The following is a 72,089-nucleotide window of genomic DNA, read 5'->3' on the forward strand; positions in this document are numbered from 1 at the left end:
AGATATTTGACAGATAGTTGATTCAGACAATTATGGCTCTTGCTGTTTTGACTTATCCTCTCTCTGCCTCATTTACTAAAAGATATGCATGAAATACTAATGAATGCATGGAAGAAAATATTCCCTAGTTTGCATTAATTGGTTAGAGATTTTAAAAGCATTGATGAGGAAGGGATAGTTAGTTGCTATTGAAAAGTACTTGGGCAGATGCAAGGTTTAGCATAAGGAAGAGTAGGAGATTCAGGGAGAAAGAATGACATTGATGGTCCTGAAGTAAAGGAAAGAAGAGGCCATGGAAGTAGAGAAAGTCCAGAGTGCTGACATGTGGAAGTTAAGGGAAAATGATACAAGATAAGGCTGACATAGCAGGAACCAGATAGAGCAATGCTTCCAAAACTACCTGATATGGAAGAACATCGTCCTCTCTCTACACACACTCACACACACACACACACACACACACACACCCCAAACATTCAGGAACCAATTTTTTTTCAGTATAATACCAATGAGTAAATTAAAAAAAATATTAAAAATAAAAGCTTAAGTTATTATAATTTTTCAATAATTAGATTCAACAGACATAAAAATATTCTGTCAAATTGATATTAAAGTCTCTAAATCTTTCCTTTCAATTTTTGTATTTATCTTATTGAAGCAGGAGTTTTGGGGGAACATAGGCAGGCTTAGGGTTTTTTAGAATTGGGGTCCATGGAAAAGCCTGGGGCTGTAAACTGGGAGAAGGTACATTTCCATAAGACAAGGAAGGAGCAACAGTTACATTTCCATAAGACAAGTGAACTGGAAGTAACCAAGAAAGGTCTATATTTACAAAATAAAGAAGGAGGAAGAAAGCCCAGAAGGAATTAGGAGAACAATGAGGGAGGAGGGCCTCACACATCCCATGTGAGGTTTGATCTTTGAGCTCAGGGGTTGCTATAGTGACCAATTTGAAGGGGAATATTGACCAATCAGAGGGGATATCAGGACACAGGAACTGCAGCCTTTATAAGCCATGGGGGAAAAGGAACTCAGTGGGACCCTTTCCCCATCCCTACCTGGGAGTTCATTCTGTGGGACCCTTCTCTCTCCCCATGTGGGAGTCTGTATCTATTCTTCAATAAATTTCCACCTTCACTATACCACTTTCAGTCCATGGATTCTTTCTTCAGTTCCAGCAGACAAAGAATCTGGGTTCCAGTCCATAAATTTGGTATCATTATCATAGTTCATGAACTGCCATGAGACTGTGGATCACAGTTTAAGTATCAGAGGCTAGCAAAAGTTTTCTTTAAAAAGCCACAGGCTTTAGAGTCTTTGTTTACAGTTACCTAACTCTGCCATTGAAGCTTGAAAGCAGCCTTAGGTGATATGTAAATGAATAGATGTGATTGTGTGCCAATGAAACTTTATTTACATAATCAGCTGGCTGGATTTGGCTATATATACAGGACTGCAAGGTCATTTCCTGGTTATGTTGCCATCTCCCATTTACAGTATTTATAAGAAAAAAAGTTTTGTCTTTTGAAGTCTGTACATACTTGCTTCATGTTTTTTATTATTTATTTACACAAAGTAAAGGTCAGGAATTGTTATCTTCCTTTTAATTCTTTTTACTGTTTTACTTCATTACTGCTGTGTGTGTGTTCCATGTGAGTGACATAGGTGCTTATGTTCTTATACCTTTGTCCAAACCTTAGAATGTACAACACCAAGAGTGAGTCCTAATGTAGACTATGGACTTTGGGTTCCATCGATGGTAACCAATGTACCACTCTGGTGTGTGATGGCGGTGCTATGCATGTGTGGGGGCAAAAGGCATATGGCAAATATTTATACCTTGCCCTCAATTTTTCTGTGAATCAAAACTGCTCTAATAAAATAAAGCTTAAAAAAATAAACTTGGTAGAAAGTGGTCCCATCAATTGAAATAAATAATAAAGGAAGAAATGCAAGTGTGGGGGACATATACATGTCTTGGTTTCAGTTTAGAATGGACAAATTATCCACTACCTGAGAAACATGCCTTGGCACTGAGCAGGAGACAGTTGCTATATGGTTCTGGATTTCATAAAGAAATACTAAACTAGAGATGCATGCTGGAACATTAACAGACTGTCAATGCCCACCTGCCTAAGACCACATGACACACACCTGTCATCAAATGCAGTTGGGTTCCTGGACTTTTTACAGTGAAGAAAACCATGCACCACGGGAACTGTGAAAATACCTCGGTGAGAGGGTATTAGAAAGGGCATGAGTTAGCAGGTGAAAATTAGCATTACTAAAGTGTTAAAGGTTTATTCTGGATTGTATTTTACGTTTTTATATGGAGTGCTTTAGGACAGGACACAAAGAAGTCTGTTCTGGGTTGAGCTCTTTTCTTAAGCATGGGAATTCTCTGATGGAGTTCCACAGTAATTCTTATCTAGAAGGTGGGAGGAATGAATGGAGTAGGACTAGAGCTACTCAGTAAAGAAGCAGCAGTCACTCCTATTAGCCCAGAGAGGAGAATGTTTGTTTTTGTTTGTTTTTTGTTTGTTTGTGTTTGTGGTTGCACAGTGTTCTAGCTTTTGCTGGCACTCAAATGTGGTGACAAAAAGGTCCTGTTTTTGTCACATTCCATCAGTCACCCAGTGACCTTTTTTATGTTATTAAATTGTTTATGTTAATAGGGGACGTTGAGGCCTCGTTCTTATGGCCAGGAGAAATAGCAGCTAATAGATGTCAACAGTTACTCTTTCTTTCCTCAAAACTAAAGCTGCTATTTAAAACTATGAGCATCCCAGAGATTTCTTAGGCACAGTGAGAAGATTGCCAGGAGAAAGAATATAAGGCAGACCCTGAATTATATCATCAGGGTTTTGAAATCTCTATCTCCCCTCCTTTTTCAATCACTCCCATCCCCAACCCCTAAAATCATCTTTAGGTCCTGGAGTAATCTAGACAAGACCTATCAAGTTTTGCCTCTAGCAAATTGAGAAAATTGGTCTATAGGAAATGAGGGGACTCCACAGGATACAGCATCGTGACATCTCAAGCTCTTTTCAAAAATGGTTATGTTGTTGAAAAAAAAAATCCAAAGATCACAGAATCCACTTTTCGCTATGTTTATAGCAGAAAAAGAGACCTTTGATTGCTTTTTCTGAGAACATTAAAAGGGGCATGGATAACATCTATACTAATAAAAAGGTAATATGCTAATTAGACCAGGAGACCTTCTGGACGTCCTTCCGAACAAACCCACGGTGGCAGGGCCAGCCGAGACAGAGGCAGTTAGAGGCGAGCAGGCTGGTGCGGGGGGAGAGATGGGGGAAAGCAGGCCGACGGGGGGCAGGGAGAGTTGGGGAAAAGCAGGCCAGAAGGGGGGACAGTTAGGGGCAAGCAGGCTGGCAAGGGGGGCAGTTGGGGGCAAGAAGACTGGCGGGGGGGGGACAATTGGGTGTGAGCAGGCTGGCAGGGGGGGTCAGTTGGGGGCAATTAGGCAGGCAGGCAGGTGAGTGGTTAGGAGCCAGCAGTCCCAGATTTCAAGATTTCTGACTACCGGTTTAGACCCGATCCCTGTGGGACAGTCGGACATCCCCCCAGGGGTCCCATATTGGAGAGGGTGCAGGCTGGGCTGAGGGACAACCGCCATCCTCCCCCCCCCCCCGTGCACAAATTTCATGCACCGGGCCACTAGTTTTAAATAATGGCTGGGAAGTATTGAGAGACAGCTGACTAGAAAAATACAGCAGAACTTAGAGGCATTGTTAAGGGTCCCAATTAAATTAATCATCATGTATTTGAAATTAATCATCAGTTTAGAGCATCTTCATGGCTGGTATTCCCTGTAGGCTTCTAATCTTAGAAGTTAGTACCTTTGACTCTCATTTTCTATCTACTTCTGCCCCTTCATGCTGATGTCTTTCCAGATTTAATTTCAGACATACCTACAGACAGGCAGCACAATATTGTCGCTTAAAGCACAGATTCAGAGATTATTTCTGAAGGTTCCAATCCTGTGTCCACATCCTTCTTTTTAAAATTGTTATTGAATTTATTGGGGTGACATTGGTTAATAAAATTATAAAGGTTGTAAGTGTTCAATTCTATAATACAGCGTCTGTATATTGAATTGTGGGTTCACCACCCAAAGTCATCTATCACCATTTATTCCCCCTTTCCCCTCTTCTACCTGCCCCCACCTCCCTTCCCCTCTGATAATTACCATACTGTTGTTTGTGTCTATGAGGTTTTGTTGTTGTTGTTGTTGTTGTTGTTTTTGCTTAATCCCTTCACCTATTTCACCCAGCCCCCAATCTCCTTCTTGATCTTTGGCCTTGGGCAAGTTAATTAATATGTACCTCAGTTTCTTCATCTGTAATGTGAAAATAATAGCCTCATAAAATTATTATGAGTAATGAGCAAGTTACTACTTGCAAATTTTCTTAGTATACAGGGCTTTTTATTCATTTGTTAGTACTATTGCTTTTTGTTGTTGCCTTTATTATTATTATCATACTGTTAAATATTAATTATCCCAAAGAGACATCTTGCCTTTGTCCCAGCTCCTTATGGGTAATTTTTAAATCCTAGGAATTTCCAGAGTTATAGGAGTATCTCTGTTATGTGAATGGGTCCATCAAACTGATACCATTGTAATTAAATTAGTTATTAATAACAGGAAGAGAGCAAAGGGAAGGTCAAATATTATAGGCATATCAATTGTGCAGCTTTGCCAGGAAGCTACAGTTTAACCCTCCCCAGGAAGCTTCTGATCTATTCCCTGCAGATCACTGGGGGAAAGGGTTGGACAGAGGGAGAATAGACACAAGCCCAGTAAAATCTGGGTGAAATAGGGAGGGTTACCTGTCTGTCAGTCACACCTGGGAACAGGTCATTGGCCAGAGTAGGTATGGCCACTGGAAGCTTGGCAAGATTTGAGATATTTAATCCCCTAAGCAAAGAAGTTTGCTCTCTCGCTCTCTTGACTCTTGGCTCTCTGTTGCTCTCGTGTTCCTGCATTCACCCACATGACCCACAGCCATGTGGACCCCACACACCCAATGGACTCATGGACTGCAACTAGCCTGATCCTGTGCAGGACCCAATTCCAACATGGGATGGAAACTCTGGACAGGCCACTTCGATTTTAGCTCCACTGAATCCCTACCTGCACTTCTTCCAGGACTGGATTAAAGAAAATGGAACATTGAAAACCCAGGGATGTAATCCCACACAAATAAAAATCACTCATCCTCCTGTGTGAGTCTCAGAAAATTATTTATTTTTTTAAAAAATATATTTTTATTGATTTTTTACAGAGAGGAAGGGAGAGAGATAGAGAGTTAGAAACATCGATGAGAGAGAAACATCGATCAGCTGCCTCCTGCACATCTCCTACTGGGGATGTGCACGCAACCCAGGTACATGCCCTTGACCGGAATCAAACCTGGGACCTTTCAGTCCGCAGGCTGACGCTCTATCCACTGAGCCAAACCTGTTTCGGCCAGAAAATTATTTTCCTCGAGATATTGTAAAGACCCCACCATTGGCACCCAGTGGGCAAAGGGACACCCCACTTCCACTGATAACAAGACCACATCTGATAATTTATGCTGACATAATGAAAGATAGGACCAGCTGTGGCAGGCCAGCTCAGCCAAGGGTTCAGTGAGCCTGAGGGGGGGGGGGGGGGCGTGGAGGGGGGGGGAGGGACGGGCTGAGAAGGATGTAGAAAAGACAAAGAGCATAAGCTGGGTCTAGGTCAGGGGTGGGCGAGGGCCACAATGGGTTCTTAAACTGGACCAGAGGGCCGGAACAAAAGCATGGATGGAGTGTTTGTGTGAACTAATATAAATTCAAAGTAAACATCATTACATTAAAGGGTACGGTCTTTTTTTTTAGTTTTATTCATTTCAAACGGGCCGGATCTGGTCTAGATGGATCTTCCTTTGCCTGGCTGAGGCCACAGAGAGAGATCCAGAGGCAAGCTGAGCCTTTATTTTATAGCCAGAGGTAAACAAGGTAGTGGTCACCATAGTTACAATGTTCTTATGAGTTTCACTTGTTTTGGGAGCACTTGCTGCATCTCCCACAGCCCATTAGCTACCCAGATAAGATCTAGGGAGGTCATAAGGTCAAGCCTAATTATGCTAAGAGGACTGTGCCCTCTAAGCTGGGACTTGTTTGTGGCTTTGCCAACAGGTCAGTCCAAGGCTTAACCCTATAGCCGCTCCCTACATCAAACCATAATTGAGTGTCTTAGGGTGAGGGCTGGGCCATGCAGAGAGACCATGTGATTAGAGTTGGGATGTTGAGGCATGTGATACAAACCTGACCTCTGAGGAGGGAAGAGGGCTGGAGATTAAGTTGGACCATATGGGCCATGATTCAATTAATTATGCTGATGTAATATAACCTCAATAAAATCTCTGGACAATGAAGTTTCTTATAAGCTTTTTGAGTTTGCAATACTTCCATTTGTGTGTTGTCACACATCCATGCCAAAATGGTAACACATCCCTGAGGATATAGAAACTATATTTTGGGTCCATCAGCTCCTGCTTCCAGCTTATGCATTTCTTCCTTTGGCTGATTTTGATTTGTATATTTTGGCTACAATAGAAATGAAATCATAAGTATAGTGTTTTCCTAAGTTCTGTAAATTGTTCTAGAAGATTATAAAAACTGTAGTTGTAGGAACTCCTGACTTCAGAGACAGCTGATCAGAAGGGAGGGTGGCCCTGGGGGTTCCTGAACTTGTGGCAGATGTGTAAAGTGTTGGGAAGAGTTGGCTTATGAAGATCTGCGTCCTTAACTTTGAATTTGGCTAACTGTAAAAATGAGCAAGTTAATATATGCAGATTATTTTACTGTATAGTAAGTACTACTTAACCATTAGCTATTAGCATTATTTTTGTTGTTTCTTGTATCATTTTTACTTTCAGATTCATTTTCCTCTTTTGCCCAGCAACAGCAACAAAATGACTTCCACTGAATATCATCATGTATAAAACCATTGCTCTTCTTCACATTTTCTGTGATGTCTTGGCATCCTGAGCTTACCTGAACTTGATGTGGCATTCCAGTCTCTACCTATTCCCCCTGTTATTCTTTCATTCTACAGTATATTCTCCACATACAATTCAGAGTTATCCTTTAAAAATATAGGACAAACAATAATTACCTTCTAAGCCAGTGGTTCTCAACCTTCTGGCCCTTTAAATACAGTTCCTCACATTGTGACCCAACCATAAAATTATTTTGGTTGCTACTTCATAACTGTAATGTTGCTACTGTTATGAATTGTAATGAATGTAAATATCTGATATGCAGGATGGTCTTAGGCGACCCCTGTGAAAGGGTCATTTGACCACCAAAGGAGTTGCAACCCACAGGTTGAGAACCTCTGTAAGCAAAAAGTTTAATATCTAACTTATATGATAGTGTATCCACACTTCTCTCTGAACACATAAGATCTTTGATACTATGGCTTTCACACCCTGTCAGTTTTCATCATAGCCCCTTCCCCCGTTTCATGCTTCACTCTAACAAGCTGAATTTCTTACTCTTCCTCAAACACATCTCCTGATTCCTGCCTCAGTGCCTAGAATACTGTTTCCCCAGAACATTACTATGACCCTCCTTCTTTATACAATTTCAATTTCTATTACTGTATAATCTTCTCAGAAAAAGTTCATTAAGTGTGTGTCGAATGAATAACTTAATGGATAAATGTTTAAATAAAGAAGAAAAGAAATAGATGAATGAATGAATGGATGAATACATTTCAGACATGGTAATGAAAGTGGATTATGCAAATAAAGCTCTTTGGAATGAACACAGTGACATTATTTAATTTGTGGACATACACAATGCTGTTTTATTTTATTTTTATGAGAGGAAAATTGAGTGACTAATACAGCTTGAGTCAACTGGAAGATGAATTTGTCACTGAAGTGAGAAAACAATCAGTGAAGAAAATTAAAGCACAGGAATAAAACCTTGATTTTGTAAGTGGTATGGAGAACTTTAGTTGCTAGTTGTGATTAAAATAATAGCTCTCGGCTTACATTAGTTCTAAGTGCAGTGTTATAGAACATATAATTATGTACATTTAAAATTTTGCATGAAATTTTAAGTTTTATTACCATACATCATACAGTAAACCACATTTTAGAAACTAAAATTAGAATAAATTTTTGCATCTTCAATGATGTTAATTTCCACATATTATTTCATTTTTAGAAATAATTCCTGAAGGTGTTATAATTAGATTATTTTCATGTCATTTGTTTATATAAAGAATTATTTAACACTAGAGGCCGGGTGCACGAAATTCGTGCACTTGGAGGGGGGTGGGTCCCTCAGCCCGGACTGCACTCTCTCACAGTCTGGGAGCCCTCAGGGGATGTCCGACTGATGGCTTAGGCCCACTCCCCAGAGAAAGGCTCCCACCACCGCTGCTATGCTAGGCAGCCATGAGCCTGGCTTCTGGCTGAGCAGCACTTCCCCTGTGGGAGCACACTGACCACCAGGAGATAGCTCCTGCATTGAGCATCTGCCCCTGGTGGTCAGTGCTTGTCATAGTGACCTGTCGTTCTGCTGTTTGGTCAATTTGCATATTAGCCTTTTATTATATAGGATTATCCTATCTAATAACAGACAAACATGATAATTGACCATACCTTCACTAACCCTCCCATTGGCTAATCAGTGAGATATGCAAATTAACCACCAACAAAGATGGTGGTTAATTTGCATACATAGGCGCGAAGCGGCAGAGGGAAGACTGAAGGCGGCTCCGGCTGGAGCAGCGAAGGTTTGAAGGTGGCTTCGGCTGGAGCAGCGAAGGTTTGAAGGTGGCTTCGGCTGGAGCAGCAAAGACTGAAGACTGCTCCGGCTGGAGCGAAGGCCTGGGTCCTGGGTGCCGGAGGAAAACCGGTGCCGGCAGCCAGGGGAAGGGAAGGCCTATTGCACAAATCTTTTCGTGCAACAGGCCTCTAGTCTTGAATAAATAACCAAAGTTAATTGAACATTTTATTGCAAAAATGGTGATTTCCACTTATACAAAAGACTCACTGCTGTTGTTTTTAATTTTTGCAATCTCTTGTGAATTAATTTTCTTCATTTCAGTTAGGTAATTATAATTATTCACTTTTCTTATGGAAAAAAGATAGATACATTCTACTTCTGAACAAATTTAGTCTTTGTGAATGTTAAGTTTGAGATTTGAAATAAAACAATACCTTCCTTTTAGGGTAAAAATGTTAATTCAGAAAAATAATAATATTTTAATGTCATGTCTTATATTTTTCAGTTAAAATAGCTCCATTTAATGTCATTAAATAATACATTTTCATAAAATTGATATTTCTGTATGTATTCATTGCAGCAATGTTACTTGGCATTCTTTAGTCAATGAGACTAAATTCAGTGACAACTACATTTTAAAAAGTAAAATTATTTCTTTGATAAAATAATGCTCTAAAACATTTTGTTGTGTCAGAGTGATGTAACATAAATTAAATATTGGTACTAATTTTGCAAGACTGGAGCTTAACCTCTGTTTTTCTTTCATTTAGTTTCTTTTGTAGAGCTGCTATGAAGTTGTAGACTGTGAGAGGAAAAGACAATTATACATTTTTTATACTTCTATGGTTATAAAACTGGATGGATTGACATCCTTTTAAAAAGACGTAAATGTATTGCCTGGCATGAAGAATTGACCCCATTAACAGTGTGCTATAAAGGGCAAAGATAAGCCATCATAACTTGTAGGGTCAGCAGGAGAAGCTGTACACTATAGACATTGCAGTAGAATGATTTAGCGATTGGGTCCCTGGGCAAAGTGCCTGCAGCTCATAACATGAAGATCAGCATGACATGAAGGCATAAAAAGGGCTTTCATGCAGGTTCATGTCTAACTACCTCAGTGTTCTCCTCCACCAAATCCCTCTTTCTTTACCTCTTTACCATAGGCACATATCCTAACCCTTACCCCTCTGTTCATCCACCATATCTCTCCTTTTCAGTTTCTCCTTCCCCAAACTACCCTTCACCTTGTCTTCATTTCACAACTGGTATTTAAGTAGATTTGCTTTGTATTGCATTTATAATTTTGAGATCTTCTTAAATGGCCAAAATATTTGTTTTAATAATAGGAGTAAATATAATGTGTTTAAAACATATTGATTTAGTCAATCCTCAAACATTTTCATCTACATTGAACAGGTGAGGAAAGTTAGGCATCAAAGGTTGAAGTAACTTGCCAATGTTCAAACTAGTTTAAGTGGGAGCCAGGATCTGGCCCAGTCAATTTATCTTACAGTCTTTACTTCTTAACTTTGTTTAATAATTTTTCTTCTAGAATTTAATATTAGTTTAGCTTAAATTGTTTGACACTATGAAGGGATCTTAATGGAATGCTTAATGGAATGCATTTTTAAATACATAATTTTTTTAAAAAATTGCCTGTAATATAGTCATAATATATATATGACAAGAATAAGAAGCTCAAGTGACTCTGGAAGTAGTTTGATCTTCGTAAATTCCCCAAATATAAACCAAACTAAATCATAACATTCTTTTGTCCTCTAGAATTTTATACTAGTTAGCTAGAGAATAAACTTTATAAAAATTTCCATGGAGAATTACAAATTCTTTTCTGAACATGCCACCAAACCTGACTGAGCATGCCTTTATATGATAAATCACTATATTAAGTAGTTCATTTTGGCTCAGAGTATAGGTTCTGGAATAAAGAATACCACCACCCTCTAAGGTGTATGTCTTTGAGCAAGTGGCTTCACTTGTCTCAGACTCAGTTTCTTATTCTGTTAATTGACAAATGAAGTTTTATTTAATTCATAGAGAATTTTTTAGGCTAAAAGATGGTCATACATGTAAAAATATAGCATGGATCAAGAATTCAGTATGAGCTAATGTTGTTAACTTTAGCAAACTAAGGCTACCAGTTTTCTTACTCACAGGAAAGGGCTCACTCTGTGACACCACAAGTTTGGTGTGCTCTTGTCCCCTGACCTCCCATTTTTGTTCAGAGATGATGATGATCAACCCATTCACAATCAACAATATATAATTTTAGTCAATGCCTTAGATGCATGTCTCAAGGCTTCATAATTCTCAAGAAAATGATAAATTAAGAAAGGAAAGAAAACATTGTTAACAATCAATGTACTATTTTAAATTAAGTATAAGTACTGTTATTGAATTTCTCACCTTCATTTGGAATATAATTTAAATTTATTTTGTTCATAGGACATATATGACATGGTTACAATGGAAGATTAAAATTACACTTATTTATAGTGTTAATATACTTTTATACATGTATATTACACTCAAAATCAATTTATAAATTAAAGAACAATTAATGAAAACATGGTCTCTAAGCTGATTATTAAATGACACTTCCCTGGGTTAAATGGCAAACTATTTGAAGGACTCTTTAACTCAAAATATTTTAGGTTTGTATGTGAAATGTAGACCTCGATTGGGAGGGCCTGTAAAGCTAAACCATAGAGAATAAGGTGCTTTAAGCACTCATCTATCTGCTCTAAGGACTTACATGAATGTATCTAATGGCCTAAGGCAGTTAGATATATTTCACTTTGCTAATAGGCCCCTGATCCAGAGTGGCCTGCTGTCACCTACAACAGACGTACCAGTGACACCACACGCCAAGGACTTTCCACATACCTGGTTAGTACCGCCAGCATTCTTGTCCAGCACTTCGACCTGCAAATATTTTCAAGCACCTAGATTCTCTCCAAGCAGAAAAGAACATTTAAAACCTTAATAGTTGGCTATGTCTCCAACTTTTATAACCCTGAGTTATAGAATAGTAAAGCTTATTTTATGCATTGGTTATTTTGTAACATTTAATTAACAAGTCTTTGATGTTTAAAAAATCTAAAGACTGAATTGGACTAAAATGTTAAAGATTGCCCTTCTTGCATAGCCCTTAACCTATTTGTTAAGGTCCAAAGTTTCCTTTCCCTTTCCTTTATTATTCCACTTACTTTTATTATTCTTTTCCTTTTTCCTCCTCCCCCTCCTCTTCCTTCTCCTTCCCCTTCTTTCTCTTTCTCCTTCCTGCAACATCAATAATAAATTACATCTAACTGCACTTTGAATGTTTCTGAATTTTTTTTCGTATTATTTAATTCTCATAGGATCCAATGAAGCAGAATATTATTTTCTACCATTTAAAGAAACCCAGGCTGACATGTTCAAGTCCTTATTTCCCATTCTGACCAAGGAACCAACCCATTTGCACACAAAGAATAAAAGCAATGAGCTGTGTTTTATGGGCTTCACTTCTCTTCTCACGTATTCCATCATCAAGAAGCAGTTTTCCACAAGGTCCCCACCAGCTGGTGCACCCTTGCTGGAGAAGAATGGACAGGTTTACTGAAGAGCATCAGATAGTGGACATACTGTGAAGATGAGATGCTATGAATAGCATTTGTTAAGTGTTCTGCGATAATAGCCAATGTGTAACATAGCTCTTCTCTCATACTCAAAATTCATGATTTTGGAATCCAAGGAGTGGGATTGGAAGTGGTCCCACTCACCATTATTCCTCTTAACCTACTTGCAAACCTTTTTTTTTTTTAACTTATGTGTAACTATGGACTTTGATGTCACTAGGCACGGGGAGAAATACACCAGGAAGGGAGGACCTCCTCTTGGGCATCTGTTAGTACTGCCATATCCAATGCTTAAAGCACCTGGATTACTTCAATGGCTTTATTCAGGAAGGGCCATCAGGGCTCAGAAATCTCCAGAAGGAAAACTCAATCCCCTTTCGAGGTAAAACATCATGACCAGCTGAAGTGCTGAATAAGGACAAAAAGGAACAATGAATGGTTAGTGAAGTTGTGAAATCAATGTATGGGTTGCATGTCACGTTGGAGACACAGAAAGTGTCATATGTTCTGAACCCCCTTTCTAGTCGTGCCACTTATATATTTACTTATTTGACACAATTTTCCTTTCTTTTGCCCCTTTTGTATTCTACTGCTGTAGATATATGGTGTAGTAGTGATGGTTAATATTTCAGAGATTTTAGATATCAAGATAGGATGGTGACGGGGACTAGCAAAACCAGAACTAGACTAATTACGGTGATTAGACACTGACATGCGCACTTTAGGGGTAAGAATGGTTATGTCTGTTTTTAAATTAAGGATAGTTAGCTGCCTAGCCTGAGTGGGATCGTTATCGACATTTGGGAGTGGAAGAGTGGCGGGAGGTGTGCGATGATGTTAGGAAGGTGAGGAGTGCCTGCCGGGAACATGTGTGGCCCCTTCCCATCTCTCAACGCCTTCCCTATTCTTTGGTCCTTTGTTATACTCTGTGTTCCAGCTTTCTATGGTGGAAATCAAAAAAGTTGTTCTCTTTGACTTCCTGGGAAGTGTCAGCACAAATAAGCACCTGAACAAACTGCTATGTGATGTGAGGAAGTGGCTATGGGAGGAACCCCTGCTGTAGTGAGTGTGACAAGCCAGGCAAGAAGCTCCAGGCAGGCAGATGCAGATGAGGTACCCAGCGCTGCCTGGGTGCCCTGCGGCTGCGGCCCAGAATCAGGTGTGCGAGATGGACAGTCTGTGCAAGATACTGTGGGTGCCCAGCAGCAGCAGCTGGCTTTATTGCTAGAACATCCTCCAAATCAATTTGGGGAGTCTGGCTGCATCACTACTTAGGAGCCTGACTTTTTGACCCGTCCAGAGACTCTGCAGTCTACCTGATATTCTTTACCACAATTCTGTTTCCCTAATAAGATGGGGCCTTATTCTATTGTTTGCAGTTAAGACTATCTATTGAAACTTTGAACAATAAATTTTAAAAGCCTTAAAATAAAAAACACAAGCCATTTCAACTTTTTAGCACCAGAAAGAAAGGTCAGGAGATGAACCAAATAACAACCAAGGACCACTTTTAATAATGATAACTGTCTTCTTTATATTCACTTTTCATTCTTGAATAGAAAAAAATTACAGGTATAGAAACTTTAAAATGATGTTAATAGAGGTTTGATGGCAATTACTCAAGGATATTGTGTCACTCAATCCATAGAATAACTTCCATTATGAAGAAGCGTGTAAACCTGTAAAGACTAGAGGGATGAAACAAAAGGTCAGAGATGAAAAAAAGAAGATGTAATGTGGGCAAAGCGAGCCCTTTCGTGGTGAAAATTACTGAGTGATTCAGCAAGTGAACAAGCAATGAAGTAGTGCCCTGTTAGGTCAGCCGGGGTGTTTGTTATTGATGCTGCAAAGGTCTTCCTTCACCCACAAGTATAAATACTCAACAAGGCCAGGACTTTTTACCTTTGATTTAGTTGTTGGGGTGTAAAACCAATTACTTGAGACAAAAGCCAAAAAAATGTCAAAATAGAAAGTCATTTTTTAAAATCAAAGAGGTTAGCAAGATCAGGCAGCATGAATGGGAATCTGAGGTGACAGAAAGGTTTCAAATCAATAAGAAAAAATGGGATTTCTCTCTCTCTTTTTTGTTTTTTTACCTGTAAATAACACTGGGTTTAAGTTCAGTTTGAACAAAGACCAAGAGTTAGTTTCAGAACCAGTTTGCAATCACTGACTCACTCATCAAACATTTATTCAACACAGCATGTTTCTCTGGCTTAATGCAAAGCTCTGAGGCTTAAAAACAAATGAGTCTCTTTCTATCCTGGAATAGCTACAATTAAGGGAGAAGACACGGAGCCCCTCAGTGAATTTAGAGACACACTTAACATGCTGTAGCAGAGGAAAGTGCTGGGTCTGCGGGGGCCCAGGGATACGGGTGTCTGAATGAGTCTAGCTGGGCGGTGGCTGGTCTGGAGAAGAGCATTACAGCATCTGTGCATTTTCCTCCTCTCTCATGATCTTTCTTCTCCTTTATCTCTATATTTCATCTACGTTAGCTAAGAAAGCGTTCACAAAGGTGAAAGAAATGCTAAAAGAAATTGACCAAAGTAGAAGCAAATTCATTAGAATTTAGAATATGTGATAGAAGTATTCTTAAAATTAGAATGTATACACAATTAGAGTGAAAAGAAATACCTTCAGCAATTATATGTAATTTGTGACACGTCTCAGTGGAGAGAAGGAAAGGTTATCTAGGCTGCCTCTGGGGTAAAATCTGAGTAGTCTTGCTCTCCACACTGGTGGGAAAATGTGCATGAATCACGGTTGTTCTCGCCTCCATTCTGGGCTGCTGCAGGCACTGACGGGCAGCGCGTCCCTCTCCCCCCCAGGGTGCAAACATTGGTCTCTTGACTATGAATTTATTTTCCTACATTTCTCTATAATGGTTCAAAGCCTGTGTTTATGATACCATTTCCACTTAAAATTATAGATATTAACACTGGGGTATATTGAGGTGTATCCAAAATAATACAGAAATACACCATAGGCAGAGCCTGAAATTGGATAAAGAGCATTCAGATGAACTTCATTATTCAGGTAATTCTTGTTGCCCACCTCTTGATGTCACTAAAATCTACTAAGGAAAATCAATTGTTGTTTTAAATCAAGAACCTAGTGCTTGCTTGTGAATTATATCTAGTCATATTTTTTCACATAAGCTATTACTTTGAATAACAGGGACCTAATAGGTGCATTTGAAACCTATATTTGGAATATTTTTGTTTTATTATTATAATCTGCTAAGAAACTAAAAGAAAGAACATAAAAAAATAACAACATCACGAATGTGGGTGCCGAATGCCCGCGAAAGGAATACTAATACTCTAGAAATGTAGGTGAGTAGCAAGAACCTGTTAAGAACAGTATAAGACTTGCTCGGCTGGGGTGACTCAGTGGTTGAGCATCAACTTATGAACCAGTAGGTCACAGTTTGATTCCAAGTCAGGGCACATGCCCTGGTTGTGGGCTAGGTCCCCAGGGTGGAGTGTGCACGAGGCAGCCAATCAGTGATTCCCTCTCATCATTGATGTTCCTATCTCTCTCCTTGTCCCTTCCTCTCTGAAATAAATTAAAAAATATAGTTTTAAAAAATAGTATGAGACAGTCAGTCAGAGAGAGGAGAGAGAATCATCTTTGCAGAATCAAAATGCTGCAAAGAACACTGTTGAGATCCTCAGTGATAACATTGATTGCTCCCCCTCTTCAGGAAAGGAACTACATTAGATACAAGACTGCACTGCCACTAAAATGGGTTTATTTAGAAAGAAACAAAACTTTATGGACCATATGGGGGAAGCTAACAAAGAAACAATTGACCTTTGACTAAGACTTGCAATATGATATCCAAGAAATGGCTCCACAGACTTGCAGATCTGAGGAAATATTTCGCTTGGGGTCATCCTTAGACTGAATCAGTAGTGGGGAAAATGCACACTGAGTTCTGGGAAGAAAGAACAAGATCTGAGAGAGGGAGAGAGAGAGGAGGGGATCAAAACAGCTCTGAGAGAGGATTGCACTAAGTATGACAAAGAAACAAGGAAAATGTATACTTTGGAATATTTTTCTTTTTTCTTGTTGAGATAACAAGAATACAATATGACAGAAATTGAGAGCTTAATAGCCCCATCTGACATGAAAATAATAAATGAGAAAATTTTAGAAGAATACGAAGCCTAATATAAATATGCTAATAAGAAAATCCCCCTGCAACAAATTTCTATCTGAAAGATTATATGCTCTGAAACACGGAAAAAGAATTTCAGACAATAAGGTTTGTGAGGGCCTGGGGCAGGGGGTGGGGGGTGGGTTGGAAGGGGTCAGTGGGGGGAAAAGGGGACATATGTAATACTTTCAACAATAAAGATTTTAAAATAAAAAATAATTTTAAATAAATTTAAAAAAGAATTTTCTATTTTACGTTTCTAGTGAGCCTATATTCTGATTTTTCTATAAAATTAATTCAATCTTTGAATTGCATTAGTATACTCTGAAGAATAGAAAACTATACATTAGACATAAAATTAAAATACATTATTCTTTTACTTGAAATGAAAATTAATTTGTCCCCAAGATATAACGTTTCTCCCAAACTACCAATGGTTAATTGGCATTTATTTTATTTTATAATAATTTCAATATTTAAAAAAGGAGACATATGTAATACTCTTTGTAATACTTTAAGCAATAAAACAAAATTTAAAAAAAATTATAATTTCAATATTTAAATTTTAGTAACTTAAAGTTCTTGTATTCATTCTATTATTTAGCTAGGTAAAATTGTTCTTTAATATTAACAATTATCTTTTGATAGTAATTATTTATCTATCTAAAAATACTCTAAAATAACCTTACTACAAGCAGTGAGCTATATTGCAGGAAGAAGGAGATAATTACTTTTGCCTGCTAGCCTAACTTTACAAGTTACAATACAATCATATTACCACAGGCAGGTTATCAATTTTGAAATAATCTGCACCAATAGTTGTGACCCTCTAGCCTTAACACTTTCTAGGCAACTCTTTGGTGAAAATCACAAAAGTTGTCCTAATAAACAATTATTTAATATTCTCTAATGTTTAATTATCTGAAATTAACTTAAAATAGCATTTAATTGTCTATTATGAGTAACTTTCAAAATTAATCACATATTCTTTTGGCTCACCAGAAGGATAATGTAATTAACCTGACTTCTTATGAATATTTGTTGGAGTTTTCCAGAAATAGAATTTTAATTTAGATTCTTAGTGTCTGTGTGTCCAAATTTTCAATGCACTTATTAACTTGATGTGGGGTATGTGTGTGTATGCATATGAATGCCTTTATTCTCCCTTCAGAAATTACTCTGAATTTCTGCTGCCCTGATTTTTTTTCTCAAAATTAGGCTACCTTGCTTTTATCGTGTGCATAAGTGTTCATGAGATGAACTTTTCGTCTCAGATGTTCTTAATTCTTCCTCCTTTATAAAATGAATATCTATTTTTGATAACAAGTTACAAAGCCATTGCTGACCAAGGCAAGAACAATCTCTCTAAAATATCCTCAGATATTGAATACACAATAAACTTTAGAAAAAAAAAAGTCACACTCAAAGTGCAACTTGAGTCTATGCTTAAACTAAGAAAACCATTCTAAATGCAATATAATGTATGGCAACACAGAAAACCTGCATTGTTGGTCTAGACTAAGAAAGCAAAGGTGGATATTAAAAATTAAGCTTCAACTATAATCGGTTTTGCTCAGTGGATAGAGCATTGGCCTGCAAACTGAAGGGTCCTAGGTTTGATTCCGGTCAAGGGCATGTACCTTGGTTGCAGGCACATCCCCAGTAGGGGGTGTGTAGGAGGCAGCTGATCGATGTTTCTCTCTCATTGATGTTTCTAACTCTTTATCCCTCTCCCTTCCTCTCTGTAAAAAAATCAATAAAATATATTATAAAAAAATCAAGCTTCATTTGGAAATTTCTATAATTTATGATCTTGCTTAAGCTTCTACTTTTGTGTTAGACACTATAAAAGTTTCTAATGAAGTAAGAACACTCTCAAGGATTTTACAGTCAGTGATCAGGTAATAAGCAATTGCATAAATCCTATATAATAAAAAGGTAATATGCAAATTGACCCCAACAGCAGAACAACCAGGAATGACCAGTCTCTATGATGAGCACTGACCACCAAGGGGAAGATGCTCAACACAGGAGCTGCCCCCTGGTGGTCAGTGTGCTCCCACAGGGGGAGCTCCACTTAGCCAAAAGCCTGGCTGACAGCTGCAAGAGCAGCAGCGGTGGCAGGAGCCTCTCCCGCCTTTGTGGCAGCACTAAGAATTTCTGACAACGGCTTGTGCCCGCTTCCCACGGCTGCCAGAGGGACTTCCAGCTTAGTCCCGATCCCCCAGTGGACATCCCCTGAGGGGTTCCAGATGGCTAGAGGGTGCAGGCCGGTCTGAGGGACTCCTCCGCATGCACGAATGTTTGTGCACCAGGCCTCTAGTAATAGAATAAAATTAAAATCAATGCAGGTAAAGTAGAAGAAGTGTTTAGTTCTATCTGTGGAGCAGGGCTCAGAAATTCTTTCCAAAGAAGAGGCTACTTGATCTGCTTCTTGAAAATAAGAAGTTATTAGATTGGCAAGATTGTTAGTAGGGGAAGAACAAGAAATCTAGAATGTATGTATTGAGTTTTAAAAAATATGGTTTATAAAATAATCTGATTGTTTTTCAAGTAATGTAAATATAATAAATATTATATTTATGTTTTTGTATTACTTACTTTTTGTTCTTATTTATTCCTGTCTTTTTTTCAGGGGGACTGGGGGGGGATTATTTGTTTGCTTGTTTGTTTTTTCTTTTTTCTGTCCTGGTCCTTATGCATTACATTCTGGCATTCCTCTACAGAGTCCAGTTTCTTTTTCACACTAATCTCTTGCTAAGCTTTACTTTGATTACTTGAAAAGGAACTAATATTCAAAGAGAGACTGTGTATTGTAAACTATTCATGGCAAAATCTACATGGCTAGGGCCAAGTTAGTGGCCTCTAGGATCTGAGAGTGATCTCCAGCCAGCAGTTAGCAAGACAGAAGGAACCTCAGCCCAACAACCACAAGAAACTAAATTCTGTCAACCACCTGGATGAGTTTTGAAGACAACCCTAAGCTAAAGGTGAGACTGTTGTTCTGCTCATGACTTGAAAATTGGCAAACGAAACACATTTTTGCAGTATAATGGAAGAACACTAATTCATTCATGCATGTACATGTTTGTAGATAGATAGGTAGATATATTATCTATCTATCTATCTACCATCTATCATCTATCTAACCTATCTATCTATCTATCTATCTATCTATCTATCTATCTATCTAGATATTTATTGTAGATATCAAAAAATCAGAGTGAAAAAAGTTGAGTTTACAATGTAAATTATGGTCTGTTCCATGTTGAAACCTGTTTTTGCACAGAAAATATAAAAATTTTCTCCCCTAACACTATAAGATTGCTTGCTGAAGGCAACAAAATGAAGAGTTTATGACTACTTCAGGTTAGAAGTCATGCAATATAACTATGCCATATGAGAAATTATGCAGCTTTAAAAATTATCTAAAAAGAGCATCATAGTCTAACCTCAGCTACGCATTTTAGCAAACTACAGTTAGTTTGTACTTTCAAAGCTATTCTACTACCCAAAATACATTGCCTGGTGAGCATGGTTCAGTGGTTAAGCAACAACCTATGACCCAGGAGGTCACAGTTTGATTCCTGGTCAGGGTACATACCTGAGTTGTAAGCTCAATCCCCAGTGTGGGGTGTGCAGGAGGCAGAAAATCAATGATTCTCTCTCATCATTGATGTTTCTATCTCTCTCTCCCTCTTCCTTCCTCTCTGAAATTAATGAAACATATCTTTTTTTTAAAAAATACCTCATTTCTTTGTTTAATTTTATTTTCTCTTGTTCTTTGCTCAGGGTAGAAGACAAAGAACTGGTGCCCCTCTTCTGAAAAAAAATCTCTTCAAACTCGGTTCTATTATTAAAGGTGCTTTAAACTCCATTTCTTTAAAATCACTCACTTTGTTAAGGCCACATGGGAAGTTTGACATGTTCTGCCTGTGAAGATTAGAGCTAGAGTTGATATATAAGAAGGCCCCTCAGAAATTCAGCCATCTGATTTCTCACTAAAGAGATATCTTCTTAATCAAACTCATCCCTTTTATTAAAAGCTCTACTTTCCAAAATGAAATCATTTTCTAAGCCAAGAACGTTCCCTGCCAATGATTCTATTGGATTTGAAATACTGTTTCCTATACTGTAGTTCCAGAAAAAAATAAGTTCAAATAATAATCCACAATAGAATATCAATGTGATTTTTATCAAAGAAAGTATAACACAAAACTGTAACAAATTTTAATTTATTAGACAATTTAAATCAAATTGATTAGCATTTGGATATAATCAGTCATGGGCATGAAATGGTTTTTAATCAGGTAATGACTTCATTAAACATGGTTAATCACACACCACCTTGAACTCATTTTCTAAACATAGAATTAATTATTCAAATTACAGCAATTAAAACACACCAGTCAACAGCTGGATTCATTTTTGAAACTACCTGGGCAAGCTTGCCAAAAAATCTACTCATCATTTGCAGGAGTTGGTGTGTGTATTGAATATCTAATTAAAGAAAATAGACTTTGAATCAAACAGTGCTTTAGGAATAAAATATGGATAATGTTGTGTTGTTATTTCTTAGCCAAATCACATAATAGACTTAGAGACTTAAACAGGACTTAGAGAATACACTTGACTCTTGAAAAAAAAATGGCTCACTTAGTATTTATATGTAATTTATCATTTACTTTTCAACTATGGTATTATTGTTTTTTTAATCATACAATACTCAATGCAGATAAAGTAGAAATATATTTTCTTTACTGCCCACAAAATCAGCATTATATGTATGGAATACCTACTCAATGTATAGTTACACCAGTTAAACAAAAGAAGCACAACCTACTTGAGTGATTTTAAATCCAGTTAGAGATGCTAGATATAAAATGAGGAAAGATACAGATTATATGTATTTAAATTAGTTGACTAAGGAGGCTATTGGGTTTTCTGCTTTGAGTCATACACTTGGCAAGCATATTTTTTTTAGCTCAACTGGAGAAATTAAATTAGATTCTTTTTATTTGACTCTACATAGTCATTCTTGACCACTTTGGCATTGAATAGAGTAGTTATTTTCCTGACTATGCTCATTTATATATTCATTGAGAAATGGTTATTTTTATGGTCCAATAAACATTTAGGAGATGAAATGGAGTATATTGCCTTAAATTTATCCAGTGTCTCAAAGTTTTAGTCATAGCACTTTAAGAATAAAAATTATTTTGTGTAATAATTTTTGGTTTTTCAAAATTTGGTGTACCATTTAATTATCCTACAATGTTCCAATTGCTAATGGACATTATAATATTATACATCTATAATTATAACAAAAAATTTCAATATTAATTTTAAGGAGTTGGCAGGCCTATAGATGTCTCAATGTACACCAGTTATATTTACCCAGCCATTGAAACCCAATGTATAAAGATTACATGTGAAAAGAATTCTCACAAATTCACAGAATGAAGTGTGGTTTTTGTAAAATTCTTAACAATTTTCCTTTCATTATAGCAATATTTTCCTGTTAAAATGACTAAATCAGCAGGCAAAAAAATGATCATATTTCCCTCTGAGGAAGTGGTAACTCTTAGTACCATAATGTAAATGTGACAATAAGATACATAACTCATTTCCAAGGAACACCTAATTTTCATATATTAGTTGTAATTTAGAAAATAGAGTGGAAACAACAATGTGTCCTCATCTCAGAATGTTCACTTATGGACATGAGTGGATCACACAACAGTTCTCAAAATAAACAACTGTCCCTAAAGGAAATAGGCAGTGATAATAACAATAATTTCAACTTCATTCCATTTTCACTTTACAGTGCCACATCAGGTATGAATTTTTCTGGAAATTAATATGCTCCCCATGTCAATCTGAACCTGTATTTACATCATATTAAAGTAAACTCATTGACTTAGTAATTTAACTTAATGGAAATGGTGCTTCATATCATAAATATATTTAACAAGACTGAATAATTTTATTGGAATTTTCCTGATATTACATCATTATAATATAACTCAATAAGAGAAAACAACATGAAAGGACTGTTCCAATATCTTGCCCATGTACAACCATATTGTAGTAAAGGTTAGCTGACATATGGTGATATTTTTTCTTTGAAGCCAGAATATGATAATGACAAATAGAAGCTAACACAAGCAATACACATTTGAAATACCACCCTGAAAATCAATGAGTTTTCATATACATATTTGTCACATGTAATAAAAATGCACTTTATTATGTATCCACAGAGTACTGTCAGGGGTGGCCAAACTTTTTGACTCGAGGGCCACAATGGGTTCTTAAACTGGACCGGAGGGCCGGAACAAAAGCATGGATGGAGTGTTTGTATGAACTAATATAAATTCAAAGTAAACATCATTACATAAAAGGGTACGGTCTTTTTTTTTTTTTTTTTTAGTTTTATTCATTTCAAACGGGCCGGATCCGGCCCGCAGGCCGTAGTTTGCCCACGGCTGGCAGTATCAGGATTTGAGCATTTTTTGGTGCCTTGCCCTGGTCTCAGTCCTGCAGAACTCTGAAAATGATTTCCTATGGCAGATTTTACTAAACGTTTGGGACTATAAAGGCATGGTTGGAGACTGGAATTATGCTATATCCCTGCTCATAAAACATGTTCCTCAGATGCAGGGGTTGAGTTAATCATACTCCTTAGTGCAAATTGTGTTATATTATCATTGATTTATGAAAGGCCCTTGTTAAGGACAGAATTCTGTTCCCTTGAAATTCATATGTTGAAGTCTTAAACCACAATGTCACTCTATTTGGAGTTGGAGCCTTTAGGAAAATAATGAAAGTTAAATGAGGTCATAATGGTGGAGCCCTAATCTATAAAATCGGTGCCATGCCATGCCATGCCATGTGAGAATGAAAGGAGAAACCAGAGACGCCCCATCTCTCCAAAGGAGAAAAGTGGAAAGACCATGTGAGGTTACAATGAGAAGATGGCCTCTTATAGGCCAAGGTAGTGACCACCAGAAACTGTATTTGTTGGCATCTTGATCATGGTCATCCAGCCTCCAGACCTGTGAGAAAATGGTCAAGCCACTTAGTCTGTGATATTTTGTTATGGCAGCCCAAGCAGATTAATACAGCCTCTCTCTTATGTTTTGGACTTATTTCAAGTTTAATTATTCATTTCTCATACCTTTGTCTTCCTAAACCAATCCCTGTCCCCTCATCTTCTAAATAATCATGTTTATGTGTTATATATATCTTTTATTTTATTATAAACTCATTACATATAATTTTTGTGTGTATATATATATAGAGAGAGAGAGAGTGAGAGAGAGAGGTAATATGCAAATTAGGCTGGGATGCTGTAACAGTCATGACCATCTCAGGAGGAGGGGCCTGGCATGGGCCCAGAGCCTAAGAAAACAGACAGGGCGGCCCCAGAGCCGGAGAGAACAACACACAGAGGGGGCAGCCCCCAGCCCCAGCCCTGTGGCTGCAGCGCTGGGCTGCTGGGGCCAGAGCAGAGATACAAACCTGCAAGGGGGCTGGGTTCAATTCTGATCAAGGGCATGTATCTAGGTTGTAGGCTCCTCCCTGGTCGGGGCCCAGGTCAGGGCTCATGCAGGAGGCAACCAATCGAAGTGTGCCTCTCACATTGATGTTTCTCTCTGTCTTTCTCTTTTCTACGCTCTCTAAAAATCAATGGGAAAATATCCTCATGTGAGGATAAAAAAAAAAAAGAAATAAAGAAATGTCATATCCTATGAAGGAGACATCTTGAAAATGCCTAAAGAAAGCTGTCATTTTTTCGTGGTGAAGGGACTGGAGTCTGTGTTGATGAAAACACCTTGGTGGCTGCAGTGGCCGGCAAACAGCAGCGGGGTGATGGGGCTGCGCCTTCCCCTGATCAGCCCGGTTGCCTCCCACAGAGGGAGGCCACAGGGAGCGGGCCTAAGCCATCAGTAAGACATCCCCTGAGGGCTCCCAGACTGTGAGGAAGGGAGAGGGATAGAGAGTTAGAAACATTGTTGAGAGAGAAACATCGATTAGCTGCCTCCTGCACACCCCCAACTGGGGATGTGCCTGCAACCAAGATACATGCCCTTGACAAGAATCAAACCTGGGACCCTTCAGTCTGCAGACTGACGCTCTATCCATTGAGTCAAACTGGTTAGGGCAACATAATGTACTTTTCACTTGGCATCCTGTTGTTAAGACCTACCCATGTGGCTATGTGTAAATACTTCTAATTGCTGCATACTATTCCAGAGTCTGCTTCCAACATGCTGAATCTAGCCATCTTCAGGTGACCTGTAAGTCACTGTCACATAAGTATGCAAATAATCAGTTGCTGCTGTTCACTTTGGCCCCAAACTTCCTTTCTTTTTTTTTTGGGGGGGGGGGCTTTTTTTTAATCTACCTGAGGCCCTTTCCTTATGTCACAACGTCGCAGGAGAAATTAATGGGTTCAATTTCCCTGACATTGGTGGGAATGGGATGGCTTTTGGGATATCTTCAAAAAATGAATTTTCTAAGACACCTATGGGAGAGTGATGGTTTTTATTGGTGTGGAATTATATTTTTGGGGTTGCAAAGTCCCATGCCCCATAACCCAGTTCCAAAAAAGGTACAAGTGGGATCCAGCAGAGCCAAAAGCAGGGCCAGGGTCCAGAATCTCTGTTCCATGTGAATTAGCCTGATGCTGAACTGCCAGGTCCAGTCCAGCCTCAGGCTCATTAAAGTCCATTAGTCCGTTCTGTTGGTCCGACATGGCCGTGAACCACATGAGCGGATGCAGGAGAGCACATCCCCTGCAACAGGGGTCAGGCAGGGCAGCAAGAGGGAGAGCCAAGAGAGAGCGCACCTTTGTCCAGGAGTTTAAATGTTCAGGTTTCACGCCCTTGCAGTGGCCACACTATTCTGGCCACTGACCTGTTCCCATGTGTGACTGACAAGTAAGCACCTTCCCAAGTCACCCAGCCCTTACTGGGCACCTTCTGTTTCCAGTCCCTTTCCCCAGGGATCTGCGGGGAATAGACGTGGAGAATGTTAAATTGCAGCTTCCTGGAAAAGCTGTATTTATGGAATGCCTATGTCATTTCGTCTTCCCTTTGCTCCTTTCCTGTTAAATAACAACCATATCATTACAATGGTATCATTAATTATATGTTTTCTTACTTCTTATTCATAAAGCCCTTTTTGGAAAAAGCCTCTGTGAAAACACATAACTCTGAGATAAATTCAGTCATACTAGTATTTACCATGCTCTCAGCCATCTACCTCGTGCCTCGGGGCTTCGCCTTTAAAGCTAAAGAAATTGATCAAAGTCGAAATTAGACTTTTCCTTAAAAAATTTCAGGTAACAGTGGTTTAAAATGGCATTTCTCTCTGTATGTAAATAGCAAGATTTAAATTACCCAAATTTAATTTAAAATTGACAGAAAGCCCTAGCCAGTTTTTCTCAGTGGTTAGAGTGCCAGCACACAGAATGAAGGAGCCCAGGTTTGATTCTGGTGAAGGGCATGCACCTTGGTTGCAGGCTCCACTCCCAGCTCTGGTTGGGGCATGTGTGGGAGACAACCAATCGCTGTGACTCTCTCACATCGATGTTTCTCTCTCTGTGTCTCTCCCCTTCCCTTCTACTCCTTCTAAAAATCAATAGAAAAAATATCCTTGGGTGAGGATGAACCCCCACCCCCCCAAAAAAAATTAAAATTGAAGTTAAAATGATTATAGCATGATTAGGAATACATTCTGTTTTTACTTTTATCTTTTTCCACATATCCCCTCCCCCCCATGCCCAGTTTTAACTGAATCCCACTGTGGAATAAAATAGGCATTTTTTGAGTCCTATTTTATGTTGCAGTGAAATCAGGTGTGTCATTTTATGGAGGCATTTGCAAATTTCAGGCTCCACCTTCAATTAAAGGAGCTCAAGGAGAGGCTCTTTTCTCCTAACAGTCCAAAGCGCAGGACTCCAGTCATTTGGATTTTCTCTATACATCACTTGCTGTTGCACATTATCTCTCAGCAACAGCTGGTGACACACACACACAGGGCGCCTCTAGGAAAGCTCCCTCCACCCTCCCTTCCATCTGTTTCAGTCCATTTACCTCCGAAAGAAAACACTGTTTTAGCTGGTCGGCTTGCAACACCTCTTCCACAATGTAATTTAAATCCCTTCAGTTAAGGGATGCAGATCTGCATTTTGAGGCTAGCTTTTCTTTAAAATCTAATTGAAGTTGAAGGTTCTCATAACCTGATGATCAAAGGGAAATTTTTTATAGCTAGAACAGAAAAGTATAGGATGCCTGTGTTATCAAAAGAAAGTAAGACTAATCTGTAAGTATGTTTGAAAACAAAATATACTGATTGTGTTTCTGGTTGAATTTAAACTTCAGTGACCAGTTTTCGTTTTCACTAGAGAACAGCAAGCATGCGCAGTCTTTACAAGGGCTTCCAGATCTGTCTCCAAACTACTGCTCTCGACTGAAAGTGAGTGGACATGGATGAGAAGAAAAGCACATCTTCTTTTGCTGTCTCTTCACACCTTTATACATGGTCTCAATGTCGACCATCAATATATATATAAAAACCTAAGCGACCGAACAACTAGTCAACTGGTTGCTACGACGATGCACTGACCACCAGGAGGCAGACACTCAATGCAGGAGCTGCCCCCGGTTGTCAGTGCACTCCCACAGCCAATCTCCTGTGGTCCCTCACCCCGCTGGCCGGCCCTAATTGACCCCCATCGCCTGATCATCGGCCAGGCCAAGGGACCCCACCCATGCACAAATTCATGCACAGGGCCTCTAGTGATTATAATAAGACTAGAGGCCCGGTGCACAAAAATTTGTGCAGTCGGGGGGCAGAAGGGGTCCCTCAGCCCAGCCTGTGCCCTCTCACAGTCTGGGACCCCTTGGGAGATAATGACCTGCTGGCTTAGGCCTGCTCCCGGGTGGCAGAGGGCAGGCCCAATCCCTAGGTGCAGCCCCTGGTCGGGCTCAGAGCAGGGCCAATTGGGGAGTTGGGGCGCCGCCCCCTGTCACACTCAAGGCAGGGTCGATAGGGAAGTTGCGGCGCCACCCCCTGTCACACACAGAGCAGGGCTGATCAGGGGGTTGAGGAGTTCCCCACTGTCACTCACAGAGCAGGGCCCATCAGGGGGGTTGGGGCACTGCCCCCCATCACACACAGAGCAGGGCAGATCAGGGGGTTGGGACGCCACCCTCTATCACCCACAGAGCAGGGCCGATCAGGGGGTTGGGGCGCCGCCACTGTCACACTCAGGGCAGGGCCAATGGGGAGGTTATGGCTCTACCCCATCACACACAGAGCAGGGCCCGTGGGGCGGGGGGAAGGGGGGGGGGTTGGGGCGCCGCCCTCTATCACCCACAGAGCAGGGCCGATCAGGGGTTTGGGGCGCTGCACCCTGTCACACACAGTGCTGCAGGACGATCAGGGGGTTTGGTCGCTGCCCCCTGTCACGCTGATCCCGGTGCCGGGAGGCCTCTCGGCTCCGCTGATCCTGATGCTGGGAGGCATATTACCCTTTTACTATATAGAATAGAGGCCTGGTGCATGGGTGGGGCTGGCTGGTTTGCCCTGAAGGGTGTCCTGGATCAGGGTGGGAGTCCCCACTGGGGTGCCTGGCTAATCTGGCTGAGGGGCTGAGGGCCGTTTTCAGGCTGACGGGTGACTGAAGCTCCCAACCGCTCCTTTTTTTCTTTCTTTTTTTTTTTTATTCTGGGCCAGGTTTAGCTCTGAGGCCTTGGCTGCTGAAAACAGGTTTCCGGCCTTTGTTTACCGGCTGTATTTGATACAATGTTGGGGTCCGGCTGGCTGAAGCCCGGCTGAGTAAAGCAGGTTTCTGGGGGTTTTATCTTCTATATTTGCAACATAGTTGCTTAGAGTTGCAGCTGAGAGGCCCGCAAGTCAGGCGGGGAACATTGTAGTCCCCCGTCACTGAAGCAAGCAAACCTCCCTGTTGGCATCAGCTGCCTGGCTGCCGGCCCCCATCTTGGCTGGGAGTTAATTTGCATATCTCCCTGATTAGCCAATGGGAAGGGTAGCGGTCGTACGCCAATTACCATCTTTCTCCTTTATTAGATAGGATTAATTCTTTTCTTTTTCTCTCATTTTTAAAAAAAGTATTGTAACCTTTTTTTGTTTGATGAGAACACAAGCTTTGGAATCAAACTGTCAAAGTCTAAAGCAAGGTGAGTTTTTTTTTTTTTTTTTTTTTTTAACATGTCCTGACTCTCAGTTTCTTTATCTAAAAAGTGAGGACCTGCCCAACTGGCATGGCTCAGTGGTTGAGCATTGACCTATGAACCAGGAGGTCATGGTTCGATTCCTGGTCAGGGCACATTGGGGTTGCAGAATTCATCCCGGGGGGGGGGGGGGGGGGAGGGGGAGGCATGCAGGAGGCAGCTGATCAATGGTTCTCTCTCATTATTGACATTTCTATCTCTCCCTCTCCTTCCCTCTCTCTGAAATCAATAAAAATATATTTTAAAAAAGTTTTTTTTTTAAAGTGAGGACTATTCTACAGAGTTGTTATAAGGATTAAATATGTTTTATTTAAAGTATTTTGCACAGTGCCTATCCCATTGTAAGGGGACAAATGTAAACAATGTAAGTATTGCAGAAATAATGAGATGTTCTTTTCTCTGGGTTACTGTGATTCTTATTTTCAAAAATGAAGAACTTACTTCATTTTTAAAGTTAATCTCATTGTTTTTGGTGTGACGAAATGAAAATAATAAAATCTTATTCCTAATGTTGATATTTTAAGAATTTGCCCTGACCGGTTTGGCTCAGTGGATAGAGCGTTGGCCTGCGGACTGAAGCGTCCCAGGTTCTATTCCGGTCAAGGGCATGTACCTTGGTTACGGGCACATCCCCAAGTAGGGGGTGTGCAGGAGGCAGCTGATCGATGTTTCTCTCTCATAGGTGTTTCTAACTCTCTATCCCTCTCCCTTCCTCTCTGTAAAAAATCATTAAAAATACATTTTAAAAAGAATTATACTGTTTCTTCCTAAATTCATTATTGCTATAAATCTAATTTTATTCAGCAAAGCATAAAATCAATGTTTATATTGATTTTTTTTAATGCACTGATTTTTTTGTTTGTTTCTTATTTAGTGGCACTTTTAATTTTCGAACAGATTTTTTTTGTAGCATATGCATACTTTTTGTATATTCTCAAGTGAACACTTGCACCTTTGGATTGGAAACATAGAAAATATATGCAAAATTAATTGCTCCATTCAGTTGTAGCTAAGTTTAGATATTAGTTTTTCTCATATAGCAATAAAACATATAAATAATAAGCTATGTTATAAAATGTATTTATTCACTTTCCACTTTTAAGCAATAAAGATAGGTTTACCATTGTTTGTCACAGACCATTGTAAGAAATTTTATTTTGCTCCAGATTTTGTTACTCTGAGTTACGGAGTGTCAAATCACCCTGTGGAAACCTGATATAGATCTCAAAATTAATTGCTAGAAATGAAATTAATGATTTTACTTCTCATAAACGCCCCCAATATTCTCATTCCTGACTCTAAGTAATGGCACTAACATTCAACCAGTTGCTTAGGTAAGACAAACAAAATACTGTCCCTTCAAACTTCACATCCAACCCCTCAATAAATCTTGTAGGCAGTATATTAAAAATATATTAAAATTCAAATTACTAGTCACCATCCCCACACTCATAAGCCATAATCATCTTTTAAATGATCTACTGAAATGGTATTTTATATTCATCTAAAAATGGGTTAGTTTTATTTATTTGTTTGTTTTGAAGAGGTAGAAAATGCATTAATCTTTATTGTCTTAAAAGACAGATAATAAATGAGTTGTAATTTTTAACCCACTGAAACAATACAAAAGTATATAGATAAAACAACAAGGTCCTTTTTCTTACCTTACCCACTCCTTTATCCATTTAGAGAAACTCTCATTATATGTTTAATGTATATCTTTTAAGTCTTTTTTTTTCCCCCTATGCAATTATATCTGTGGTTCTTAACTGGGGAGATTCTGCCCTCCAGGGCACGTTTGACAATATCTGAAGGCAATTTTGCCTGTCAGGACTTTAGGCTTTTGTTTCTAGCATGACTGAAGGAATGCTGCTGAACTTCCACACTGTACACAACAACCCCCACAACAAATAATTATTTGGAGCACAATGGCAATAGTTAATATTTTCACTATGATATGCCTGTGTGTGTGGATTTATTTGCGTTTGTCCTAGTTGTAGTTCATTGAGCTTCTAGGACAGCGGTTCTCAACCTGTGGTTCCTGCCCCCTTTCGGGGTCAAACGACCCTTTCACAGGGGTCGCCTAAATACATCCTGCATATCAGATATTTACATTACGATTCATAACAGTAGCAAAATTACAGTTATGAAGTAGCAACGAAAATACTTTTATGGTTGGCGGTCACCACAACATGAGGAACTGTATTAAAGGGTTGCGGCATTAGGAAGGTTGAGAACCACTTTTCCAGGATGTATAGAATAATAATTTTCATAAAAGTTGGGAAGGCTTCATCCATTATTTCTTTGAACATTTTTTTCTGCAACAGAAAATATGCTAATAAAGGATTTTGACCTATGAACAGAAAATTATAGGATACCTGTGTTATCCAAAGAAAGTAAGACTAATATGTATGTTTATAATGATAAAGATAAAAACAAAAGCAGAAGTCAATTCATAGTTTCTTTAAAAAGGTAGACTGGTGAACAAAGGAGTAACATGCTAATAAATTTGTACCAATAGTTCGCACGCTAGTAGTGTTGCCATTAAAAATAGGGCTAGTCCACGGAGTCATGAGAAAAGCATGCCGGGACCTAGACATGGGAGGTGCGGTGTAGGGGTAAGATTTATTGAAGCTACAGCACACACATGGGACTGTCCCCAGGGGCCCAGTATCTCATTTATGACCAGAGGGCTCAGTGTGTCCCTCTGCTGAAGAAATCCTGGGCCTGGTGAGCATAAATAAGGGTCAAGACCCACAGCTGAAACGCCATCATCCTGGGCCCCAGTGCCCAGCATAGTCTCTGTTCTGGCTGTGCTCCAGCAAACACTGCTGCCCACCCGGGCCTGCTCTTGGAGCCGCACTTGGAGCTGTGGGGCTGCCAGGGCCCCATGGCTGCTACTAAGGAGTGTGAAATAACCAGCAAAGGCGTGCTACCCAGAGGGGCCTTTGTTAAGCGTTGATTCTGTTATCTCAGGCTTGGAAAGGAATAAGCTTTCTTTCAAACTAACCAATCTCGTTCCCACAGGTTTGAGCTGGGTCCTTCCCTTATCTAATCTTACCATTTCCCCAGGTTTTCCAGGCTAGGCTGCCCCTTTATGTCTCAGTTTTGGCTACTATTGTGCATGCCTCAAAGTGGAAGGATTCTCCCCCGCCCCCCAACCCACCCTCCCCCCGCCCCCCCCCACCGCCTTCCCCACACCATCTTGATTTCTACCATGCATGCATCCAGCAGAGGAATTTCTCCTTTATTGGTTACCACCCGCTTCCCTTGCCCCAATAGGTCAGGCAAATGGACCAGTTATACCTTGGAGAGATGGGTGGAATACCAATCCTGCTTCAGAGGTGGAGGTTGGGGGGAGGGGGGATGGGAAGTAGGGGTATTATTCCCCTTGGCTATCCCTTGGGGTGTCTGAAACTGTAACTTCCAGACTCAGTCAGGCCCAGCCAGAATAGCTCCCTTCTCTTTTGTTAACCCCTAGCTGCCTGTGCTAATAGCAGCAAAGTAAAATAAGCCAGTTATTGAATAACTAGAATTAGTTAAAACAAAAAGATAAGAAATTTATCACAAGTGTTTATTTTTTATATTCTGAAGCTATAGAAAAAGTGATTATTTTAAAAGGAGCTAAAAGTGAAAAACATATCCAGCTACTAGGTTACTATATTATCCTCCTCTCAACCAGATAAAAAATTTCAGAAGATACAAAATAAGAAAAGAATTTTTAAAAATTAATCACAAATTTAATGAGCAATGAGCAAGAATATGAAAACTAGAACGGTATTATGTTTTAATGACTAAAAGTACTAAAGAGGCCGTTTTCTCCTTTTTTTAACTTTTAGTAGATAATGTGACTGTGATCAGATGAAGAAAATAATTTATTCTAAATTTTCTAAAGACTGAAATTATAAAGGATTAAAAGATTATATTTAAATATAATGATATGATAATTCTTTAGTACCTAGTATTAGCTTTTTAATTTAATTCAGTTGAACAAACAACTATTAAACTTCTAATATGCTCAGGCACTATTAAAGGAACGGAGAAAAAGAGAAAGAAGATTAAGATCCCTCACTCAGGGAGCTCACAGTTTATACAGATTAAAAGACTAAATCTATCATAATGAAATGTTAAAAGTTGGGCTATGAAGCAATGGAAAACCCTCCCTTGACATGCATGTGTTTTGTTTTGTTTTTATTTCCAAGGGATTTATAATCCTATATAATAGAAGGTTAATATGCAAATCAACCAAATGGAGGACCGATCGGTCGCTATGACATGCACTGACCACCAGGCATCAGACGCTCAATGCAGGAGCTGCCCCTTAGTGGTCAGTGAGCTCCCACAAGGGGAGCAACGCTCAGCCAGAAGCTGGACTCACGGCTGGCGAGCACAGTGGCAGTGGTGCGGGCCTCTCCCGCCTCCGCAGCAGCGCTAAGGATGTTCTACTGCTGGCTTAGGCCCACTTCCCATCAGTAGGACATCTCCTGAGGGCTCCCAGACTGCGAGAGGGTGCAGGCCAGGCTGAGGGACTCCCCCGCGCCCCCACTCCCTAGTGCATGAATTTCATGCACCGGGCCTCTAGTTTAAAATAAAGAATCTAAATCATGGATTCTATAACCTGCTATGGAGTAATTTCCACTGAGAAGTCATCAGATTGGGAGTCTTTGGAAAATACTGAACAAAGAGTGTTTACTTGTTCAATCTGAGTATCTCATGTATTTACTCAAACTCAAAATATCCCAACTGAATATATATTTTCAAATGTGTCCCTCCTCCTGTTTTCTCATCTCACTGTCAATTAAAAAGCATCGTTATTCACCTAGTCATTCAAATTAGAAGCTTGAAGATCTTTCCAACTTCTTTTTTTTCTTGTCAATTTCCTATTGACAAGTCCTATCCATCTCTTATTTCCATCATATCTTGTGTTGCCTCCTTGTAATCATCATTTCCCAGAGCCTCCAGCCTCTCCTCCATTCCATCTATCCCTCATACTTTCAGGAAGTAAATCGGTCATTCTAATGTGAAAAACAAGTTACGTTATGTGTTCTGTAGCTCACAATGTCCCACACAATAAACGTGAAATTCCTTAATGTGGTTTTTTATCATCTGCTTCTTGATCAGTTTTTAAGATTTTTTGCCACATCATGGAACAAATTACTAGTGGTTTTGATACTGTTGTAATAAACTAGTTATTAATAGCAGGAAAGGAGCAAAGGGAAGGCCAGATATTATAGACATGTCACTGGGGCTGCTTCCCCAGGAAGCTACAACTTTACAATCTCCATGGATCCAACAAAGGGGAGATAGACGCATGCCCAGTAAACTTGGGGTGACCTACGGAAGGTACTTGTTGTCAGTCACAACTGAAAAAAAAGGTCATTAGCCAGAATGGGTGTGGCCAATGAGCTTTTGCAAGGTCGCAACATTTGGGATACTTAATGCCCTGAACAAAGGAGTTCACTCTCTCGGTTCCTCTTGTGCTCTTGGGACTCTTGGGACTTGTGTGACTCTGGGCTTGGATGGCTCCCTTTTGTTCACCCACATGGCCCACCGCCATGTGGACCCCCACACACACAATGGGCTAATGAACTGCAACTAGCCTGATACTTAATTGGACTCAGCTCCAACATGGAAAGGAAACTCTGGTTATTGGCTTTGCTTTTAGTTTTACTGAAACCCCAGCCATACTCCTTCTATGACTGAACAAAGGAAAATAGAACTTTGGAAAGCCAGGAATTTAACTCCACGCAAATAAAAATCACTCATTCTCCAGTGTGAGCCTCAGAAAATTCTTCTTCTCAAGATATCATAAGGACTCCAGCCCAGCACCCAATGAGGAAAAGGACCTCCCACTTTGTCTGATAACAGTTTTGCATAAAGTGAGAATAAAACAAACAAACAAAAATCTCTGAAATCATGGAGTTTACATCCAAGTGGGAGGGAGGAAGATGAAAGATAAAAAGTATTAATAATAGCAATAGTTGTAGTGGAGAACATAGAGCAAGTGTAGGGTAATTGGAGTTGGGTTTTGGGAGAGTGTACAATTTTATATAGTGTGGTCAGGGGAGGTGTTGTGGTGATATTTGTACAAGAACTTGAAATACATGCAAATTGTAACTTACACAATTTCTTTTAATTTGCACTATTTTTCCAAGTCCTTCTCACTTCCTCACATATATATACATTACTTATTTATTATGATTATTTCCCCCATAACTACACAAAAATTTTTATAAAATATGCATATTTGCCTTGTTCATTGACTTTTAGTTCCAGGAATACCTCTCACATCCTGGTGTCTCAATAAATATTTAATGACTATATGTATTACATTGAATTAGATTTCAGCCACATTTGAAGAACGTATTAAGTTAAAACAAATTTTGTCAACCCTCCGACTCATATATTGTAAAATAAAAGTTTGTCATTTAATCCCTTTGTGAAAAAATTCAAACAGATTCTTGGCTCCATATATCAAGAGACTCACAAGTTAACACCAGTGTATAAAGCCTGAAGCAACAGCAGCTGGAACAACATATGCAATGTTGCTTCCTGCCAGTTCAGAAGGATAGACAAAATACAGAAACATAAATATGGGCAACAAAGATTATACAAATATCCTGGCAGCATTATTTACTTCAGTGTATAGTTAACACTTATATCATTCTGAATATCCACGGTCTGAACATTTAATTAAATAATGTGAAAGTAATTTGTTCTGATGTTGGAACAGAATCTCAAGACTGAATATCTGAAAAAAATGCAATCATATACCAAAAAAACTGAATATCTGAGTTCCATTTAAGTCTGCTCAGACATATTTCTGAAAAACCTTTCCCTCTTCTAGTGATATTTCAAGCTATTATTTATTGATTGCTAATTACATGCTCAATGTATTTTTATATTTAATCATCATGAAATTCCTACAAGATAAATTTATTATCTCTCTGTTACGGTTGAGAAAACAAGAAGGAGAAAGTTTAAAAAGATATCTCAAAATCACATAGTGAATGGTGTAGTACAGATTTGATGCTGCATCTGCTAGCATTCAAAGTTCATGCTTTTAACTAGTATTTTATACTGCCTTACATTTCACAAAGAATAGTACTATATCAATACATATGTATTATACAGAATTGTTTACTACTTAGTTTTTTAAACCAAAAAATATTATTGCATTTAAAAGAGATCAAACTTGTATTGTTGCTTTAAATCTATATTTTCAAGAAATTAAGAACAATCTAACTTCTTCACGTCAAATTTAAAGAAATTATAAATTTAAATGTTTGGCTCTAGAATTTCTATTTATTTTTAATTTGTCTTTTATAAAAAATTGAATCACACGAAGTATAAGAACTATAAATGGTAAAATTTTAAATTAAAAGGAAGAAAATAAAATTACCAAACATAACAGCACTCAGAGATGACTACTGTTACTATTTGGTGGGAAAGGCCTTGGGTATGTTTATCACACATATATGAGATTATACTCATAGAGACATATAAATATCTGTATTTCTGGATTTTGTAAATGGAACTTTTATTTGTTTAATTTATTTTTATTTTGTCATATTCAGACAAGCCTAAGTGTTAACAGGGAACCATTTAGAAACTATTATTTTATCTTTATTATTGCAAGATTACAGGTGTCCCCTTTTCTTCACCGCATTTACCCCATCTACCCCATACTCATTCCCCCTTCCTGCCAGGCCTTCACCACACTATTGTCTGTGTCCATGGGTTATGCATATATGCATATAAATGCTTTGGTTAATCTCTCTCCATTCACCCCTGGACCCCTGCCTTCTCTCTGAGATTCGTCAGTCTGTTCCATGAAACTACTCTCAAAATGAATCCTGACTCTATTTTCCCTTAGGGTTTTATTTTCCCCTGGATAAATGCCAGTCACTCTTCCAAACTTGTTCCTTTCCTTATGAAGTAAAGGAGGCAAATAGGCTGCTCAGATTGGGCTCAATCCCTAAATCCCTAGCATTGGCTGCTACTGGATGTACCAAATGCTTGAATCCCACTTGGCATTCTGGAGATTTGCTCATGTCACTGATAATGTGTTGCATAATTGTTGATACAGTGGTCAATGTAAGGGTCAAAATGAAAAACATGTTTGACATTTTCACAGCTGAGAAAAAATGAGCTTCTATGAGTATCTCTCATCCACACACAGAGACTGTGATAACTTGTCTACCTGCTATTTAGAGACAATGACATATTGATTGATCTACCTTACCAAGCCCTCTTAATGGCAAATTCAGACTGTCCTTTCAAGTAAAAAGTTTGCTTCTCTGTTTTTACCTAATTTAGAAGACCTATTTTAATGAGTAAATCTGCATGAACAAGTCACATGTTTTCACCTTGTAATCTTTTGGATCAAGTTCTTTCTGTCCAATCCATATCTCATTTATATGCTAATCCTACAAATTGAAAAAAAAGTGTTATTTTTGATGAAGATTGATGTGCTGGTAAATGTTTAACAGTTGGTTTTCTAGGGAAAAATAACACTGGTGATAGTATTCCCTAATTTCTGTGGAGTAAATACTCCCACAGTTGCATATTTCATGTTATAAAGTGACATCACTAAATGCAGAAATGGGAAGAAATACACTTTTATGCAGTATTTCCACCAATTAGAAAGAACAGACATTTTCTACTAAAGTTACTACTCTATTTGCTTTATGATCAATTCTCTAATTCCTAGTTTTAAAAGAATAAAAAATGATCTAAACTTAACCAATCTGTGAAAAAAAAGGTGTTAGTACTTTTGTCTTATACTGATTTTATTGCAGAAATAACATATTTTACAAGTGTCCATAATATGTGATATTACCTTTAAACAATATTTACTTTTCACATATTTACTATACTTTTATAAGAATTGGGAAAAAGAGGGTTTTTTTGTACTAATGTGAGTCTTAAAACTCCAAAAATTAATATTAAACTCATGATGAATAATTAATGGTAATTAAATTAATAACTAGTAAAAATCACGAAAAAGAAATGATAATTTCGTTACTAAACTGTTAGTCGTCGTGAGTCCCAACATTGTAATCATTTCCTAAAAATTATATGATACTTTATAAATATAGATACATTTTTAAAGATACAACTTTAATGATCTGCTTGATTTTCCACTGGAGTCATTTCTCTAACGTAAAGTAGTGAACCACTGCTGGATGTCAGACTCTGGACTGCCTTCTGGGAATCAAAGATGTTCTTTTTCAGAGAAACCACAGGATGCCTACTCGAAGGTTCGATTCAGTACACACTCTGAGGCCAACTCTGCTCAGTCAAGAGAAGCAAAGGTTTGCAGGCCAGAAGATCAGGGATTCGGCACGATTCTCCTCTGTTCTCAAGTTTGAGTTACTGTACTGGGACTTTTCTACCTTAACCCAACCCCTGCCACATGCCCCTGTTCCAGAGGTAGTCCCTGTCTTCTTTCCAGTCTGAGTTTGTCTTGATTTTCTGTTGGTACCTTTATTATTTCAGGCCTGATTTTCTCCCCACCACTTATAAGGCCTCACTTATGTCAATAGCTTGATGATGATCCAACCTTCTTTCTATCCATTTACTTGCTATTATTTAATATCTTCTGTGCCAGACACTCTCCTATACACTAATTAATATTAGTGAGTAAAATATACTATAATATATTTGTCAATCTCAAGTCAGGATTATTCCATTTGCAGCCAAGATTGGATATAATAATGATTATTATTGTTGGTTAACTAATAGCAGTTGCATGATATCATCATCATACATACACACACACACACACACACACACACACAAGGAAACCCCAACACTACCATTTTCACATTCAGTTGGATCTTTTTCTTTTTTTAATATATTTTATTGATTTTTTACAGAGAGGAAGGGAGAAGGATAGAGAGTTAGAAACATTGATGAGAGAGAAACATCGATCAGCTGCCTCCTGCACACTCCCCACTGGGGATGTGCCCGCAACCAAGGTACATGCCCTTGACTGGAATTGAACCTGCGATCCTTGAGTCCATAGGCCAATGCTCTATCCACTGAGCCAAATCGGTTAGGGCTCAGTTAGTTCTTGAACAGGTTAGATTCACCTATACAAGAATGTGAATAGACTAATTAATTACTTAGATATTTTTTAAACTTAAATTTGGCCTTTCATTATATTAAGCCCTAATATATTAAAAGAATCTATTTTGGTAGTCATTTTGGCAATAGAATTAGCAATAACATATCCTTTAGAATTTTTACCACTAAATATATTTGGTTACATTAAGACAATGAATTCCTTATGCAAAAATTTAAGATCTACTAGCTTATATAAAAAAAAATTATGCCTATTATAATCTCTGTAGCTAAATATATATTGAGATCAGGGATCAGCCAACAGGTCAAACCCATGTGCCAAATGTTATCCCTGGCATGCTTTGGCATGAACTTTGAGAAACATATCATTTTAATATTTTATAAGGTTGCAAAAGAAATTAAAGAAGAATATGTGATTGAGAACAAAAATGACCTACAAAATCTAAAATGTTTACTATCTAACTCTTTAAAGACAAAGTGTGCCAAGTTCAGATGGAGACTTTGAATCAAGATTCTTACTCAATAATTCAGGTATCTGTGTATCTAAATGCTAATAGGATGTTATTAAAATCTAAGTTAGAAAACTTAGTGGCTATAAGTTTACAAATATAAATTTATTAGAATAGTAAAATGGGGGTTCATTTCCCTATTGATACATAAAAATTCTCTGACATCTGTACATTTTTGTATCTAGCCAAACTGAAGACTTCTGGATATATATATATATTTCAGAGAGGAAGAGAGAAGGAGAGAGAAATAGAAACATCAATGATGAAGGAGAATCATTGATCGGCTGCCACCTTCACACATCCTGCTGGGGATCAAGCCTGTAATCTGGGCATGTGCCCTTGACCGGAATCAAACCCAGGACCCTTCAGCCTGCAGGCTGATGCTCTATCCACTAAGAAAAAACAGTTAGGGAAAGGCTTATCAACTTTTAAACAAAATAACACGTCTGCTGAATTATTGAGGATTTAAAAAAACTCATTTTTTCTTGGAAAATTTTAACATGATAACTCAATCCAATGAGAGCCCATTTATACCATGTCATTCCTTTCATCTTCATTTATACAATATTGATAGCTTAAATGTTTTAATGAATTTTTCATTTATTTATTTCTGTGCTCACAGAATGTGGCAAAGGACCTAAGAATCATTAATAATGGAAAGGACTCCCTTGCTTTTGTTGAGCTTCGTACGTCAACCTGGCAAAGCATAATAAACATATGGGTCTCACCAAAGGCATTTAAATTCAACCTACTCAGTTTTCTGACACAGCCACAAGTAGTAGAGAATTCCAAAATTCTAAAAACGTTCACTTGAGATTACTAAAACACACATCCTCAAATTCATTACAAACATGCCTAGCCACTATCAATTATTGATTAAAGAATTCCAGGAGAATTGGTATATTTAATAGTTTCTGTTACATGGATATATGCAAGTTCCTACAACTAAAAAGTAATTCATATAAGATTTCCTTGTAATCATATTTATGACATTTCCATTAATAGTATTTAGTTCTTTGGTTCTTGTTATTTATTTTGTTTCTTGCCATATGTCAAACACTGAAAAGGATTGAGCAGGGGAAAAAAATTGAGAAATTTTATTAATGTTTGTTCTCATTTTTATGTACTGTTGAATTGGGAAACTTTGACATTATTTGACTTATGTAAAAATGTTACTTTGTGTTACATGGACACATAATTTAAGACCTAATGGTGTGATTCTATACCACCTTGATTTGTCACAAAGTCCTCCGGCACTGAAATATTTTCCAATTTTTGAAACATGTCTGTAGACTCTAAACTCTAATTTTTAAATTGCATTCCGCTTAGTGGAAAATGAAGCAGGGGATCCCTCGGGGGTGAGGACGACGGAGCCCCAACGCACTAGGGCGTCTGTATGCACGACTCCGGGGACCAGGTTCATTGATGCAGATCCATTTTATTGTGGAACTACAGGGGTATATATAGCATGAGGGGACCAATCAGAGGGAGACACGTTGCTATAGGCGACCAATCAGAGGGAGACACGTTGCTATAGGTAACCAATGGCTGAAAGGCTGGGGTACTATGCATGTGGCTCTAGGAGTTAGTTCAGGCGGGCATTGCTACTTCCTGGTGTGCCGAGGAAGCATGTCATGGTGGAGTGTGCTCACACCATTGCAACAGCCACAGCACTGAGACATACTTCCTGAGCTCTACTACAGAAAATATACTTGCTAAATATTAGAAACACTGTTTGACATGCTATTTTTTTCTCTGTGACATTTAACCTCTCATTCCTGAGCAGGAAAACTCTGAAAATGTGTAGACTGAGCTCACACCATCACCTGATCCCAAATGTGGGTAGATCTGCCATGTTGCTCTAGGACTTCATTTCTAAGCAGATCCTCATCTCAAAGGAAACATGCACTTTCTCTTCGTTCTATAAATCTTTTTACAATCATTCTTCTTATATCCAACGGATAAATACTATTTCAAAAGTGTCTACAACCTCAGTTCACATCTTATCAATTGTCATATTGACTATTACCATATCTCCCTACCTCATCTCTTTTCCTCAAGTTTCCAAACCCTCATTCCTTTCTTCAGTGAGTATAGAAAGCAGAAAGTCAAGGATTAGTTCATGGAAGACCTTCTATTGTTCTTTAAACATTATTCTTTAAGCAGTGGAGAACATTTCACAAAGGCCAATTGTCTGTGTCCTGTTGCTGTTCCTATCATAGGTAACACAGTAGTCCTTTTTTCTTCATGGTTTTACTTTCCTCAGTCTCAATTACCCTCAGTCAACCACAGTCCGGGAGCATTAAATGAAAATTTTCAGAAATAAACAATTTATAACTTTTAAATAGTGTGCTATTGAAATCTGCTGAAATTTCCTGATGTTCCTCTCCATCTTATCTAGCGTATCCAGGCTATATACACTACCTACCTGTTAGTCACTTAGCTGCTGTCTGGGTTATTAGAGTATCACAGTGCTTGCATTCAGGTAACACTTATTGTGCTTAGTAATAGCCCCTAAGTGTAAACGTAGTGGTCTCACAAGTAGTGATGCTGGCAATTCTTATACACCAAGGAGAAGCCATAAGTGTTTCCTTCAAGTGAAAAGGTGAATACAGTGCCATTGGATACCTTGAAGGAGAAAGAGAGATCACATTTACATAACTTTTATTACATCTACAGTTATCTACACTAATAAAAGAGAAACATGGTAATTGGCGTACGACCGCTACCCTTTTCATTGGCTAATCAGCGAGATATGCAAATTAACTGTCAGCCAAGATGGCCGCCGGCAGCCAGGCAGCTTGAAACTAACATGAGGCTTGCTTGCCTCAGTGATGGAGGAAACCAACGTTCCCCGGCTGCAGGCCTCTGAGCGGGCAGTTTAAGAAACATTGTAACAAATACAGCCGGACTTCAGCCAGCAGATTCACAACATTGTAAGCAAAGGCCAGAAACCTACTTTCAGCCGCGGGGCCTAAGAGCTGGAGCCAAGCCTCAAGGTAAAGCTGGCCCAGAATAAAAAAAAAGAAAAAGAAAAAAAGGAGCAGTTGGGAACTTCAGTCACTCCCAGCCTGAAAACAGCCCTCAGCCCCTCACCCAGACTGGCCAGGCACCCCAGTGGGGACCCCCACCCTGATCGAGGACACCCTTCAGGGCAAACCAGCCGGCCCCACCCATGCACCAGGCCTCTATCCTATATAGTAAAAGGGTAATATGCCTCCCAGCACCGGGATCAGCGTGAGAGGGGGCAGCGCCCAAACCCCCTGATCGCCTTGCAGCTCTGCGTGTGACAGGGGTCGGGGCCCCAACCCCCTGAGCAGCCCTGCTCTGTGCCTGATAGGGGGGAGCTCCCCAACCCCCCCCCATGGGCCCTGCTCTGTGTGTGACGGGGTAGAGCCATAACCTCCCCATCGGCCCTGCCCTGAGTGTGAGAGTGGCGGCGCCCCAACCCCCTGATCGGCCCTGCTCTGTGGGTGACGGGGGCAGCGCCCCAACCCCCTGATGGGCCCTGCTCTGTGCGTGAGAGGGGGTGGCGCTGCAACCTCCCCATCGACCCTGCCTTGAGTGTGACAGGGGACGGTGCCCCAACCCCCCAATTGGCCCTACCCTGAGCGTGACTGAGGGTGGCATCACAACCTCCCAATCTGCCCTGCTCTGTGCATGACGGGGCGGCGCCCCAACTCCCCAATCGGCCCTGCTCTGAGCCTGACCAGGGGCTGCACCTAGGGATTGGGCCTGCCCTCTGCCACCCGGGAGCAGGCCTAAGCCAGCAGGTCATTATCTCCCAAGGGGTCCCAGACTGCGAGAGGGCACAGGCCGGGCTGAGGGACCCCCCCTCCCCCCCGAGTGCACAAATTTTTGTGCACTGGGCCTCTAGTATAGCTATAATTGTAAAACCGTAACAGTAATTAAGTGTGGAGATTAGCATCTGTGTGGAGGTATTGGGCACAGGAACAGAAATGAAAAGACTTTCTTAAGGAATATTTCAATGCCCAGAAAAAATAATTGATCCTCTAGTTCAACAGAATAAAAAAATATATATATTGGCTTTGTTCTACTTAAAACTGGTATTCTAAATGGTTACTTAATAAGAAAATAAAAACAGTTCAGTTCATGGTTCAGCAAAAAGTTATGTTTGAGCTATACTTGGTTTTGAATATTTGGAAATCTGTGCTTTTCCACTTTGCTTGTAGTTCACAGGTCAGTTAAAGACCTTGACAAAACACCTGATGCTTTGCTGCATAGCCAAGGGCTGCAAAATAGAATGACATATTAAAGTAAAATAATGTATTTGTACTTGGTAGACATGTGCAATAGGAATGAAGAAAAGTTGAGATCAGGTTGAGAGTAAAATAAATTAGGCAGCATGGATTTGAAACACTACCTTAAAAATAGTCACAGATCCTGCTATGTTTATGTGCTGGAGGAAAGGTAACACCTCAGATTGATAAGTTTTACTCCATCCAAGACCTGTACTTAAAATGATAAAGAAAACAGAAAGTTGGAAAATGATTAAAACATATCTATACTAATAAAAGCCTAGGTGGCTCTCGCACCCTCACGTCATCACAAGATGGCAGCCCCTATGTGGTCACAAGATGGCCACCACAAGATGGCCGGCAGGGGAGGGCAGTTGGGGGTGACCAGGCCTGCAGGGGAGGGCAGTTGGGGGCAACCAGCCCTGCAGGGGAGGGCAGTTGGGGGCAATCAGGCCAGCAGCAGAGGGCAGTTGGGGATGATCAGGCCAGTAGTGGAGGGCAGTTGGGGGCGATCAGGCTGGCAGGCAGGTGAGTGGTTAGAAGCCAGCAGTCACAGATTGTGAGAGGGATGTCAGGCTGGAGTGAGGGACAATCATTGCCCCCCCATCCCCCCGCAGTGCACCAGGCCTCTAGTTATAGAACAAATCTACAGGTTTCCAGGAAACAAAGAGCAAACAGAATTACTGAGTTACTTACAATATTAATTATAACCATAATATCATATGAAATTGATTATTTTCAGTGGGTTCAACTTCCCACTCCCCTAAAAAGAGCTCAAATTTTGAGGTAGAATAGAACATTGAGTGCATTCCCGTTTCAGAGCAATACAGATTTCTGCCCTGGATATTCCTCCCATAATTGCAAACTGCCTTGTTTTCATGTTGCTTTATGTCCTCTACACACATGAGAAAAAGGGAGATAATATTCCAAAGGTGATTTACTGGTTTGTTTTTAGCAGCAACTAATAAATTATGGGCTGTAAAACATTTGGAAGATACAAACTGTGGGGCTAATGTATAATCATAGGTGCTGCAGATACCAGATACCATGTTATACAGAAAGGACAACTTGAATGTTCCAGGTTTTCACAATTTAAATAGGCTAATGACACAGAGCAGATATAATTCATTAAAAAAAAAAAGCAAAGATCTAAATTCTGCAAGCCAAAAAGGATGTCATAAACACTGTAGGATTTCATTGATTATTAAAATTTATAAAAATTAAATAGCCAGTGCTTCAAGCTAAGAATGCCATGACACTATAAAAAATGGATTGCAAATTCGTTACTTAGCGTATGCAAGCAGCTAGACTATGAGGAGAATCAAGCTATAATTACATTAAAGAACATCTCATTTTAATTTTTCACCAGGATCTATGAGAACCAACTACTCAAATCAAGAAGAAACAAGGTAATTGTCAGCTCTGGTTTTAGCTTTTTACATTTACCTCATTGATACAACCCCCTCAAGGCCTTGAACTGACCCAGTTCCCGAGCCAATTCTGACTGCACCAAGAAATGTAGCAGTACTACCACAGGGGGCCTATAACATCAAGTCGGGTTCTCACTTTACCATCTACGTTGTCTATTTAACATCCCAGGCAGTGCCTCCCTGGATGGAGACTCCACTTTAGAAAATTCATCTTTATTGAGCATTTATTTCATGTTAAAGTTTGTTCTTAACATTGAGTTAACCATATACCTCTCAGTTAATGTACTTAATCATCACTCATCACTATACGTTAGTTTATTATTTTTTCTTCCTTCATCATCTCCTATTCTCAACATCTCCACCTATTCAGGGGTAAATGGTTGTTTCTACATAATGCCAATAGGGAGGAGCTCATGAAATGTAGGAGTCTTTCCAAGACATCTTTGTGTATTCCTATGCATTGTGATGAGAATTAATGGAAACTGTAACTCAGACAGGATTCTTAATGGTATAGAACCTTAAGGAATGAAGTTTGGAGTTGCCAGACAAGTCAAGAAACCACAGTTGTCCAAGGTACTTTCTGAGGCCAAAGGACATATGAAATTGGTAGTGGAAATGGGAATGATGAAGACCAGCTATAACCGCATGATCAGTTGCAGTGAGCAGGGCTAGCAGTTATAGCAATTTCTTCTTTATTTGTGTCTGTACACGTGTATGTGTACATGTGTGTGTGAATAAAAAGCATTTATACAGATAAAAGCATTTATATATCTCCATATTCTAGTAGTTATTCTTTTTCTTTTTTCACTCCTATTCCTTTATCATTCAGAAGATGTGTTGATGTGTTCATAGTGGTTAACCTTATATTTCAGTATTTAAATGAGAGCATATCAAAGTTAGGGAATATCAAAGGGGAAGTGTGACTTAGAAGAATAAACATCAGCTCAAAATGAATAAAGTAAGACTTTGTGCATTCTTTGGGGGGGGGGCTGGCATGTTTTGGGTTTGATGGAGGACAATTACATCTTTTAGAGTGAAACCTCTTATATTTACTTGTAAGTTAAAACTAGCTAAAATGTTGTGTATGGATACCACTCTGACAAGGTATAGATTGTGGTATACTCTTCCTTGTGGCTTGGTTATGCTGGAAACTAACTCTTCAAGAACCCCCTTCTCTGTATGTCTCTGAATTAAAATTGGCCAAAAGAGAAACTCACTGCAGACTTAGAATGCATAGTGATAGCAGTGACCATAATCCTTGGAAGATGCATGCTAAGTTCAGATGTGATGACTAACAGATTGAGAGATGTGTGGTGGATTCCATTTATCATCACTGTGATCTCCTCCATGCTTAGCTCTCTTTCATTAATGCTGGCCCTGCTGAACAGCAGTGCCCATAGGCTCACCACCATATGTTTGGCTGTGAATCCACAGACACAGTGTTACACAGAGACCAAGATTTACATATAACTCTCCAGGAACTTATGATGTTGCTTCAGCAACTGTGTGGGGTTTGGTTTCTCCTATTGACTTGTTGGTGATATTCTGCCAAGACTTTTCCCCATGAATTCCAGATTCTTAGGTCCAAATTGTGCGCTAGACATTTTTGTTTGATGTGTATTGTACATCATAATATCAAAATGGGCAATGCTCAATACTCAATGATTGATCATACCACATAAAACTTGCTTTCCTAGAGTCTTAACTATCTCTTAAATGTTAGATTTATCCTTCTAGTGTATTAATGCAATCCTTGATTCCTTTTCCAAAAGTCCGAAGTTCAACAAATTCCATTGCCAATTCCTTCAAAATATTTACAGAGCTGTCCTCATATCCACTTAACTACCTGATTTAGACCAATATCTTCTTTCACCTGAATTATTATAAACAACTTTCTAACTAGTCTTTCTACTTCTGTCCTTGATACCTAGTGTCTATTTTTAAATCAGTATTAAGAGTAATTATTTATTTTTAAGTATGTGTAAGTGTATAAGACACTTGTGTTCAGAATTCTCTAACAGCTCCCTGCTTCAGAATAAAAGATAATATCCGTATGATTTCCTGTAACACCTCACATTACTGGCTTCAAATGGAAAAGTGTCACACCCCAGACAGCATTAAAAATGTTCAAGGATATATATATATATATTTTATTTCAGAGTGATTTGATGGGCAATTATTGAGAAGGAAGAAGTGACATTTGATATCTTGAAATTCATGAGACAGTCTTGTATAACAAAATATTTCCCCTTATCTGTATAACTTGAATACTCCGGTCAACATTACTTTGGGTTAATAATATGTTTATACTTATCCACAACCAGAATCCATATTACATGTGATTATAAAGATCTTTGTGTGACTTTAAATATTTTGCTGGTGCAGGAATAAAACCACCATATTAACACAAAATTATACTTTGTTTGGTTCAAATTTTTTAAAGAAATACTTTCTTTACTTCGAAAACCATATTATTTATGACAACAGTACTTGTAATATTTAAATCACATATGTGGCACAGTTGTATAATATGCTATTATAGCACTTCATAGTGATCCACAGTGATTTTATTTATAGATCCAAGCATTTAGCTGCATCATTATATCTTCACTCATAATTATGTACAAGTAATTGAATATCAAAATACATATTGTTATATCATAAATTAATTCCATTTTATTCTCCCTTATATTAAAATTAAGCATTTTATTGATTTTCAAAAAATATTGTGAGTATAGGTAGGTAATAAAACTAGTAGTATTAAATTGCCATCACAAGAGGATGGTGAGCCTAACAAAGTAGAGATTCCCAGTCTACATTAAAGGGTTCCCCTGCTTCCTCCCTAACCTCATTTCTTATTACCTTTTATTTTCTCTCCTCCCACCACAATGATCTCCCTGTTCTTTGCTCATCTTAGAAAGGTCTTTACCAATGTAAGTGAATGGTAAATCCCTTATCAGCTTTACATTACTGCCTAAGACCCTATCAAGTGAGGTCTTTCCTGGTTTATCATTGAAAACAAAACGCTACCATACTCCAGGCCTCCTTTTTGTGCTTTTTAACTCCTTAAATTTGTTACCCCCTCACGTACTGTATATTCTACTTGCTTGTTTATATTTCTGCCTGTCTTCATTCATGAGAAACAGGCTCTGTTAATACAACAGCATCCGTCACCTGGCATTGGTTAGAGGGAAAGGCGTGTGCCCCATCCCAGACCTGTCAAGTCAGGAACTCTGCAGATGGAGCCCAGCAACCTGAAGCAAAGATCTCTTCGGGGGACGCTGGTCCAATGTGGGGTATGAACTGGAGCATGCCTTTTCCTCTCGTTCTAAACCCGTATCCAGCCTACCTACCTAATTTCCATGCTCCCGCGGTTTTGTTTACGTGTGTTTCCTGCTGTTTGTCCAGAAAGCAGTCACTGTGTAAGTATTAATATATTTGCTTAATTAACCTTAGTTCCATTAAGAAATAAATTAGGAGATTTCCTGCAGCCTATTTAACACCTAGAATGAATTCTGAGGTTAGCTGTTGTTCACATCCTTAACTACATCGTTACTGTGACAGAAGATGTGCTTGTTCTTCACATGCTTCCCTAGGGGTTAAGTATCCTGTTCCTTATTGACTAAATAAATATCTAATTGCTTCTCATCTTAGAAAATTAACTGGGATGGTTGTGTAGAATTTTCCCATTCTGTTGATTTGTACATTTGTTCAATTATATGTTGGTGAGCATAATATGATAATCAGTCATGTGTTTATGAAGTTACTTAATACCATTTATGTCTAAAGCCATAAGTATTAGAGGTAAAAGTAGAAATAAAAAATTTTAGGCTAGCACTGTGAAATTCTTAAATCGCTCTTGGAATATGAGTATTTTTCACTTAAAATGGATTCCTTAACATAAGTAAATACCGGGATACCAGCACAGTGTTTGCCATGCAGTGATTAAACACGCTGCTCTAACGTTTCCCTCCCATTTCTTAGAGGGGAATTGAACAGTGAGATGGAAGATGTATAATGGTGCTTTAGCTGCTGCACAATAGGGGATCCATTTTAAGCTTTAGACCAAGCAGAAAATGGCTCATTTCATCAAAGAGATTTAAAATGCCTCTCCTATCACCCAGTAGCAGAGGCTGCAGATTACAGTGGGAAACACACACACACACACACACACACACACACACACACACACACACACACACACTTTTCAGGTAAAGAAAACAATAAACTCAGGATCTCACAGCCACTTCTTTTCGTATGTAAAGCAAGCAGCTAGTTTTAAGCAGAAGATATTAAAAAGAAACAAGGTCGTCTGTAACAAGCAATGTATAAAAACCCAGTAGTTAAAGGACGCAGGCAATGTTAAAGGACCTACTATGGTTACAAAAGAGTTTCTTGAGACCACCGTGTGTCCTCCACATAGATATCTTAGACTGGAACAATAGCAAAGGATTTAGAAGAGCATCCTGGCTTTCTACTGAAAGAGATCTACTCCTATTATCTCAAGGTCCTCCTCACAGCTCTACAATTTTATAACAGAAGCCTTAGTACATTCTTCCATTTTTTTCATTCAAATCTACACAATTTTTTTTATCATCAGAAAACTTGAGCCAGCCTTAGCACATTATTTTGTGGTCTCCATAAAGTTCAAAGGTATATAACTTCAAGTGTTCTGTTATAAATAATTATGTGGATAGAGTGGACTCTATTTTACTACTAATAACTTAATGCCTAGCAAAAAGAAACTCTCAATAATTCTCTTATAGCAAGAATTGTATTTTCACTCAGAAAATACAAATTCATTGCCTCCTTTCTTCCCTACACTAAGCTAACTCAGGAGGTATACATGTAAACAGACAGTCTTTGCCCTTACATGTTTTCATTCTAGTAGGGAAAACAGTTAAAAAATACTGCAAGCAATATAAAATATAAAAATAATTAATGTTATTATAGAAAAAAATATGAGTCTGACATAGATCATTATAAGCTTGGAATAAAGAGGGCCTAAATTTAAAAAGGCTATTGATGGAAAGAATTTTCATAAAGAAAAAAAAAAATCAACCTAAACTCTAAAATAGATTAAGGATTCAATTATAAGGAAGTGGAAAGAATGTTTAACGAATACAATCCTTTTGACAAAGTCATATCTTAAGAAAGCATATGTTTGAGATGCAGGAAGATTGAAATGATGCTATAGAATACCAGCGTGTCCGAAGCACAAGTGAAGGTCAAGTAGCAAAGGCGGCCTTCATAGAGAGAACTATGTTATAGATGCCCTTGTAGGCCAGTCAAGAGTTTGGGTGTCATGCGGAATAAGAACCCAATAAGGAGTTTTAGACAAGGAAGTTTCATGACTCTATTTACATTTTATAATTTAGAATGATATACAAAAAAGATGGGGGGAATAAATTCCTGTCTTTTTGTTGCTTGATAGCTCATTTCTTTGTAGCATTGGATAAAGTTTCATTGTCTGAATGTACCACAGTGTGTTTATCCATTCACCTACTAAAAAAGACATCCTGTTGCATTTAGTTTTGACAATTATAAATAAACTAGAGGCCTGGTGCACAAAATTCATGCATGGGGGGGGGGTGTCCCTCAGCCCAGCCTGCACCCTCTCCAATCTGGGACCCCTCAGGGGATGTCCTGTGGGATCAGGCCTAAACCGGCAGTCGGACATCCTTTCACAATCCGGGACCACAGGCTCCCAACTGCTTGCCTGTCTGCCTGCCCAATTGCCCCTAACCACTTCTGCCTGCTACCCCAGTCACCCCCAACTGCCCTCCCTGCCAGCCTGATTGCCCCTAACTGCCCTCCCCTGCTGGCCTGGTCCCCCTCAACTGCCCTCCCCTGCAGGCCTAATTGCCCACAACTGCCCTCCCCTGCCAGCCATCTTGTGGCTGCGGGTGCTGCCAGCTTTGAAGGTGTGGCAGTCAATTAGCATATCCCCTCCTTATTGGCTATGGGCAACGCCATCTTTGAGGGTGGGGCAATCAATTAGCATATTCCTTCCTATTGGCTGTGGGTGCCACCATCTTTGTGATGGTGTGAGGGTCAATTAGCATATACCCTCTTAATAAGATAGGAGCTGCTGTAAACATCTGTGTGCAGGTTTTTTGTGTGAATATAACTTTTCAACTATTTTGGGTAACTACCAAGGAGTGTCTGGATCATATGATAAGAGCATGAGTAATTTTTAAAGGAATTGCCAAACTGTTTTCAAGTGGCTGAATCATTTTACATTTCCACCAGCAATGAATGAGAGTTCCCGTGGCTCCACATCCTCTCCAGCACTTGGTGGTGTCAGTGTTCTAGCTTCTGGCAGATCTAAATAGGTGTGTTGTGGTATCATTTTCAGTTTAAAAATGTCAAAGGGCACATAGAAAGGTTTGTGGAAAGGAGAAAAGTCAGGAGTAATTTGAGGAAGTCCAACTGTTCTAGATATTGCACTAGTATACACATTTCCCCACCATATCTCATGGTTCAGTTTTACCCATAAGTAGAACACATTTAATGACAAGTTTACTAAGTTTCCCATATTATAATTGGTACACTTGTTAAACTAGGCATTTTAAACTTTAGGGTTCTCATTACTATAATAAGAAAGAAAAAATGAATTTTCTTTGGGTTGGCAGTAGCAATTGACACTCCCTTCCTTAGAGAGCATTTATTAGCAAAAATATAGGAAATTAGCATGCTAAAACTAAAGGGGTTTTATTGTTTAACTTTAATTGAGGTAAGTATGTGACCATTCTCTCATATTATTCTCTACACATTTTCACAAAAGAGATACCAGTGACATATAATAGACTTGTTCCTAAATTACTGCTTTGATTTTATATAACAATCTGATAATGTCCTTTAATAAAAACTAATGAAATAGTCTTGTAAAAAATAATTACTCTGTAGTTAAAACAATGAAGGGAATAAGGTTTTAAAATGTTCTGAATAAATGAGTAAATGCATTATTTCCTTAATATAAAGGTAAAATTTTCCCTGAGGACACTTAATAATTGATTATGTTTTTCAGTAATGGTCATGAAAATTTGTAAAGGATTATCTATATTCTATTAATTCACCTTGAAGTTTAATGGGACACATGTAGCTTCCCCTTATTAGGAAATACTTCAATCTTTTAATTTTGTAAGACATGTATATATTTATTTCTATTGCAATGTTATTGTACTGTATAATTGCTACTTATGAATGTTAGTATATTTTTATTTACTATATATTTATCAGTTAAATAATATTATAGCTTTTCTTGACAAATTGTTATATATTTAACAATCATTTAAATATATGTATTCTGCTCTTCCTCTGATAAACCCTCTCAGATTTAATTTAGAATATAAATGTGTCTTATTTATATTTTCATCCCAGTTCCTATAGCAATAGATGAAACATTGCATTTGCTTGATTGCTGCTGGTTGATTTTGAAAGCAATTATGCAGTACTGTGGTTAAAGGATATGTTATTTTTATTAATTTAGATAATAGTAGTTGCTATAAGAAATAAGTACCAATTTTCCAGTGGTTTCACAAACTAGAAATTTATTTTCTTTTATGTAAGTATTTTCTTTTATGTAAGTACAAGAGGCTCAGTGCATGAAATTTGTGCACAGGGGTGGGGGTCCCCTCAGCCCAACCTACACCCTCTACAATCCAGGACCCCTTGGGGGATGTCCAACTGCCAGTTTAGGCCCGATCCTGGAGCCAAAACTGGCAGTCAAACATTCCTCTCACAATCCTGGACCACTGGCTCCTAATCGCTCACTTGCTTGCCAGCCTGATCACCCCTAACTGCCCCCCCTGCCGGACAGGTTGCCCCCAACTGCCTCCTTCCTGCCAGCCTAGTCGCTCCTAACTGCACCCCCCTGCCAGCCTGGTCATCCCCAACTGTGCCCCTCTGACAACCTGGTCACCCATAACTGCCCCTCCCGCTGGCGTGGCTGTACCATGCAGCCTGCTGTTCAGTCAATTGGTCTTCCCTTAGTAACCTCCCTGCCGGCTTGGTTGCCCCATGCAGCCTGCTTGCTCAGTCATTTGGTTGTCCCTCACTAACCCTCCTGCCGGCCTGGCTGTAGGCAACCATCTTGTGAGGTTGTGAGGGTTAATTAGCATATTACCTCTTTATTATATAGGATGCAACACAGATGTCCTGGTTGGTTGTGAGCATCTTTCATTTATGTGGTGATTCAGAGCCCACATCATTTCCATCTTGTGGCTCCTCATTCTCTCTTCAGCCTTTCCCAATGGGGAAGAGATTCTTAAGACAATTAAGCCCTAATGTCCTAAAGTATCCATTGTATGTAATGAATTAACTTTTGTCCTGGGCATCTAACATGGCAATAGTGTTGTGGATCTTTGAGAGATCCTTGATAAGTCAACCACATCATTTTCTGTATTCTTTGGTTTAGGCAAAAGCCCCAGCTGAGAAAGACTTTCTCAGGATCCTCTGCAGACAGGAGAGTGGAAGAGGCACACACACTTCTTCCAAGGCTCAGACAAGTGCAACACAAAACTTCTGCAGATTTTATTCGCAACAACCTGTCACCTGGACAGAGGGGGATGCTGGAGGAAATGGAGTCCCTGGCTGAGCAGCCTTCTTCAAGTGGTGGCTCTGACTGTAAAACAGAGCAGGAATTTGAGTGCAAAGTTCACTGTCTCTACTTCATTATTTTGTGTACTATCTGAAGATAAAAAGCAATTCTAATCCTACTGTTTATTAAGCATCTTCTTTGAGTAAAGCCATGCACTATTCATGTTGTGGAATTTCTTAACAAATTTTACATGACAATTAGAATTTGAACCCAGATTTACCTACCTGCAAGTTTCGTAATCTGTACTTCCTACACTGATTTTCTAGCATAACTGGAAGTCAACACAAAATTGAGTAATGAATATTCACTAACTTATACTTTCCAAGGAATTTTTTGGCCAATTCAAATATTCTATTTTACTGAAGGGATAATTGATCCAATTTGTTCACCACTAATGACTTTGGGAATGTAATTTAAAAAACAATAATTTAAAAATTGATCAAGGGTAAAAAGAAAGAAGAAAAGAGAGAGAGGGAGAGAGAGAGAGAGAGAGAGAGAGAGAGAGAGAGAGAGAGAGAGAGAAGAAAGAAAGAAAGAAAGAAAAAGAAAGAAAGAAAGAAAAAAGGAAGGAAAGAAAGAAAGGGAGAGAAAGAAAAGTTGATCAAGAGGGACATATTATTTAAGGATTTGATTTGTGAGAGATAAATTTATAGTAGACTAGAGGCCCGGTGCATGAAATTCATGCATGGAGGGGGGGTTCCCTCAGCCCAGCCTGCAATTGGGAACCCCTCTCCAATTGGGAACCCCTTGGGGGATGTTCGACTAAACCAGCAGTCGGACATCCCTCTTGCAATCTGGAATGCTGGCTCCTAACTGCTCGCCTTCCTACCTGCCTGATCTCCCCTAACTGCCCTTCCCTGCAGGCCTGATCTCGCCCCCAACTGCCCTCCTCTGCTGGCCAATTTGGTTCTGATTGGTCAGTTTCTATGCCAGTCAGCATCAAAAGCTCCATCTCCTAGGCAGCCATTGGCTCCCCACATCACCCAGATTTGGTTCTGATTGGTCAGTTTCAATGCCAGTCAGTGTCAAAAGCTCCACCTCCTAGACAGCCATTGGTTCTGACTGATGGGTCAGTTAATATGCCAGTCAACACCTCCAGGCCTATCTCCAGGCCTGATCAGAGAGTCAGGGCTGAACAGCAGCCCCTGTGGAGTCCGGGAGAGAAAGAAAGGCCTGGCTGCTGGCAAAGCCTGGAAAGAAAGAAGGAGAGAAAGAGAGAGGCAAGTACTAATGAACCGCTGCCACTAAGGCTGCAGATAAGACTCTGCCTCTCTCTCTGCTTCTCAGGCCCCCGGGCAATCAGCGCTGGATCACCAGGGTGCAGTGGAGCAATCAGTGCTGGGTCGCCATGGCAACCCAGCACTGACTGAAGGACTTCCGGGTTGGTCAGCCTTTGGTCGTGATTGGCCATTATGACCCTGAGCTTTTATATATTAGGATAATTATTTTTATCTTTCTTAAATAGCAATGAAGTGCTGCTTTCAAAAAATTCAAGCAATACCAAAGAATCCTATCTAATAAAAGACAAAAAGGGTAATTAACCTTACCTCTGGTAAGCTTCCCATTGGCTAATCAGTGAGATATGCAAATTAACTGCCAACAAAGATGGCTTGCTTGCTCCAGTGATGGAGGAAGCCAAGGTTCCCCGCCTGCCGTGACTGGCTCTAAGCTCTGAAAGCAACAGCTCCAAAAGCAACAAAGTTTCAATTATAGAAGCTAAACAAATTCCAGATACCTGCTTTCAGCCAACGGTGGCCTCAGAGCTGGAGTGAGCAGGATGGCAACAAAGTTTCAATTATAGAAGGTAAATAAATCCCAGAATAAAAAAAAAAAGAAAAAAAAGAGAGGCTGGGAGCTTCAGGCGCAGGCCAGCCTGAAAACAGCCCTCAGCCCCTCACCCAGACAGGCCAGGAACCCCAGTGGGGACCCCTACCCTGAAGGAGATGTGACCAGCTGCAAACAGCCATCAGCCCCTCACCCAGGCTGGCCAGGCACCCAAGTGGGTCCCAACCTGATCCGGGACACCCTTCAGGGAAAACTAACCAGCCCCCACCCATGCACCAGGCCTCTATCCTATATAGTAAAAGGGTAATATGCAAACTGACCTTAACAGCAGAAAGACTGGTCACTATGACACACACTGACCACCAAGGGGCAGACGCTCAATGCAGGAGCTGCGCCCTGGTGGTCAGTGCGCTCTCACATGGGGGAGCTCTGCTCAGCCAGGCGAATGGCTGCCAGTACTGCAGTGGTGGTGGGAGCCTCTCCTGCTTCCTCAGCAGCACTAAGGATGTCCGACTGCAGCTTAGGTCTGCTCCCTGCTGGCAAGGGGACATCCCCTGAGGGCTGCCGGGCTGCCAGAGGGATGTCTGATTGCCAGCTTAGGCCCAATCACCCGGGTAGCAGGCCTAAGCCAGCAGGTGGTCATCCCCCAAGGTGTCCCAGATTGCGAGAGGGCACAGGATGGGCTGAGGGGACACCACCCACCCCCAAGTGCACAAATTTTTGTGCACCGGGGCTCTAGTATAGAATAAAAAGTAAAAACATAAAAGCCTCTTTCTGTTTCCTGCCACTACTTATGGGGATTTTTTTATCAACAAAATATTGAAGTTTTATTTGTTACTGCCTAGATGTCTAGTGCATTTAGTAGTGCTTAGAAATATCCCAAACCAAAAAACTTGCTAGCAAATGGACTAAGAGAGGCATTTTTTAAAAAAATATGTATTTCTTTATTGATTTCAGAGAGGAAGGGAGAAGGAGAGAGAGATAGAAACATCAATGACAAGAAGGAATCATTGATCGGCTGCCTCCTGCACACCCCCTACTGGGGATTGAGCCCACAACCCAGGCATGTGCCCTTAACTGGAATCGAACCCAGGACCCTTCAGTCCACAGGCTGACGCTTTATCCCCTGAGCCAAGCTAACTAGGGCAAGAGAGGCATTTTTTAAGTGTTTAATACCTCAGTGCTATAGAATGCATATATAACCCAAATTTCATTTAGTTTTAAATATTTGTATGAAAAAATTCTATTCATTCATTTGTGAATTTTGTACACATATTTCATGTCATCTAACTAGAAAATTATGATCACTTTAATAAATTATTCAGATATAAATTGCTGTTGCATTTGAAGCATAAAAATATGATTGAGCAGATGCTGCCAGAATGTCATATGGGATATAAAATTAAATACATAGAACTTGTAATTGGTGAATCTCATAAAAATTAATTATCTAGATAAACTATATATATTCAATTCTTTAAAAGTACTATCTGAAATCAATGTCATTAAATAATTTATTGCTTATACATTTGTCATATAGCAAACTTTTCTAGCCAATATTTTCTAAGTGGGGTGTATTACAATTTCTTTGTGTCTTTTTTTAAAAGCTTCAAGAGGATATTCATCAAACTTACTCATATATTCCCTGCATTCTCACATTCTCACATTTGTATTGCAATAAAGTAGCCAGGAAAATAAAAATCAGAAAAAAAAAATAACATCCTAAGTAACAATTGCATCAGGCACAGATATGAACCATCCATATTCCTTTTAAAAAACAAAGGTGTGCTGTTCAGTTGTAAAGAATGTGGGTCAGCAGAAAACCTCCAGCTGTTAGTTCTTCAGCGTGCACCACAGCCTTCAAGGTCATGCTGTCCCCATAGCAATCCCCAGACAACGTTTGAGCAAGGTAGTGGCTTAAGAGTACAGTGGTGTCCACACACGTGGGACATTTCTAGTGTGTAGTCTTTGCTCTAGAGCCCTGTCATGACCAAATATACTTGTCAGGTTGTATCTTGAGCTGCCTGCTGCCTCTGCCCAATCACACTCTTTTGCTTTCACAGGTAGCACTCCCATGTAAATCTTCTACATTGCTAACTGCTTTTCAGCTTCTGCCTCTTAGAGAAACCAATCAGCCCAGGAACTGAACTCAAATGTTTTGCCAACTACATTATCACATTTGAAAAGTAAAGCAATAATTCCCTAAAACATTATGCATACTATGGCACCTAACCTAAAAGCTCTTGAGTGCAACTTTAATTTTACCCCCAACACGAGTGGAACTACACCAGCTTTAGATATTTGCATACGAGTTTGTATCTTCACCTATTATTGATGACCAGCTATTTACCATTATTGATTTTGCATTACTTTCTAGCTGAACCCAGTAAGTCATTAATCTATATTGCCGGGGTCCAACCCCAGCAGGTCCAGGGGTCCCCAAAGGTGTGGACGGAGTCGGCGAAGAAGGAATGACACGGAGACAGCGTTCAGTTGATCAGCAGCCTAGCCAGGATCTCCAGCCAGGATCTCCAGCCAAGTTCTGGTCTCGATCTCCAGAGAGGTTCTGTCCAGGTACTCCAGTCAGGTTCAGTCACCAGGTTCTAGTCAGGTTCTCTTGCCAATTTCTGTAGTCAGGTTCAGTCCAGGATCCCTTGCCATGTTCTCCCGCTAGGCTCTGTCTCTAGGCTCTGAGGCCAGTCCCTGTCCAGGATCCTCCGGCATGCTCTCTCCAGCGAAGTTCTTCTGTCTCTAGAGAACGTTCTGTGTAGGTTCTGTGCCTAGGCTCTGTCTCTCTTGGTCCTGTCTTCCAAGCCCTGTCTGAGTTCTGTCTCTTGCTGTCTTGTTCTGAGTTCTGTCTGTTTCTGTCTTGTTACAACTGTATTTATACCAGTTGATTCAATCCTATCAATCTCTATTACAAAGGTTAGGGCGTTTCTTATCTCCATTCCAGGGAGAAAAGATTATGTAGTTTAAGCATGATTGTTCCTAGTTAAAGTGATTAATTACCCGCCTGGCACTTAGTTGAGGGGTTTTATTCCCTCCCTAACTTCAGGGGAAAATCCCTACCTGGGGAAACAACCTTTCTCGGAGAGGTGACCTTGGTTAAAACACAGCGCCAAGAAGGTGAGCAAACATATAAAGAACAGTATGCCATATATGCCAGGTCCTTTGAAACAGCAAGGATGGACCGGCTCCCGGCATATATGTGGGTACAAACATATATATGTGTGAATGCATGCATACATAATGTGAAATTTACAGTATATATAAAATATCTATTTTTTGGACTGTGAGATTACAAGGGACTTCATTCTCATTACAAGGGACTTCAGGATTACATGTCTATTATACTATTTTGATAGGTAAATGAATACATGCATAGATCAATTCATAGCCAAAATTATATAGCATGGTAAGATTGTTCCATTAAATTAAATTTTGAGACATTTAAGTTGAATTAGAAGAAGCTACATTTTTAGAGGCATCAGTGAGAAACCAAGCTTTGCAGAACTTGGGGAATCTGATAGTAATGCAGAATGGCAGCTGACAGGGCATGTCATGTTAACCCACTTATAAAATGTTTCTTTGTCCTGCCATAGTTCTACGCCTGAGGTGTGCTGTATGGTGTCTTTTGGCAGTGAGGACAGAAAGTAGAGATTCAAGCAGCTCTATAAAGAAGACTGAATTAAGGTGACAGAGTTACTCATGATATAATTATTCATACAATAAATATAGCTCTGAAATAGCTGTAAATCTGTTTTTCAATGGAATATTTTTATAATTGGATCACTTTATAAATGTATTAAGAATTGTGCAAGCTGAATGAATTCCTCTTGTGAATCCCCTTGGAAACTGAATTATCAATTCTTAAGTTGCCACATATGTATTGAGTGTTTTTTTTTTAAAGAAGAAAATCATGTATATTAAGTTGCCTTTTGTGGGCAAACATTACACATATCTATAAAGAAACAACATAGACCAAAATTAAAAGATTGTGTAAAAGCCAATCTCAGATTATCTGAGACAAAAGAGGAAATAACTCTGCCTATATAAGAGAAAACTTATAAAAAGCATTTTAAGTGGAGTGCTTATGTGCATAAACAACATAAAATGTTAGAACAACCACAAAAGTATAATAATTTGCAAAACAGCCTTGCTCTAAAGAGAGAAAAGTGATCTCTAGAGCATTATCTTATTTAACCTTAACTTCTACCCTGCTAGAAAAGCAACTGCATTTATCGCTTGAAAAATACTATGAATTCCCAGTTATCTCTGATATAAAAAAACCTTAAATCAGACAAAACTTTATAAGCTTGTTTAAAAAGTGAATGTAGCTTACAGATATAGTTATTATCACAATGTCTAAAATCAATTAATTTAAGACAAGAATTCCTACAATCTAAATGTAGTCTAGATAAAATTACAAATAGTTGAAGGAAAACCATGAATTTCTTAATCATTTCCATGATTAAGGTAACATAGCTTTCAACCAGGCCACAACCCAGAAGTAAAAACCACAAGTGATTGGACAGACCATACTATTAGTTAAGGTTTACAAAATAATGGCTCCTTTGTCACTCATTTCTTAGTCTAAGACATTCATTTCATTCTCTTGAATTATTGCCATGGCCTCCTACTTGGTCTAACAATTTCTATTCTTACTTCCATAGTCTCCATGAAGAAGTGAGTCATTCTTTCAAAATGAAAGTTAAAATGTCCATACTACCCAAAGCAATCTACAGATTCAATGCAATCCCTATCAAAATACTAATGGCATTGTTCACAGAAAAACTAATCTTAAAATTTATATGGAACCACAGAAGGCCCCAAATAGCCAAAGTAGGCTTGAGAAATAAAAGCAAAGTTGGAGATATCATGCTACTGATATCAAACTATACTATAAGACGATAGTGATCAAAACCCCATAGTACTGGCATAAAAACAGACACATAAATCAAGGGAACAGAATAGAGAGCCCAGGAATAAACCCATGCCTATATCATCAATTAATCTATGAGGCAGGACTATATAATGGGATAAAGATAGTCTCTTCAATAAATGGTGTTGGGAAAACCGGACAGATAACATGCAAAAAATATAATGCGACCACCTCCTTAAATCATACACAAGAATAAACTTAACATGGATTAAATACTTAAATGTAAGACCCAAAGCCATAAAACTCCGGAAGAAAACAGGCCCCACTGCTAATACAGAGCTCCTCAGGCCACCTGGTTTACAGCCATAGCAGTTGCCTAGGCCCAAAAATCCATCTGAGATGACAGAAAACGAAGAAGTATCACATAGGGGCAAAAAAGGCAGCAGCGCTCTTATCATACAGCTGCATGAATCCACAAAGAGGGAGAAAGGGCAATACACATGCCCTATGTCTTCATCACACAAAAAGGGCCCAGGCCACGGTGTCTTCACTTTAGGATAAAGGACCATCATAGGTTTTGAGGATGATTCAAAATTATCCTGCCCTTTACAACAAACTGGTATACTATAAAAAAAGAAACAAAAAAACAAAAAACAAACAAACAAAAAACCACTTTGATTTTTCTTTGCCATAAGTCATGACAGACCTCTCTGATTTATAACCACTTTATCACTTAGCTATGCCCCAGTGCCCAATTTACTCCTAAGGATGACGATGGGGTCTTAGGAATGCCATCTGGTCGGGACCATTCCTATCTGCTGAGTTAAGCAGGAAGGGAGGGGGCCATGGAAACTTGGAAGAATAAAAAAATTGTAGCTGAGAACAGCATCTAAGAAAGTGTTGTTTGAAGAAAAGGACTAGATAGAAACATTGAGGGAGATGATGAGGTCATGACACAATCAGCAGTAAGCAATTTAGACTCTAAATCGAGTGAAACTACTAGGTTAATAACTCTTACACACTCTGGGCATTTACAGTTCAGTTTCAGAGACGTCCAGGAAAATGGATTTTTCTCCCAGAGTTTGAATGAAAGTCCCTACTTCTGAGACCTAAAAATTAAGATTTGTGTCTTAAGATTAGACTCAAGCTAATGATAAAAATCATCAAGTTCTATTGAAAATAGTGATTATCCCAGAAAAAAAATTAACTTTTCAGAAGAAATGCACAGTTTTGGAAATAAACATAAAAATACCTTGTAGAAAAGATAAGAAATTTGGGGCACAGAATGGGAAAACCATAAAATCAGGAGCAAGAAAAAGCATGGCATAATAAAAGGTGTTTCTGCACAAAGCCCAGAACTGCACCCCAGTTAAACAGAGCACTTAAGATGAAGCATTCCAGAAGTGTTAATAATAAAAATAAAAACTGGAGAATATACAAGAAACACTGGAGATGTGGAGATAATAGACCAAGATTCCAAATTCCATCTATAAGCTTCCAAGTGCAAATCTGCCTCATACTTGTTTTCTAGTATTTGGAGTAGAAATACCATGGAAATTACACTGCAATTTCATGATCTTCATCACTATTGTGTCCCGGTACAACCATGTTATTAAAGTATGCAGTAAGTCAATGTTATCTGATCTATATATAACTACATAGATTTTAGTACAAACTCTTTTTAAATGGAATTTTATATGATGATGAGTATCAATACTTCACACTATAATTTTTTTGAGCTTTCATTAGTTCCAAACTGTCTTCAGCTAATTATTTTAAATTTCTGTGAAAGTAAGTTTAATTTCCTTTTGGCCAGATTTTTAAAAATGTTTTTAACTTAAACTAACATTATAGTGTCTGTTTTTTTATATCATAGTAATCTATGGGACAGTAGAAGGTAATCTGTTCCTTCAACCTCTTTGTCCATGTCTACAGTACACAGGAGCAGATGAGACAGCCACTATTCAACATACAGGATCCATTTATTAAACACTTATTATGTGACAGACACTGTGTTACCTGCTGGGTAATAACACTGTAAACTTATGCTCTGGAATGTTATTAGTATCAAGAAGAAAATGTCTTTTTTTCTTACATATTCTATCATGGCAGGAAAAAATGTGAAATGTCAGGACAAATAGTACTTGTTAAATTGGACTGAGAGAGCAGAGATGAGAAACAGAAGCATAGCAAACTAGACCCTGGGGAAAAGGGTAGCAAAGGAAGGCAGAGAGGACAAAAAAAGGAAATAAAATTCTCAAGAAATTCTGAAAAAGAGAGTTGGCACTAACCAAACAAAATAGAAAATTTTAGTGTGTGCATGTGCCTGTGTGTGTGTGAGAATAGAAAATTAAGGTATGAACATTGTTGGGTGTTGTTTTTTTAGCATAAGTCTATTGAACATTTAATAGACTATAATATTGTGTAAGCATAATTTTTACATGAACTGGGAAACCAAAATGTTTGTCAAAATCACTTCATTGTGATATGCTCTTAATTATGGTAGTCTGGAACTGAATCCTTCATGTCTCCAAAGGTATGCCTGTCTTTTAATCAAATTATCTTCACCATCATGACATACTTGTGCATCATCTTATATTTGTAATACTCTCATCTAGACTTGCCAATTTGTTCACGCAATAAACCTCTCATATATAACAAATAAAATATCCCTGTTCAGAAAGGGATTCAGAAGAAGTCCCCCCAAGATGTGCCTCTGTGATATGTGGATTATTTTGAGCTAAAGGCAACTGGTACCCTGCAAGCTCACAAGAAACCTTTACCTCCCCCTTAAAGAATCTAAATTAGGGGCCTTGCCCATAATGAGTTATCAACAGAAATAACATCCTATGACTTATCTATAGGGCAGGGCAAATTTCTAATTACTGAACATCTGCTCTTCTTATCATCCTGTGAATGACTTTCCTTTTTTATGGAGCCTCATGATGCCTTACCTCATCCTTAGCTCAGAGTGTCATATATACTTCATTCCCCTTTCTGTCTCTGAACTTCTCATGTGTGAGGGGGTCTCTGACTCTTTCACATATGTGGGGTTCCCATACATCCCTATGTAATTAAATTTAGTTGTTTTTCCTTGTTTATCTGTGTCATATGCACTTAATTATTAGACCAGCCGAAAGAACCTAGGAGGGTAGAGGAAATTTTTTCCTCCCCCACAACAGAAAAATAAAATCAGAGTATGGGAATTTGATGAGATGGTGCCAAGTCTAATTTTCAAGGGGACAAGCCAAGACTCCAACTTCTGACCCTGAATCCCATTTAAAAATTAAAATCTTATCAAGGTAGGTTATAAGTAGTGGTAAACCATAGTCTACCAGAACTCTCTGGATGGGAAGAAGTTGAGCAAGGGTATTAAAAACAGCAAGCTTTCTAATAGAGGCAGAAATTGAGGCTAAAACATCTGCTCTGGGGTAAAAGTAAAAAGCTCCAGTGGCAAGTACAGAATGAATACGCCAAGAGTACAGAACGAAGTAATCATCTAAGCGTATGATCATTCAAATGAAAAGTGAGTTAGCTTGAATGGTCCAGGCTATAAGAGAGTCATGCTCAAATCAATCAAGATTTAATGTTAGAATAAACCAGAGAAGAGGAAAAATGTAAATTTGATCACATTATTTTCTGATTTTATATTTGTTGAGGTTTTCATAACCTGTATGATATAGATAAGAATATTTAGGATGGCTTACAACCTTCCAATATATAAGCCATGACTTTATATTCAGCCACATTTGTAGCCATTTCTACTACCCCACTAAGCTTATTTCATCTCTTCAAAGGGACCATGATCTCTTGCCTCTAAGCCTTTAAACATGTTGTGTGTTTTGAATTCAAAGACAAAAATGATAAGATCTGACTTGGTCTAGCAATCACCACCCAGTAATTATGCAAAAGCTCTGCTCATAGATAATAGGCAAGAAGGTACATAGTGGTCATTCATCTAGATGCCATTTTCTCCCACTGTGGCACCAGGTGATCTGTGGTTACAAAACTACCTGCAGTCACTTCCTTCAACAAGAGTTTGTGGGAGTGGAGCCCGGCTAGTGTGTCTCAGTGGTTGAGCATCAACCTATGAACCAGGAGGTCACAGTTCAATTCCTGGTCAGGACACATACCCGAGTTGTGGGCTTGATCCTCAGTGTGGGGTGTGCAGGAGGCAGCCGATAAATGATTCTATCTCGTTATTGATATTTCTATCCCTCTCTCTCTCTCCCTTCCTCTCTGAAATCAATAAAAAGAAATAAATATTTTTTAAAAAAGAGTTTGTAGGAGTGGAATGCCCAGCAAAAGATAAAAAATTACTGCAGAAGATTACTGCAAAGTTACAGTCACACACCATCACAGTGCCTTAAGGCTGAGCCAATGAATTGTTAATTATTCCATATAGGTATGAAGAGGCTAAACAGTGAACTTGGATTAGTGCCTTAAACAAGCAACAGCCATTAGCAAAGACATTAATTAGGGTTATGTTTACCCTTTTTCATCAACTCTAATTATTTGTTTGAACAGAGATCCTATTATTACCAGTCCACATTGCAGACAGTAAAGGAAAATATGCTTACATTTCTCAAGTATGAATCACAGAATTTTGCCAAATTGAGCTCCAGTTTGACTTACTATTTTAATAACAAGTTTGCTAAGGAGAGATTTTTCTTTAATGAATTTGCTAATTAGTCTGGCTTTAATAGATAAACACATTGAAGTAGAAGCACAGGCTAATCAGTTTTGTTAAAGGGGATGGTCACCTTCCATTTCAGTAACCCTTGGGCTTATCATGAGATATATTAGTTCTCATGAAAAATCTTAGAAAAATAAATTATAACATGACTGCAACATTTTAAAGTTTCACATCAGTGTAACCATATTAAAACCTGATCCATGGATTGATGATTATTACAGCTATTGCCATTGGCCCTTTCAAAATAATCATTAAATATATTGAAAGTTACATTTGTACATAGTATCATTATAATTATCCTAAAGACACTGACAAAATAACTATTAAGCAAGTTTGTTTCAAGGCTTGGGGCATTCTAAATAGACTGTATATTTGGGGGATTAGTGTGAATAAATCTGACCTGTCAATTATCCAACTAATTAAAAAATAGTTTCATACACTGATTTTTTTTCATATTGCATAAATCAAGTGATATATTTCAGTAGATTTTGTCACTTGTTGCACTATTGTATTACTTTTTCTTTCTTATTTCATTGGTGCATTAGCCACGGTATCATTAAGAAAACTTAAATAGTTCAAACGCAGACTTATAAAGGAACTCCACTTACAGAGTCATGGGCAGGGATAAGGAAATAAATAAGGAATGGTGAGACCCCAGAGCAGCAATGCAAAAACATTATCACTTCTAGGACTGAAAAGACAAGAGCATTTTCAGAGCCCACTGAGATCTGGAACTTTAAAGCACGTCCAGCTGGCATACAGCTACTGCCAGAGACCCTGTAAAGGAGAAAGAGAGGAGCAGGAAAGAGATATGTGGTCTTTTACTCCATTCTTCTGCAATCTGCCAGTGGCTCCCACTGGTATAACCCAACCAGAGGACAGTCAGCAAGGGAAATTTGAAGATGCAGTTCCCAAGGCTCAGCCTCCCAGGGCACAGCATGGGAGAGAGGGTAGAGAGTAGACTGGGAGAAAACATGCACGAAACGTAGCACAGTTAGTAACATAAAGGGATACGGATAGCACTATATGGATGCAAGTTTTACTAGGAAGGCCTTTTATTATAAAATTTGTATTCTGTATTATATTAATTCAAATATACAGAAAAGTATAGGGAATACTCTACCAAGTACCATTGTATAACAAACCTGCTTTTTGTAACCTTAGAATTTGCCCATGTTTGCTCCATGTATTTAATATGTAGTATACATATAGCAAATATAGAATTTGAACCTCTTCCCCTCCTTTCATTCCTATGTATTTCATTCAATTTATAATTGATAAGTCCACATGTGATTATAACTATTTCATATATAATAATATAAAAACATATGCACATATAAATATATATATGTATATATATATATATATATATATATATATATATATATATATGCAAATGGAACAACCAGTCGCTATGACGTGCACTGTGGCCAGACAACCAACCAGCCCAGATCCATCGGCTTGCCCAAATATGATCAGGGTCGGGGCCAGCTGGCCAACCTCTCATGGCCCCTCCCCTGGGCGGTCCCTCCTCCAATCGCCCTCCCACCCCAATCAGACACCATTTGTGCATAAATTTGTGCACCAGGCCTCTAGTATCTACACTAATAAAAGAGAAAAATGGTAATTGATGTACAGCGCTACCCTTTTCATTGGCTAATCAGGGCTATATGCAAATTAACTGCCAACTAAGATGGCAGTTAACTGCCAACAAAGATGGCGGCTAATTTGCATATGTAGGCACAATGCAGGGAGGTGAAAGGGAAAGCAGGAAGAAGCCCCTGCCACTGACAGTGATCGGAAACCCAGGGGGGAGCTAAGAGCTGGGGGGCAGGGCAAAGGCGGCCCTGGGGCCACCTTTTGCCCTGCCCCCCAGCCATGATCGGAGAATCAGGCACCTTTTCCGCCCTTGCCAGTGATAGCAGGAAGTAGGGGTGGAGCCAGCGATGGGAGCTGGGCACGGTCGAAGCTGGCAGTCCCGGGAGCTAGGGGTCCCTTGCCTGGGCCTAAAGCAAAGCCCACGATCACGGGGCCACTGCAGCTGCGGGTCCCGCTGCCCGGGCTGGACGCCTAGGCCAGAGGCGTTAGGCCTGGGCAGGGGTGGAGCCTGCAACTGTGGGGAGCTGGGGGTCCCCTGCCCGGGCCTAATGATTTGGCCAGAGGTGTTAGGCCTGGGCAGGGGCAGAGCGGGAGATCGCGGCGCTGCTGCCGCTGCAGGTCCCCGCTGCCCGGGCTGGACGCCTAGGCCAGAGGCGTTAGGCCTGGGCAGGGGTGGAGCCTGCAACTGTGGGGAGCTGGGGGTCCCCTGCCCAGGCCTAATGATTTGGCCAGAGGTGTTAGGCCTGGGCAGGGGCAGAGCGGGAGATCGCGGCGCTGCTGCCGCTGCAGGTCCCCGCTGCCCGGGCTGGACGCCTTGGCCAGAGGCGTTAGGCCTGGGCAGGGGCGGAGCCTGCAACCGCAGGGAGCTGGGGGTCCCCTACCCAGGCCTAACGCCTCGGCCAGAGGCATTAGGCCTGGGCAGGGGCGGAGCCTGCAACCGCAGGGAGCTGGGGATCCCCTGCCCAGGCCTGACACCTCTGCCGGAGGCCTCAGGCCTGGTCAAGGGGCCGATCCGGTGATGGGTGATTGGAGGGTGATGAGGGTCAACTCCTCTGGCTGAGGCATCAGGCCTGGGTGTGGGGCGGAGCTGGGGGTTGGGGGGATATGATGGTCCCCTTGCCCAGGCCTGAAGCCTGGGTCAGAGGCGTCAGGCTTGGGCGGGGGGTGGAGCAAGCGATCAGAGGGATATGGGGGTCTCCTGCCCAGGCATGATTCCTGGGCCAGAGGCCTCAGGCCTGGGCGGGGGCCAGAGCCAGTGATCGGGGGGAGATGGGGGTCGCCTGTCCAACCTTGACACCTCTGGCAGAGGCGTCAGGCCTGGGCAAGGGGCAGAGCCAGCAATCAGAGGAGTCTGGGGGTCCCCTGCCCAGCCCTGACGCCTGGGCCAGAGGCATCAGGCCTGGTCTGGGGGCAGAACCAGTGATGGGGGGAAATGAGGGTCCCCTGCCCAGGCCTGATGCCTCTGTCAGAGGCATCAGGCCTGGGCAAGGGGCCTATCCTGCGATTGGAGGGTGATGGGGGTCTACGCCTCTGGTCGAGGCATCAGGCCTGGACAAGGGGCAGAGCCAGCAATCAGAGGAGTCTGGGGGTCCCCTGCCCAGCCCTAACGCCTGGGCCAGAGGCATCAGGCCTGGTCTGGGGGCAGAACCAGTGATGGGGGGAAATGAGGGTCCCCTGCCCAGGCCTGATGCCTCTGTCAGAGGCATCAGGCCTGGGCAAGGGGCCTATCCTGCGATTGGAGGGTGATGGGGGTCAACGCCTGAGGGCTCCCAGTATGTGAGAGGGGGCAGGATGGGCTGAGGGACACTCCCCCCTCCCCTATATCCAGTGCACGAATTTCATGCACTGGGCCCCTAGTACATATATAATTGTATAAAACTATATATATAATGTATAGTGTAATATTCTATATTATGTCTTAGTCTTCAAATAAGTTGTATGACAGAATATTTTTTTACAAATTCACTTTTCTTGTAACTTTATAACTTAAAACTTAAGTAGATATAAGAAATTCTAGTTCATTCATTTTACCTTCATTATATCCCTTTATATTTGAAATAAAAATTTTCTTATGAATTCTCATATAAAAGAGTATATAAGAGCTCTCAAATTTTAAGAATCAAAAATAATGCTATAATTGAACTATGATTTGTTCTTGTGTCTTCAGGGTCTGCTCAGCTTGGTCAGATATACTAGTATACCATCTCAACTAATGAAAGTACACCTCTAGGCCTCCTTGATTTATGACTCAAGGATCAAGATTTCTATAATTCACCATTCAATTTCTATCAGAGTACTGGCAGTGTGAGAACTAATTCTTAAGTGTTTTTATTTTCTGAAGGTCACATGACCATGAAACAAAACCCAGTTTCTCAGTTTTGGCTACTGACAATAGCTGACTAAAAAAAAAGAATACTAGAGAGAATAGAATGTTTATTTCTTCGAAAGCATCAGGAATTGTCACAGTAGTAAGTAATTATACAACAAAGATTTAGAAAATATTAGGAGAGGTGAGGCTGGTATCTATCTTTGCTCTTAACCTGATAACTCTGCAGAAGATTGAGAGGGCAAATAATGAAACAGTGCTTTCCACAGACAGATGGGAAAGACAAAGATTGGATATTGAACTCACACACAGAGAGGCCCTGAAGAATACCCTGTGAGTCTTCATGAGGCCTGACACCTAGATTACAGTAGTCTCAGTCACTGATTGGGTTAAATTACTTCAGGCTGGCCAGTGAGGTTAGCCTGGTCACCAGCTGATAGCAAACACAAGTCTTCTCTGGAGGAAGAGAATAGTGTCTAACAATTCAATTTATCTCTACAGGTTTTATTTTTAATGTCTGGTACTCAATCAAAAATAAGCATGCATGTCTGTAGGTAAAAAATTAGAAGAGATCAGAGATCACAAACCCAAAATAATTAAACAATAAGAGTCAGGTCATGCAGTTCGTATTCATTAAATATTTTTATAGCATTCAATATGTGCTAGCTCATACTCTGAGTACAAAAATAAAACAAAACAAAGAAACAATAACCACCACCCAGCTGTTGTGTCTCAGCAGTTGAGCGTCAACCCAGAATTAAGAGGTCACCAGTTCTACTTCAGGTCAGGACACAGGCCCTGGTTGTAGGCTTGATCCCCAATGGGGGCCATGCAGGAGGCAGCCAATCAATGACTTCCTCCCTCATTGATGTTTCTATCTTTCTATACCTCTCCCTTCCTCTCTCTCTAAAGGTCAATAGAAATATATTTGAAGACAACAACAACCTAAAGTCATCTAAATAATCACAATGAAGCTGGAAAGTAGGCATTCTTACTCCTCTCATTTTACAGATGGGGCTGTTATAGACATAATAGTGTCCCCTGAAGATGTTCACATGGTCACACCTGAAATCTGTAAATATATTGTCTTACATGGCAAAGCAGAGGTTATGGTAATGAGAAGGGATTTTGTGCAGGAAATGCAGGTAGACTCTTAAAGCTAGAAAAAGCAAGGAAATGGATTATACCCTAGACTCCAGAAGAAACAACTGCCAATAACTTTATTTTAGGATTTCTGACCTCCAGAGCTACAAACAATACATTTCTGCTGTTTTATGCCACTAAATTGCTGCTTTATTGCAACCCCTCTCCCTCCCTCTCTCCTTTCCACTCCCTTCTTCTTCTTCTTCTTCTTCTTCTTCTTCTTCTTCTTCTTCTTCTTCTTCTTCTTCTTCTTCTTCTTCTTCTTCTTCTTCTTTCTCTCTCTCTCTCTCTCTCTCTCTCTCTCTCTCTCTCTCTCTCTCTCTCTCTCTCTCTCCCTCTCTCTCTCACACACACACACACACACACTTCCTTTCAATTTCTCAGTCTATGTGGAGGAACCCAAATGGTGAGAAACTCTGATCTTCCACCGATAGACTTGTGAGGGAGTTGGAAGAGGAATTTCAGCTCAGTCCATTTTTCTGAGACTGCTGTCCTGGCCAACAGGCCAACAGTTTGACCACAAACTAAGAGACGCTGAGCCAGACAACCCAGCTAATAGCTGTTGTTCTAAGTGGTTATATTGTGGGATAATTTGTTAGGTGGGAACAAGTCACTCATGCAATCTTCTATTGGAATAAAGATTTTAGAGGTACATTATATTTCCTCAATGTACCCTACAGGTCACTTTTCTCTTTTCTTCTCCTCCTCTGTTGGTTTCAGCTTTTGCTTTTTTGTTTACTCTTCAACTGGGTCTACTTTACCTATCCATTATGTCTCTTATTATTTCAAAAAGTGTGTATTTTTAAATTCATTTATTAATATTTTATTAATTTTCTAATTAGTTTTGTCTTTTACAATATTATCTAATTTTAAAAAATTTAAGTTATATATTTATATATATACTCATATATATACATATTTAATTGCTATCCACTATCCTGTATTTGATTTGAAAATATATGCCCTAAATAGGTACTATATCCTGTCATTATTACTGTTCTCTTTCAAGCATAGTGGTTTCTTTCCTCGTTTGTTGGGGATCTTTGTTGTCTCCCTGGCCCCCCGTCCCTTTTACCATACTCACAGGCGTCCTAAAGGTCTGAGTTGAGGAACATTGAAACTGTAGAAAATATTTGTATTTGCTTATGATGAGATTCAAGGTTGGTGCCAATCTGGGACCACTTCGGCCTCCTTTCAAAAACCATAGACTTATTGTAAAAAGCTCAGACTTACTTCTGCCACTTTGCATATGGCCCTATTTTAGTGATGCCCCCACTGTCCCTCGAGATCCCCCACATAGCTCATGTTTAGGTGTGTGTGAGGATAGGTGATCCTTAGATTTCTCTTACTTCTTGGGAATTCACAAATAAGTGAAAAAAAAATGTTTTATTGAAGAGCTAGTAGTTTTATAATGGGAGGTGCTTCCCAGTAAATAGCCCACCAAATTGCTGAAAGCGGACATTTTTGTGTTATTAATTAATTCATATTATTCTATCTCATGGTTTTGTTTATTTAATTTATATAACAACTTCCCATAACTGGACACTCAAGGCGTTTCTTTCCTTTTTCACTCTTATGATAACACTGAGATACACATTTTTGAGTATAACTTCAAATATGTCTCTGATTATTTCCTGGGGATAGAGGTCTACAAATTTAACTACGGGGTCAAATTTTCACAGTATTCAAAGGTTTGGAAATATATTGTCAGATTGTATTCCGGAAAGTGTCTATACTTTGTATATAAAGTGCATATCTTTAATTTTAGTATACTTAATTTATCCAGATTATTTTTCCTTGGTCTGTGAGCTCTAGTACATGGAGTTAATTCATTCACTTTCTTTTTTTCCTTTGTAGCATCGATAGTACTTTCAAAATATTTTATCATTTTAACATAA

Source organism: Myotis daubentonii, chromosome 1, assembly GCF_963259705.1.
Source record: "Myotis daubentonii chromosome 1, mMyoDau2.1, whole genome shotgun sequence".
NCBI lineage: Eukaryota > Metazoa > Chordata > Mammalia > Chiroptera > Vespertilionidae > Myotis > Myotis daubentonii.